The 60,948-nt window shown below is 41.7% G+C and overlaps 1 protein-coding gene and 1 pseudogene across 6 annotated transcripts; both read left to right on the forward strand.

Moving 5' to 3' along the window:
- The first annotated feature begins 12,718 nt into the window (after positions 1–12,718).
- LOC101673949 lies at positions 12,719–13,512 on the forward strand (annotated as a pseudogene).
- A 7,063-nt stretch (positions 13,513–20,575) lies between these two features.
- On the forward strand, positions 20,576–58,732 carry INTS10 (integrator complex subunit 10). Of its 6 annotated transcripts, none has more exons than XM_013047424.2 (18): positions 20,576–20,825; positions 21,402–21,469; positions 22,259–22,362; positions 23,019–23,158; positions 25,156–25,237; positions 25,880–26,020; positions 26,452–26,623; positions 27,045–27,214; positions 28,512–28,645; positions 33,405–33,561; positions 34,718–34,800; positions 36,046–36,198; positions 39,116–39,224; positions 50,766–50,845; positions 51,850–52,012; positions 53,105–53,198; positions 56,089–56,166; positions 58,333–58,732. In XM_013047424.2, exons 1-18 carry the CDS (start codon positions 20,697–20,699, stop codon positions 58,487–58,489), a joined length of 2,214 nt encoding a protein of 737 aa, XP_012902878.1. In that variant the 5' UTR covers positions 20,576–20,696; the 3' UTR covers positions 58,490–58,732. The 6 variants fall into 6 exon arrangements, with proteins under 6 accessions (XP_012902878.1, XP_044926912.1, XP_012902881.1 ...); XM_013047425.2 differs by having other exon boundaries at positions 20,578–20,825; positions 33,408–33,561; XM_045070977.1 differs by lacking the exons at positions 56,089–56,166; positions 58,333–58,732 and adding an exon at positions 54,069–56,070.
- The last annotated feature ends 2,216 nt before the right edge of the window (positions 58,733–60,948 follow it).

Consider the following 60,948-nt stretch of genomic DNA (forward strand, 5'->3'; position numbering starts at 1 on the left):
TTATTTGAGACAGAAATCACAAGTAGACAGAGAGGCAGGCAGAGAGAGAGAGGGGAAGCAGGCTCCCCGCTGAGCAGAGAGCCTGATGCAGGGCTCGATCCCACGACCCTGGGATCATGACCTGAGCTGAAGGCAGAGGCTTTAACCCACTGAGCCACCCAGGCGCCCCGACGTATACCTTTTTTTAATTTGTTTCAGAGGTAGAATTTAGTAACATATAACCCCCAGTGCTCATTAAGTGACCTCATTAATGCCCATCATCCAATTAACCCTTCCCCCGACCCAGCTCCCCTCCAGCAGCCCTTAGTTTGTTTCTTAGAGTTCAGTGTCTCTCATGGTTTGCCTACCTATTTTTATCTTATTTTTCCTTCCTTTCCCCTATGTTCATCTGTTTTGTTTCTCAAATTTCACCTATGAGTGAAATCATATGATATTTGTCTTTCTCTGACTAATTTATTTCACTTAGCATTATGCCCTCTAGTCCCAGCCAAATCATTGCAAATGGCAAGATTTCACTCTTTTTGATGGCTGAGTAATATGCCATTGTGCATGTGTGTGTGTGTATATATGTGTGTGTGTGTATACATACATACATATATACATATTATATATAATACATATATACATATAATACATACATTTATATATATTATATATATAATATAATATTATATTATATAATGTTTTCATATATAATATGTATATATGTATGTGTGTATATATATGAAAACACATACATCTTCCATATCCATTCATCTGTTGATGGATATCTGGGCTCTTTCCATAGTTTTGGCTATTGTGGACATTGCTGCTATAAACATTGGGGTGCGTGTGCCCCTTCAAATCACTGTTTCTGTCCTTTGAATAAATACCTAGTACTGCAATTGCTGGGTTGTAGGGTTGCTCTATTTTTAACTTTTTGAGGAACCTCCACACTATTTTCCAGAGTGGCTGCACCAGCTTGCATTCCCACCAACAGTGTAAGAGGGCTCCCCTTTCTCTGCATAAGTCACCAACATCTGTTGTTTCCTGACTTGTTATTTTATCCATTCTGACAGGTGTGACAGGTATCTCATTGTGGTTTTTATTTGTCTTTCCCGGCGCCAAGGGATGTAGAGCATTTTTTCATGTGTCTGTTGGCCACTTGTATGTTTTCTTTGGAGAAGTATCTGTTCACATCTTCTGCCCATTTTTTGACTGGATTTTTTGGTTTTTTGGGTGATGAGTTTTATGAGCTCTTAACAGATTTTGGATACTAGCATTTTATCTGCTAAGACATTGGCAAGTATCTTGCCCCATTCAGTAGGTTGCCTTTTAATTTTGTTGACTGTTTCTTTGCTGTGCAAAAGCTTTTTATCTTGATAAAGTCCAAGAAGCTCATTTTTGCTTTTGTTTCCCTTGCCTTTGGAGACATGTATAGGAAGAAGTTGGTGTGGCTGAGGTCAAAGAGATAGTTATCTGTGTTCTTCTCTATGATCTTGACAGATTCCATCTCATATTTAGGTCTTTCATCCATTCTTAATTTATTTTTGTGTATAGTATAAGAAAATGGTCTTGTTACTGTCCAGCTTTCCCAACACTTTTTATTTAAGAGAATTTTTCCATTGGATACTTTTTTAAGATTTTATTTATTTATTTGACAGAGAGAGAGAGATCACAAGTAGGTAGAGAGGCAGGCAGAGAGAGAGGGGGAAGCAAACTCCCCACTGAGCAGAGAGCCCAATATAGGGCTCAATCCCAGGACCCTGAGATCATGACCAGAGCCGAAGACAGAGGCTTAACCCACTGAGCCACCCAGGCGCCCCTCCACTGGATACTCTTATCTGCTGTGTCAAAGATTATTTGCCCATACAGTTGTGGGTACATTTCCAGGTTTTCTATTCTGTTCCATTGTTGTATATATTGGGTTTTGTTATATTTGGCCTCTCCCACTCCCTCTTTTTGCACATAGCAGTCATTCTTCCTTGCTAAATATTGAAATGGGGAAAAACTTTCTAAACAATTGCATGAATATACTACTACAATTTGTTATTCATTGTGCTTTTGAAGGACACTTGGAGATATTATGGATAATGCTACTATTAACAGTCTTCTACATGTGTTTATTGCACAGGAACACTTGTTGTGTTCAGTAAATATTTAGGAGTGGAATTACTGGATGAAATGATACAAGGATCTTCAGTTTTAGTAGATATGTCAGTTTTCCAAATTGCCTGTAACCAACTGACACTCTCATGAGCTAAGTATCAATATTTTTCATAACACTGGTTATTGTCAGTCTTTCATAACTTTAATAGCCATATAGTTATGTAGCAGTATCTTATGATTTTAATTTCCATCTTCCATATTTCTAATGGATTTACTGGTCTTTTAGACAAGCCTGTTCTAATCTCTTGCCTATTTTTTTGTGTGTGGGGGGGGTTCTCTTTTTTTTTTTAAAGTGTAGAATACAAGAGGGGGAAAAGATTTCTTTTTTAAACTGCATATTCAATCATGGTAATAATAGTTATTTCTGACTAATGGGATTATCAGTGATTTATATTTTCTTCCTTGTGCTTTTCTGCACTTTTCTAATTTTCTATACCAATTAGGTATTATTTTCAGAACATTAAGTGTTATGCCATTTTAATGAACAAAAACAATGGGTTTTTGCAAAAGACACCATCTAGGGAATAAAGATTGAATGCTGAACTGGTAAATTTATGAGATATTTGGATGATTTATGGTAGTGATTTTCAAATGATTCCAAATTGTTCTATAGCTAAAATTGAATAATAGTGCCCCTTTCCAATTTTCAGTGGTTTCCTATATCCTGTTCAATGCCTTAGAACCAAATTTAATACATTAAGTTTCCAAACTATACACACATCAATGAATTATTAATATGCCAAATAGGATTCAGCAAAAACAAAAGTTATGGGAGAAGTATGAACCATAATTAGGACAATCATACTTCTCTATCAAGAAGAATTTCTGCTTTCACTCCCATTATAACTCCTATTAATGTAGCAGCTTTTAAAATAAAAATATTTGCATCCTGCAAATCACAAATTAAATTAAAAGGTTTTAGATTTCTCATACTCTGTAAAATTAAGTATCAAATACTGCTTGAATAAAACTGTTTTCTGGGCACCTGGCTCCTCAGTTGGTGAAGCATGCGAGTCTTGATCCTGGCATTGTGAGTTCAAGCCCCACACTGGGAGTAGAGATAACTTAAAAATAAAATCTCTAAAAGAAAACTGTTCCCAATAGTGTGCAACATAAAGAATTAAAACATGATAACATGATGTATAACCTCAAAAGTCTTGGCATTTCACTGGAGAAATATATCAACCCCTTATGAAAGTGACCAAATACATGATAATGTATGAATGATGCAGGGGCTCAAGGAAAATAGATTTAGAGGTGGGACAAAGCCTTAAGAGAATGCCTGATACAAGAGGAATATAAACTTGGGGTAAGTATTCTTTCCTTATTATTAGGACTCTACCTGAGCACTCTGTCCCATAATAGATGCTATCACACAGCAATATAAGAATTTTAATCTAAATTTACGCTACCTTCTTACTGTTACCATAGTGGCAGACCCATGGTTTTATGATGGTCTCTAAGCTATAACTCTCCAGGACTCCAATCCTTTCCCTGCTGCTTTGTTATGTTCTCCATCTACTTTACACAAACAAATGTGCTTTCTTTTAGCCAAGGTACCAAGTGTATCCTTGAATAATCTGGAATATAATTTGAAGCAGCCCTTAAAATGTTATTAAAAATTAATTGCCAGGGCACCTGGTTGGCTCAGTCAGTTAACATCTGCCTTCCGCTCAGGTCATGATCTCGGGGTCCTGGGATCAAGCCCCGCATCGGGCTCTCTGCTCAGAGAGGAGCCAGCTTCTCCCTCTCCCCCTGCCCCTTGCTCATGTTCTTTCTCTCCCTCTCTCTCTCAAATAAATAAAATCTTTTTTAAAATTAATTTCCAGCTATCACTCTTAATATTTCTAAATTCCACACAGCAATTTGTAGTAAGTTTTCATAACTGTTTAAGTGGAAGTTTGACACTGAGAATTTAAAATGAACTGTTCCCGAATGTAAGACTCAATAAGCGTGGGCTGTCATGGAAGAAGCTCTAGGAATTTGTCTCTGCAGCTGGACAATATTCTATCGGCAAAATCTGCCTTGTGTAATCATTGTAGGATTCTGTAGTCTATTTAAAGACTTGCAGCTTCCAAGGGACAACGTGCTGGGTAAATTGTGGTTAGTTTTGATTCATTTCACCCCAATACAGTAGAAGCTGCACATCCTCCCGCCCCCAGCCCCATGGCAGGCAGCTATACCACTGTTTCTGGAGTAGCTTGCAGGAGCCAGACTGAGCAAAAGGAATTTGCCCACCGAACACCAGGGATCTGTGTTCTAACCACCAACTGCTGCATCTGATGATGCAAATGCAGACAGAGGTAGGCAGCCACTGTTGGCAACTCCCACCATCATCATTTCATGCTCCTCCAACTGAAGCAGCTTCCAGGAGATTTAAAGAGACAACAGTTATTTTATGTTCTTCCCTTTTCCCTTTTGCCCCTTTGAAACCAGACATTTTAAGATTAGTTACATCACAGGAAAAGTTAGAAAGCCACTGTACATGCCCAACATGCAGTCTCAGAAAAGACCTGAGAAGACCTTAAGTTACACATCAAGCTGATCCCTGACACAGGCACCTTACTAAAAACTTTGCAAAGAAATGAACCAAAACAGCACACCCTGGGGAAGGAGGAAAACCTGATTTACAGAATTGCCAAATTTAAGATTCAAATGTCCAGTTTTCAATTAAAAATCACAAGGAATAAAAAGAAATGGGAAAGTGTGGTACATTAAAAAGAAATAATAAAAAAAATAAGCAGAAACTATCCCTGAAGAGGACCTGATATAAGAGGTGGGATTTATTTCAAACTGGAAAAAAAAAAAAAAAACCAATAATGACAAAATAGTCATAGTAATTTTCTTGAGTTATTTCTGGTTCTGGCCTTGGAAGAATTAGTTCCAATTGCACTTATATTCCTTCTATAAACAACTAAAAAACCAGAAAACGTATAAAACAACTGTGTTCAAGCACTGGGCAGTACTCAGCATAGGGCTAGAAAGGTAGAAAGGTAGGCACAGTAGGTGAGCTCCAAACCCACTGGGACTTCCCCTCTGAAGGCATTTTCCAAAAACAGTACAGGAAAATGGAGGCAAGCAGAGAACTATCTCTGAGCAAAGAAACAGAGGTTGGAGTTAAGAGTTGCTAAGGAACAAAAAATCTGAGAAGCCCATTATCAGAAAGGAAGTGGCTACAGAGAAAGAATCTCCAAAATCTCCCTGGGGTTTTCTCTGGAGGTTTTGTTTTTGGTTTTTTGGTTTCTTGACATATCCTAAGCTATGTATGTGAAGTGTGAGGTTCTCAAAAGCCTAACAGAGAAAAGCTGTTAAGGGACTGAAAGCTGAAGAGAAATAATCAGGGATTTCACAGTACCAGGCAGACACTGACCCAGCCAGAAAAGAGAAGCCTTGGTCAGTATCTTTGCTATTCAGCTTTGACATCAGAATGCTTATTTCTTAGACGAAAAGACCATGCTCTAGAATTGAGGGCAAAATTGAAATAACCAACATTTAAAAAAAAATTTTTTTAATATTTTTTTTTTTATTTATTTGACAGAGAGAGATCACAAGTAGGCAGAGAGGCAGGCAGAGAGAGAGGAAGGGAAGCAGGCTCCCTGCTGAGCAGAGAGCCCAATGTGGGACTCGTTCCCAGGACACTGAGATCATGACCTGAGCCGAAGGCAGCGGCATAACCTACTGAGCCACCCAGGCGCCCGAAATAACCAACATTTAAAAACTTAAAACTAAGCTTTAATAAGGTTAAGATGGTCCACATTAATTTATTCACCTATAAAAATAAAGTTCAATACCCTTTTAAAGAAAATAAGATAATCCAGAGCCTCTAAAATAAGTCATCAACTGTCTAGTATATAGTCAAAAATTACTAGAAATTCATGGGGAACCAGGGTGACTCAGCTGTTAAGGGTCTGCCTTTGGCTCAAGTTAGGGGATTCTGTCGCACACTGGGCTCCCCGCTTGGTGGGAAGCCTGCTCCTCCCTCTCCCACTCCCCTGCTTGTGTTCCCTCTCTCACTGTCTCTCTCTCTCTCTTAAATAAATAAATATAATCTTTAGGAAAAAATTACTAGAAACTCAAAAAAAGAAAAATGTGATCTAGAGCAAAATGAAAATCAGAAAGAGACACACAGATACCTCAGATGTTGAAATTAGAAGGTATGAGAACTTAAAAATAACGATACGGGTGCCTGTGTGGCTCTATAGGTTAAGTGTCCGACTCTTGATTTCAGGTCAGTTCATGATCAACAGATCATGATCAAGGGTCAGGTCATGGGATCAAGCCCTGCATTGGGCTTCACACTCAGCAGGGAGTCTGCTTGAGATTCTCTCTTTCTCTCTCTTCTTCTGCCTCTCTCCAGTCTCCAAAATAAATACATAAATCTTTAAAAAAAAAACTATAACCCAGGGGAAAGGCTGAATATAATGGGTAAAAAGATAAGGAATTTTTGGAGCATTCTAAAAATACACATATATATGAAAAAAGAACCAAATGGAAACACCACAACTGGGGGGGGACTAGTATCTGCAATCAAATATTATTAGATGGGATTAACTAAAGATTGGACACAAGAGAAGAAGGGATCAGTGAATTGGAAGATAGCTCAAATCATTTAAGTTGAAAAACAAAGAGTAAAATATTAGGATAGAAACAAAGAACAAATCCTCAATGACCTGTGGAAAAATATCATATAGTCTAACTAAGTCTCTGCTGAGCAGAGAGCCTGATGTGGGGCTCGATCCCAGGACCCTGAGATCATGACCTGAGCCAAAAGCAGAGGCTTAACCCACTGAGCCACCCAGGTGCCCCATTTTTTTTTTTCAAAGCACTTAAGAAGTTTTATTGAAAACAATAAAATACAGAAACACCAGATTCTCGTTTTAAAGTAAAATTGACAGCATCTTCCAGAACCTTCCTAGTACTGTACTATTCTGGTCACTATTAATGAAAAACCAAGTTTTCAAATCCAAAATAATTAACGAACCTGCTTATAATAAGCATCGTTCTCATGGTTCTAGCCCCTACCCTATTTTCCTAAAATTTTACATTTGCACCTTATCAAAAATGAGTAGCAAGTTTTGTTTTTGTTTCTGCTTTTTTAAATGACTGATTAAGATTTGTGAGAACTGAACTTTATATTAAAAAAAAAATACACACGCACACCCTACTCAAACTCAGAGAAGGAATTGTTCGAAGGAATTGTTAACAAAATTCCAAATTTGATCAAAAAAGAAACTCACCAGCAGGAAAAGTCAATGAAGCCCAAACAGAAAAGAAATTCCAACTAGAAAGAAATACACCTACAAAGAAAAATCACACCTAAGCACATCACAGTCACATTATTAAAAACCAAAGATAAAGATAAAATCTTAAAAGCAGGCAGATGCAGGGTCTTAAAGAGCTATCTGTTCTCCATGTTCATAGCAGCATCATTCACAATAACCAAAAGGTGGAAACAACACAAGTGTCCATCAGCAGACAAATGGATAAAGTAAATGTGGTGTGTGTGTGTGTGTGAGAGAGAGAGAGAGAGAGAGAGAGATGGAATATGACAGCCTTAAAAAGGAAGAAAAATATGACAAATGCTACAATACAGATGAATCTGAGGATATCACACTAAGTGAAATAATCCAGTCATAAAAAAATAAAAACTGGGCACCTGAGTGGCTCAATGGGTGAAAGCCTCTGCCTTCAGCTCAGGTCATGGTCTCAGGGTCCTGGGATCGAGTCCCGCATCAGGCTCTCTGCCCGGCAGGGAGCCTACTCCCCCCTCTCCCTCTGCCTGCCTCTCTGCCTACTTGTGATCTCTGTCAAATAAATAAATAAAATCTTCAAAAGAAATAATAATAAATAAATAAATACTATATGATCCCACTTATATAAGTTATCCAGAGTAGTCAAATTCATAAAAACAAAAAGTAGAATGTGGTTGTCAGAGGTTAGGGGGATGGGAGACGGGGAGTTGTTTAATGGGCACAATTTTGCAAGATTAAAGTTTTGGAGATTATTTACACAATGTGAATACACTTAACACCAATGAACTGTACCCTTAAAAGTTAATAAAGTGGTAAATCCTGTGTTATGCATATTTTACAACAAAAATTATTTAGAAAAATTCAAAAAAGCAGACAAAAAAGAGATTAAATACAAAGCAAAAGCAATGAAAAAATGCAGCTGACTTCTTATTAGAACAAGTAGAGGGCAGAAAACAAAGCAAGGGCTACTTTACTTTTTAATTTAAGTATAGTTGACACACAATGTTATATTAGCTTAAAATATACAACGTGGTGATTTGACAACTCTAGACATGATGTTGTGCTCACCACAAATGCAGCTCCCATCTGTCACCATCCAATGCTGTTACAACACTATCAATTTTATTCACTATGTCGTGATTTTTATCCCCGTGACTTACTCATTCCATAAATGGAAGCTTGTGCCATCTACTACCCTTCACCTATCTTGTACATTCCCCTGCCTCCTTCCCCTTTGGCAACCACTAGTCCTATGTATTTGTGGGTTTATTTCTGCTTTTTTTGTTTGTTTGACTTTGTTTTTTAGATTCCCCATATGCGTGAAATCATTGGGTATTTGTCTTGATCTGTCTGCTATTTTTTCATTCAGCATAACATCCTTTCAGTTCACCTACGTTATCACCAATGGCAAGATCCCATTCTTTGTTACGACTGCGTGATATTCCATTGTACCTCTGTGCCACAACTTCTTTGTCCATTGACTGATCAATGGACACTTAAAGTTGTTGCCATCCTTGGCTATTGTAAATCACACTGCAATAAACACAGGGGTGCATATATGTTTAAAAAAATCGGGGTGCCTGGATGGCTCAGTGGGTTGACCCTCTGCCTTCAGCTCAGGTCAAGCCCCATGTCCGGCTCTCTGCTCAGCAGGGAGCCTGCTTCCCCCTCTCTCTCTGCCTGCTTGTGATCTCTCTCTGTGTTCAATAAGTAAATAAAATATTTTTAAAATAATTATAAAATAAAATAAAAATTAAAAAAAAAACAAAGCAAGAGCATCTTTCAAGCCATAACAAAATTAAAACTATCAACTATCAACCTAAAATTCTACATTGAGTGAAAATATCCTTCAAAAATGAATGCAAAATAGAGACATGGTCACATAAATGAAAATTTAAATAATTTGTTGCCTACAAATCTATGCTACAAGACATACAAAAGAAAATTCTTTAGGTTGCAGGAAAATGATACCATGACAAATGGCAATTCAGTTTCATAAGAAGGGGGGAAGAAAGCACTAGAAATGCTAAAGATATTGGTAAAAATAAAAGCGATTTTTAGTTTCTTACATTTTTAAAAGGTCAAATATTTAAAGAAAAATAATTTAAACAGAACAATCTGTGAGGGATGCCTGGGTGGCTCAGTTGGTTGGACGACTGCCTTCGGCTCAGGTCGTGATCCCGGAGTCCTGGGATCGAGTCCCACATCGGGCTCCCAGCTCCATGGGGAGTCTGCTTCTCCCTCTGACCTTCTCCTTGCTCATGTTCTCTCTCACTGTCTCTTTCTCAAATAAATAAATAAAATCTTAAAAAAAAAAAAAAGAACAATCTGTGAGAGAGAATCATATTATCTACAATTAATTAATAAGAATTAACAATATATTATACCATTTATAACATACACAGAGGTAATATATGTGACAATAACAGTAAAAGGGTAGGAGACAGGGTAAGTGGATTTGCTGTTTTGTTTTTCTTCAAGAACTGGTATGACAGAAAAAAATGCAATGAAATGTTGGGAGCATTATTAGAACAGACTTGCAGGCAGCAGGAGCAAAACGAAGGGCAAGAGTAAGTTCTTCACACCACATAGTAAAAGGCTGAGTGCTGCTATTCTATATTCTTTTTTTACCCTCTAGTCTCCAAAGGGCTGAAACCTAGAGACCGAGAGCCAAGTTCCATCTAGCTTCTTCTCAGGTTCATCCAATGGGAAGTACCATGGGATCTTGGAGGACAAAAAGAAAGAGAAGTAAAGTATTTCTTGTCCACTCTCTTCCTGTATCAGCACAAGAGGTTTGGCAGTGGCTCTATCCCCCTGTAACAGCAGTTTCTTGCTAAGATTCCCTTCCTCCACGACCCCAGCATTTAACCTTCAGATAAAAAAAGCTCTAATCCTGCTGTCACTCATTCCTGGTCACTCAATATCCCCTGTTGGTTCTCTTAACTGTGTGCACACTGCTGTAAATGGCTCCTTCATCACATACACAGAGGGAAATGGAACACTGGGGAAAAAATTTACACCATGGCATCGGGCTTACTCAAATTATGGTGTCTTGGGCATGGGACGGAGTACAGTGAGGAGAAAAGACTTGGAAAGTCACTGGATTGCTGTGGCAATGATAGATGGATTGGCGGCTCTGAAAAAGAGAAGCTCGGGGTCTTAAACTCCCAACTCAAGGCACGGGTTGAAGTGAGACGGCCTCCACGGAGTCTGTTATCCCCATGCGGCAGGGCAGCAATGACGGAGGACAGGGCACCTATTCTGTAAGAGTCATGCCATTATCCCTCATGGTCTCCAGGCACAGAGAAAGAGTTAAACTCCAAAATGGCAGAGTATTTACATGGCCTCGAAGTGACTCTCTACAGTTTGCTCATTGTTGCAAGGAGGAAAAATAATAACAATGGAGAAGTCAGACAACACCTTGAATGAGTGATCACAATAAACATCCCCAGCGAGGGGCGCATGGTTATCATATACTTCCAGATGGGATCCTTGAGAGGATATACCATGTACGTAGTATTCGTTCCACCTGGGGATCTAAAGAAAGATCCAAGGAAGGATCAGACGCAGCCAGAATGAGGAGCTTTCTACTTAAAAGAAAATGGATGGCAGCTATAATTCTTCAAAAATGTCATAAAAGACATGACATAAGAGACAAAGAAAGACTATGGAAATATTCTAGATTGAAGAACACTAAGTGAAAAAGTAAATGCAATATCTGATCCAAGACTGGATTCTTCACTCAAGAGGGGAAATGCTACAAAAGAAAAGATTAAACATTGGCGTAGAGATGGTAGCTTGGATAAAACAATTTTATTAAGCTTAAACCTGCTGAACTTGATAACTATACTGTGGTTAATGGGAGAGAATATCCATAGTCTCAGAAAATACATACTGAAATATTTAGGAGTAAAGGGTCATGACATGCAATGTAGTCTCAAGTTGTTTGGTAAAAGCATATATTACGTATACATACATATATATGCATATATATGTGGGGTGTGTGTGTGTGTGTGTGTGTCTTTGTGTGTGTGTATAGGCGGGGGGGGAGGAAATCTATGCATATGACATAGCAAATGAAGTTAACAGTAAGTGAAATTGGGTAAAGGGTACATATTAATTTGCTAGAACTGCTGTAAACAAAGTGCTACAGACTAGGTAGTAGTAGTATCGCTGACTTAAACGACAGAATGCACTGTCTCCCGGTTTGGAGGCTAGAAGTCCTAGACCAAGGTGTCAGCAGGGATTGGTTCCTCCTAAGCGCTGTGACAAAGAATCTGCTCCAGGTCTGTCTCCTGGCTTCTGAAAGTTTGCTCAAAGTCTCTGGCATTCCTTGGCTTGTAGTTACAGCACCCTGATCTCTGCCTTCATGGTCACGTGGCGTTCTCCCCATGTACCCATATGTCTCTGTGTCCCTTTTTCCCCTTTTGTATAAGGCACCAGTCCTCTTGGATCAGGGCCTAAGCTCATGCAATAACCTCCAGTTTAAAGCTTGATTACCTCTGTAAAGACCTTTTTTCCAAGAAACTTACCTTCTACAGTACGAGGGGTTAGGGCTTCCACAGATCCATTTTTGGTGGACACAATTCAACCAATAACAGATATACAAATAATTTCTATAGTATTTTTTTTAAGATTTTATTTATTTATCTGATAGAGAGACAGTGAGAGAGAGCATGAGAGGGGAGAAGGTCAGAGGGAGAAGCAGACTCCTGAGGAGCTGGGATCCTGATGCAGGACTTGATCCTGGGACTCAGGGATCATGACCTGAGACAAAGGCAGTCACTCAACCAACTGAGCCACCCAGGAGGTGCCCTTTCTATAGTATTTTTATTCTTGTAACTTTTCTCTTTAGTTTGAAATTATTTCCACGTAAAACATTTTTCTAAAAGGAAAAGAAATTCCTGAGGCGCCTGGGTGGCTCAGTCAGTTAAACAGCTGCCTTCGGCTCAGGTCACGATTTTGGAGTTCAGGGATCGAGCCTCATGTCAGGCTCCCTGCTCAATGGGGAGTTTGTTTCTCCTTCTCCTTCTGTTTCTCCCCCACTCGTGCTCTCTAATAAATAAGTAATATTTTAAAAAAAGAAAAATTCCTGTACAACCCAGAGAGTTACAAAACCTATTCCAGGAATAGACAAAGGAATATATCTCAAAGGAATCATAAGATTCTACCAATTCACATCCTCAAGAACCTTGGAATGGAAAATAAAGGCATTGATCAGAAAGGACAAATTATAAAATTAGGTAGGACCAAATTTATCAACATGAGTGCACTTACCAAGAATTCTAGATTCAGCTTCTTCTCCAAGAGAACACCAAATGGCAGATGACATGGGTGCTACAGGAGCGCAATGAGGGCCTGGGAGCCCTGGAAAAGGAGGCAGGGTGGTTACCATGGAGGCTCAGGGAGTGGCAGCAGCTTCGGGGCCCCACTGGAGGGAGGCCACAGAGCTCAGAAAGCGAAGGCCGACAACGAGGAGTGGATTCCCATCCCCAAGCTGGGCTGCCTGGTCACAGACACAAAGTCCCTAGAGGAGATCTATCTCTTCTCCCTGCCCATCAAGGAATCTGAGATCATGGACTTCTTCCTGGGGATATCCCTTAAGGATGAGGATTTGAAGATTATGCCTGTACAAAAGCAGACCCATGTTGGCCAGTGGACCAAGGGTCAAGGCATTTGTTGCCATCAGAGATTACAATGGACACATGGGTCTGGGTGTCAGTGGATAGCCACTGCCATCCATGGGGCCATTATCCTGGCCAAGCCTTCCATCCTCCCTATGCAGTGAAGCTACTGGAGGGAACAAGATCGGCAAGCCCCACACTGTCCCATGCAAGGTAACTGGCCGCTGTGGCTCTGTGCTGCCCCCAGAGGCACTGATGTTGTCTCAGCCCTGTGCCCAAAAAGCTCCTGACGACGGCCAGTATTGACGACCTCAGCCAGGGACACTGCCACCCTGGGCAACTTTGCCAAGGCTACTTTGGATGCCATCTCCAAGACCAACACCCTTGACCTCTGGAAAGAGTATGAGGAATTCACTGACCATCTTGTAAAGATCCACACCAGAGTCCCCATGCAGAGGACTCAGGCCCCAGCTGTGACCACTACATAGTTTTATACAGGAAAAATGAAGTGAAATAAAGCTTATTAAAAAGAAAGGAGGTGGAGGAGATGGAGAAAAAGAAGGAGGAAGAGGAGAATTATTCTAGATGAGGAGGAGGAGGAGGGCAAGGGGATGGAGGAGAAGGAGAAGGAGAAGGAGAAGGAGAAGAAGAAGAAGAATTAGAATTCTAGATTCAATATGTCCAGCAGCAAAAATCTAGGAACTACTCAAATATGCATGTTTTTGTTCCAACAGGCCTTGCTAGAGGTTCCATACATCATTACTATCTATCATATTTGAATTCTACTGGATCTGTTGCAATAGTTTCAGATATGTCTTCCTTCCACTTTGGTCCTTAAGTAGCTGTGAGAGCACCAAATGGCTCTAAGAGATTGTTTGCACAGCCTGATTCAGAGATGACCTAGACTGAGATGCTAAATTTTCCTAGCATACTTTGGAGAATGGGTATGATATCTTAACGAGATGGGAATGTTAGAGTTGATTTATTATGTGCAGCCTGCTTAGCCAACCCTTACCCTACAAACCAGGATGGCTCAGAAATGCATTAGTGGAGGGAGTGCCAGCAGCCAGAAAAATCTCTAGATTAACTGTTCTCTGTAGGCCAGAGATACTGATGGGAGATGCTGCCATAGAATTGGGTTCCCTGAACAGCAAAGGAAATTACCAACAAAATGAAAGGGCAGCCTACTGAATGGGAGAAAATATTTGCAATCACATGTCTGACAAAGGGTTAATATCCAGGGGCGCCTGGGTGGCTCAGTGGGTTAAGCCTCTGCCTTCGGCTCAGGTCATGATCCCGGGGTGCTGGGATCGAGCCCCGCATCGGGCTCTCTGCTCAGTGGGGAGCCTGCTTCCTCCTCTCTCTCTGCCTGCCTCTCTGCCTCCTTGTGATCTCTCTCTGTCCAATAACAAATAAAATATTTTTTTAAAAAAAGGGGGTTAATATCCAAAATATACAAAGAACACTTATAACTTAACAGCAAACAAACAAACAATCTGACTTAAAAAGGAACAAAGTATCTGAATAGATATTTTTCCAAAGAAGAGATATGGAAGACCAACAGGCACATGAGAAAGATACTTAACATCACTAATCATCAGAGAAATACAAATCAAAACCACAATGAGATATCACCTTATCCCTGTTAAAATGGCTAACATCAAAAAGTTAAGAAATAATAAGTGTTGGTGAGTATGTGGGAAAAAGGGCACCCTAACCTATGGGATATCCACTGACCTGTGATCTGAGGTGCCCATCATGAACTTTCTATTATTTAGAACATCATTCATGATCCCATCATAAAATTAGGAGTGTAAAGAATCATTCTTCTATTTAGTGGAAATGCAATAGATAAGAGAGCCTGAGCAGGTCTGAAAAGCACAAGAAATTTTCATGAGCATGGCTCAGAGTCCCATGTAGATATGTCTACTGCCCTACCACCTCTCTCTGAGCTCACATCTGTGGCCTCATGAGAATACCTGGTGACACAAAGGTGTGTACAGTATGCTGGCATCTGGCAGTGGGTGACCACCGAAAGACAGCTACACTCAGGGTTAGCCCTAAAACATAATAAAAGGAAATATCTCCAGCAGGTAGAACTTTGGGCAGTTCTTCCAGTGGTCCACTCTGGACCTGAGGTAGGAATCTCTGCTGACATGGGAAGTCAATGACAGATTATCTGACAGATCAGGGGCTTGGAAAGAGCATAATTGGAAGATTAGTGACAAACAGATCTGGGAAAGTAGGAATGTGGACTCTCAGAATGGGTACAAAATGTAAAGGCAGTTGTATTTTGCATAAGTGCTTTCCAGAGGACATCCACGGAAAAGAAGAATCTCACTAAATCAGTGGAAACAAGAAGGCTCAGCCTATGGATGTTGGTCAATCTCTTTCCCCAGCCACTCAGCATTTGCTCAGTGAATCCATGGAAAAAGTGGCCATGGAAGCAGGGATGTGATGTGTGAGCTCAACAGGAACTTACCCTCACCAAGGATGATATGACTGGAGTTACCACTAAGTGTCCAAATGGCCAATGGCAGAAGCCAAAACAAGACCCCCAGTACAGCGCCATTTCCCTGGGGGTGGAGGCTGAGGGGAGCAGTCAGCTACCTAAGCTGATTACTTAACACTGAACCCACTCTTCATGGAGAAGGGAGTGATTTGTCCTCATGGGAATTCACATTATTCGGATTTGCCCCCATAACATTCTGCCCGTTCCACCATTCACGCACTTACAGAACACCTTATTCATCACCACGGTATGCCATACAATATCATTTCAGGCCCAATAACTCATTCAACGGCAAAAGAAATGTGGCAGAGTGCATTCACTGGTCTTACTCTGTTCCCATCACCCAGAAGTAGGTGGCCTGACAGAATGGTGGAATATGGACTCCTGGAGGTTTAATGAGGGTGTCAACTAAACCACATCCTATGAGGTTGGGAAGTGTGCTATTGACATAAGATATGCTCTAAACCAAGAAAGGGTGGGACAAGAGAGAGGCACCTCAAAATATACCCAATAATCCACTGGTGGAATTTTTTCAAACAGTTCCCCTCAAATCTTGTGCCCTGAGAACTTGGAAGTCCTATTCCAAAGAGAGGAGGGTAACCACCACGGAACACAGTCAGGGCTCCACTGAATCAGAAATAAGACCATTTGGTGCTCCTTGCCCCACTGAACCAACAGGCACAAAGGAAAGGGACTACTGTATTAGATACTGATCCTAATTCCCAAGGGAAAATGGTTGCTGCTACACAAAGGGACTACATCTAGAACCCAGAGGATTTATCGGGTACCTCATAGTGCTCCCATGTCCGGTAGTAATTATTGCCTGACCTGGGTTACCTAGAAATGCCTGAGACAGGGATTTGGGAATGCTCTATTTATTGAAGGAGTGTCCTTCAAGAAAAGCCCCTAAGGAAAGGAAACAGGATAGGGAAGAAGAAAGAGCTGAACATAGATGTGGCCTCAGACAAACTTGCCCTGAACATAAACTATGCGATAGATTTCCTCTCTTTGAGGCAAGGGCACTACCTTGCATACCTTGTATCACTCCTTGGGAATGGCCAACTTTTGAAGGAAGCTGAAGGCATCCTCTACAGAAGGGCAGAGCTGTGGGCAGTTAGCAGCCCTTTATAGCAGTAGGGGACAGGTGTGCAGACTGGGAGAGGGGAACAGTGCAGGGCGTACAGCATCTACTAGGAACAAGGGGAAGCTGCAGCAGCAGCCCCCGCCCAAAACCCTTGCTCTGCTGGTAGGAATCCATAGAAACAGATGTACACTGTAGATGTGAGAATAACTGATTAGGCAGATTTGTCTGAGGAAGCCAAGCCTATAGGATTTGGAGCACAGGTGAAGATTTTGGCCTTGAACAAAGGGGACCCTCTATCCTCTGAAACCAGAGAGAATGAAATCTCAGGTTTAGGCAAACTGATAAGCAAAGGGTGAAAAAAATTCAAAACTCACCTAAATTTTATTAAAAGTCTACTATTAATACATGTCTGGCATATCTTAGGGGCCAAGACAGTGATAGCGTGAGACTGGCCTCTGATCTAATGGAGCATCATATGTGGTAAACCATTAGTTATAAAACAGTGTAAAGGCAATGACCAAGGAGGGGTGGGTCAGGGAAGTGTTATCTGAGACACAAAGAATTAATTCCCACCATGATAGCAGTAGGGAGTATTCTGAGTAGAGCAAAAATGACAGCCTACGTGAATGCCTGGAGATGAGGGAGAACACAACACAGGGAAGATCTGAAAGAAGTTTTGGTGGCGGGGAGGGGGGTGGTGGCAGAGCCACCATAAGATAAGGCAGAGCCATGCCTACAAGTCAGGTATCAGCACAGTTGGAAACCATCAAAGGGTTACTTGTGATCTGTTTGGTCTTAAACCATAAATAGGGCCATGGTTCCAAAACTGAAGGAGGTTAAGTAAGGCCTGGTGGCCTCAGTCTACTCTGTTAAAGGCAAAATCAATCTGCTCAAGGTGAAGAGTATGAGTGCTTGAGAAAAATGACAAAGCCTTCAAACAGCTGGTGAAAGAATGGGAAGTAGGAGTAGTTGAGGGCCCAAACTGATACTAAGCCCTGGAATTTGGTGCAGCATCAATCTGCGCCTGTGTGTGCTTGTCACCAGCAGAACTCGGCATCCTCTCCATTCGCCAAACATACATTAATTGCACCTATTTCAAGCCAGCTGTATCATCTAGGAAGATGCACGTGGGCTGGATCCAGGGTCTGTAACTTGAAGAGTGGATACACAGTGTGATACGGATGCACAGACCTTGAACGTGCTGCATATCAGAGCACAGGCTCTAACAGCAGGAAAAGGAGGAGGTCCAGGAGGAGTCAAATATACTAGAAGAATGTAGGTGTCAAGGAAATAGAAATTTGTGGAGCTCAAGTCCAGAAGAGAAATGAGGAAATTGCTGAAAAGAACCAAGTGCAGGCAAATTACCAGGTTGCATTTGTGAGTCTCAAGTTTTCGAGATGGAAATTTAAAAAGCAACATAGAGTTTAATACAAGTCACTGACCTGAGTATAGGGAGCTTCAGGCTGGATGCTGGGCATTTTGCATGGTTTAGTAGTTGTGGCAGAGAGGGGAGCCTGGGTGGCTCAGTGGGTTAAGCGGCTGCCTTCGGCTGAGGTCATGATCCCAGGATCCTGGGATCGAGTCCCATGTCAGACTCTCTGTTCGGCAGGAGTCTGCTTCTCCCTCTCATTCTCCTGTGCTCGTTCTCTATAAAAGAAAAGAAAAGAAGAAGTAGTTGTGGTGGAGAACATGGGTCAGGAGCTCAGATTGTTAGGCTTTAGGATCACAGTAAAGAGGCCAGAAGATGGTAATTCCCTTTGTATGGTACCACCTCCTTTCTGTACTTCCAGAAAGGAAGCATGACAGCGTGACATCCTAGGAGAAATGTTTAGCTGAACACCTTTCAAAATTAAGAAGCTGGCAAGAAAATAGCTACAAATCTTACATGGTATTCTAGCAAAAAGCAAGAAGCAATTTCAACTGGTTGGCACCTAACCAGAGTTCCTTTATTTAGTCCCTAGATTGAAAATATTAATTTATAACTGTTACCTAAAAGAACACTAGAGAACTAAATACTTAGGGACAAGAGTACAATTTCGCTTTGGATTTTGTTTTGGTAATTCCAGACCCAAAACATAAAGTTTAAAAAACAAATCAGTTATTTTTCTCACCCAAAAACCCTTACATAACACTTTATTAAAACTAAATAATGAAAAAAATTTAAGCCAGCTATCTGTTTTTATGACCAATATAAAATAAAAATTACCCTAAGCTGTTAAAGTTCAATTTTCTACCTTCTACCATTCTTTTGGCTACAAGCCAAAAGAATTCTGTCACTGGGCAATCCTGGCCTACAAAGTGATGGCACGATTAGGCTATTGCTGTGCATAATCAATCAGGAGACATTAAACAGCCTCTTTGAAACAAGAATGCTTCCTTAAGTACACAACAGATAGATCACAGAATGACTGATACTAATACAGTGAATCTAGCTAAGATATCTTCTGGGTGACTAATGAAACAAAATCAAAATTTTAAAAAATTTTTGAGTAAAAGGGGTGCCTGGGTGACTCAGACAGTTAAGCATCTGCCTTTGGCCCAGGTCATGATTGCCCAGAGTCCCAGGACAGAGCCCCACATCAGGCTCCTTGCTTTGCTGGGGGTCTGCTTCTCTCTCTGATCCTCCCCCATATCATGCTTGCTTGCTCTCTCTCTCTCTCTCTCTCTCACTTTCTCCCAAATAAATAAATAAAACCCTTAAAATTTTTGAGTAAAGGGGAAGATAATTAAAAGTGCTATCTTTAGAATGGTATCATAAACTAAATAGAAAAATAAAAGAGCTTGGATTTGATAGCAGTGGTGCTTTATACTGCTTCTTTGTGCCTGCCCTTCTTGGCACTTAATGTCTAAAGTTAGCATACTAATTCACCATTAACTTGAAGATCATGTATTTATAAATTATCACGATTAGTAAGAATATATTAGACTTTACATATACCCATGAATAGTAATGTATATATTCATACTTATTTAACATACAGTTTTTCACATATGTAAGTACCTAGTAATTTCTATTTTTAAAACATACCAGCTTTGAATCCTTAATCTCTTGGCTTTAAATCAAATAAATCGAAGATACCCGTGGTAAACAGAACTTGCTAAAACTTTCTGTATATAGAACTTGGCTTGAAAACTAATGAATCCACATTTTGGTACGTTCTTCTTAGTAGGCAGGTATCCCCTTCCCCAAAGCAGGAGGGACTCTTTTGTTCTCCTTCTCTCAAATGGAAAACAAATCTGGAGTGTCGGTGAAAATGACACTGATTGATGGGATTGTTGTTAAGAGATCCTGCAGGCCACATGTCCATATCATTGTAAAACCCCTGCTGGGACAGGAACAACCTGCAAGCAGCGAAGCACTTTGCACGTGCTAATTACTGCAAGAGCTCAATGTTTGTTGCAGAAATCAGCAAATAAAGAAACAACAAGATAATATGGACATACTTAGAATAGCTGAAATGCACCAGAACGAACGGTAGGCATCTACCATGGCCCTCTGAGCCTTGGCCCCTAATCTGGACTCAAGACTTTTTCCCACAAACCCAATCCTGGGCAACGACCCAGGGACAGGTTCCTCAACTCCGGCGGGCCGATGGAGCTCTGCCTGCTCCTTCCCACAGCCTCCGAAGCCGCCCTCTTCTTTTTCCTCTCAAACTTCTTCCCAGCCTGGTCCGGGGTACCAGACCTCGAGGTCACCCACGGACCGTAAACCCGCACATCTCCAGGAGGATGGAAGCATCCGCCGAGGCAGCGCGGAGAGTACCGGCACCGCGCATGCTCCCTGACTGGACGACGCTCACGCTGAAGCCCGCAAGAGTGGTAATCCACTTCTCCACATTTTGGAGGTAACCTGGAAAAGTCCTTACCGAAACACTACGTCCTCCAAGGAGGAAGGGGCCGGACGGTTACAGGGGGAGGACTGGAGGAGGCTGCTCGCAAAACACGGAACACTTTCCCGGATCGGCCAACCTCGACATGCGCAGAAGCCTCCCCCGCGGCAGCGGCGGCGGCGGCGGCGTCTCCAGAGCCGGAAGGTAAACGACCTCGGCTGCCCGCGGCCCGACGCCTCCCGGGTCATGTCGGCCCAGGGTGACTGCGAGTTCCTGGTGCAGCGAGCCCGGGAGCTGGTGCAGCAGGACCTGTGGGCAGCCAAGGCTTGGCTGATCACAGCCCGCAGCCTCTACCCCACCGACTTTAACATCCAGGTGAGGTCCGGCCCGCGCGCACGGCTGCCTCCGTGGAGGTGTGAGCGCTTCGCCGCCCCGGGGCCGCCCTGGCCGCCAGCCCTTCCCGCCTTGGGGGCGGCCGCCTCCAGTTCGGCCCACCCCGACCCCTGCCTTCCCACGTCTCCCCACCTCCCGCGCCCCGCTCTCCGCCACCCCTCGCACGCCTTCTCCCCCGCGGGGCGGGCACCTGAGCCCCAGCGGACCTCGCCTGAGGTCCGGGCGGCTGGAGACCGGGGTGTCTGCTGCTCGGTGGCCGGGCGGCGCCGCGTCGCCCCGCGGAAAGGCCGTTCTCCGCTCGTTCGTCAGCGTGGCAGCCATTCGTTGAGTGCCTGCTGCTGCGGAGACGTTATTCGCCCCGTCTTGGGGACCGAAGGATCGTCAGTGAGCCCGAGGGTCGCACTCCTGAGTCCCGCGGCTCTGGGCCGCCGGGTGACGCTAGGCTGTCCCGCCCTCCCGGGTTAGGGGCGCTCGGCCGAGGCCGGCTGGCGTGGCGGGCGGTGAGCTAGGCTGCGCCCTGGGCGGGGGTCGTGACCCTCGCGGCCATGTGTGTTGCAGTACGAGATGTACACCATCGAGCGGAACGCCGAGAGGACCGCCACCGCGGGGAGACTGCTGTACGACATGTGAGTGCGGCCCCGGGCCCTGGGTCTCGCGCGACGCTCTGTCTGTGCGTGCAAGCGGGGCGGGGGGGACCTCCCCGTGCATCTGCGGCTCGGGTACCCGCGGCTCACTTTGTTGCTATTGCGTCCGGGCCCTCCGTTAACGGCTGGCTGCCTTGTGCAGAGAAGGCTCCCGGTGTTTGATGCCTGCCGAAACTTTTCTTTCCGATCATTTATTTTACTTTAGAAATAGTCGGTACCCTTGCAGTTCAGGCAGTACTGACGCATAGAGAATAACAAGTCCGAGTCCCTCCGACTCTACCGCCGTTGAGTTTCGTGCGTCTGTGTGTGCATGTGTGCACAGTACAATACGTATAAGTGGGGAAGGGTACAAAAGTGAAGTCATACTACATACGTCACGCTGCAGCTTGCTTGCTTCGCCCTCTGTCATGGAGCGATGCCTTGGTTTTTCAGTATGTGGAGCTCTTCTTTTTCATATTTGCGTAGCATTTCGTAATACTGGCGGACATTGAGGTATTTCCAATTATTTGAGATTATATTCAGAGTATCAGTAAGCAAATGTGTACCCGTATTTTAGTATTTTTCTGTAGAGTAGATTCTTAAACATTGATTTTCACAGTCAAGGATATTATACAATACACTATCAAATTACTCTAAAAAATAACTGTTCCAATTTACATGTTCACTTGTAATAAAGAAAAGTGTGTATTTCTCCATATGCTAATGCTCTTTTCTTTGTGTAATACTATATAGAATCTGACATTTTAATTTATTGCATTCATTTTAAAATAGGTTTGTGAATTTCCCAGATCAGCCGGTGGTGTGGAGAGAAATCAGCATTATTACTTCAGCATTAAGGAACGACTCACAGGATAAACAAACCCAATTTTTAAGAAGTAAGAATAGAATGATAAAGGTGTATGAATTACCGTTTCTGGAACACTAATTTATGTATAGCCGTTTCATAGAAAACTCAACATCTGTGGTATTGGTACCCAAAGTCTGTACAAATGGTGTCACTTGGTCCCTTGAGCATTTGCTTAGAAACCTCTAAGCTCCCTTAAAGAGTGTAGATTTATCAGTTAGCCCAGGGAATCTAATATATTTTTAACAGATTTTATAGTTATCAGAAAGCATCTGTAGATTAAGCAGATCTCCACAAAACAGGAGAGGAACTTTTAGTGATTTATGACCTTTTTCATTAACCTTCAGTCTGTGTTGGTTGTGATAGCCAAAGATTTCAAATTCTGGATGAAAGAGTGGGTGATTTAGGTCATTTCAACTTAAACAAATGCATCCTCTTTATCTCAGCCAACAGCAAGCACTGTTATGACCCTTCACCTACGCCATTCTTACCTTCTGAACCCAAATAACAAACATCTGTGTCCAGTACCATCTGAGCCAAAAGCCTCTTCTAGGTTGTAGGTAAAACTCAAACAGTGATTCTAAATGTAGACTTACTGTTCTATATATGAAAATGTCTTATTTCCACTGTAGCTTCAGGATTTTCTTTCCAAAAGAAATTTTTTTAAATAAAATGTGTTATGTACAGGTTTGTTTGAAACTCTCCCTGGTCGGGTCCAGTGCGAAATGTTACTAAAGGTTACGGAACAATGCTTCAACACATTGGAACGATCGGAAATGTTGCTTCTACTTTTGAGACGCTTCCCTGAGACAGTGGTACAGCATGGGGTATGACTTGACCCTTTCCTTTTTCTCAAGAGAAAATAAAATCGATTGACACATTCATCAGTTCGGTTAGAAGCTCTAGTGTGTATTATTCTAAAGCAGAAATTCTCAATTTCTAAATATTTAGAATATCTAAATATTCTAAAGCTGAAGAACGCTAGGTAAGATTGAACTTGAATAAGGAATCTTCATCAGTAAAGCTAAAAGGATTTCACTATCATCAGACTTCATAAATTTCCAGAAGTTGTCCCGTCAGTGTAAGGAAACAGTGACCGAGTTTGAGCGTGCTATTTATTTGCAATCTGTAAAGTACAGTAGGGTTTTTTTAAAAATCCTATTTCAGAAGTGGCTGGGTGGCACAGTCAGTTGAGCGTTCAACTCTTGGTTTTGGCTTAGGTTGTGACCTCAGGATGGTGAGATGGAGCCCCACATCAGGCTCACAGCTCAGCATGGAGTCCTCTTGAGATTCTTTGTTTCTCCCTCCTCTGTCTGCGCCCACCCCCATCCCCCGTGCATGCTTTCTTCTCAAATAAATAAATCTTTTTTTAAAATCCTCTTACATTATGGTCAGCAATGTTTGAATTTAACTGAGCGCCATAGTCTGTAGTGTTCGCAGGCATGCTTTTCATGTGCTTTTCCCCCATTCCTTCTATCTGTAATAACTATTGAGTGCTATTGGCAGGCATTGGCAGGTATCTTCTTCCATACTCCCTGGACCCCTTGAGGTAGACAGTATTCCACTTCATAGGTGAGGAAACTGAGTCTTAAATATGTTTCATTAACTCTGTTAATTCAAACTCTACTGTTTATTCTTATCCATACTATCTTTCAAGCTTCTGTCCCTAGTTGACATGTTCTGTACCTCCCTCGATTAGTTTCATAGGGCTACTGTAAAAAAGTACGAGAAAACTGAGTGGCTTAAAACAACCAAAATTTATTCCCTCACAGTTCTGGAAGCTGAAATTCCAAAAGCAAGGAATCTTTTGGATTGCGTAGAGCCATGCTCCCTCTAAAGGCTCTAGGGGAAAATCCTTCCTACCTCTCCCTGGCTGCTGGTGGTCACCAGCAATCTTTGTCATTCTTCAGCTTAACAGCTACGTCATTCCAGTTTCCTCCTCTGCTGTGACATGGCTTTCTTCCCTGGGTGTCTGTGTTCATGTATCTTTACATGATCGTGTAAGGATTGTAGTCACTGGATTTAGGGTTTGCCCTAACCCATTGTGCCCTCTTTTTAACTCATTGCATCTAAAAAGACTTTACTTTTTTTAATAAGATAAAATATATGTAGAGTCACATTCTGAGACTCTTGAGTGGACATGAATTTTGGGAGGATGCTCTTCAGCCCAATACAAGCAACCCAATACAAGCAACCCAACCCAATACATTCCTTGATCGTTACTCAACTCTTCGCTTTTTGTGTTATACCATCTTTTCCATTGTTTTACCCCTGCCCTGTGCATGGCCAAGTGATCCCAAGGGAGATAATGCGGATGTCTGGGTGGATTTTGATAAGCCTACTTTCTACTCTGCTAGGGAATCCATGGTAGAAAGGAAGGAAAGGTGGCCTTAAAAGTCACAGTTGTGTCCAGCCTAGCCTAGGCGGAATGACTGGCTAGTGAAAGTGGTAAGGTTTGTCAACATAGTACATCTCGATGTAGAGAGTACAGTTATTTCAACATTTTGTAGAAAATCTGTACATCTCCTTTTTCATTCTAATTCCAGTGGTTCCTTTAAGTTTCTATAGACATTTTGATAGCATTTTAATTTTGCTAGTTCAGAGAAGAATAACCAAGACAAAGTAGTCAGTGGTCAGGTTAAATTGGGGTTTCCTTCTGGGCTGTGTTGCTGATGTATTTTGTTTTCTAGTCCTTAAAATGAGAATATTTGTTTCTTGGGGAAGTTTGCATATACAAAGTGGTAAATACAAAAAGCCATTGTTAATGTAATTCTGACATCTTAAACTGTAACACATTTAAATGATTTACTCTATTTTGAAACAGGTTGGCCTTGGGGAAGCATTATTAGAGGCTGAAACTATTGAAGAGCAAGAATCTCCAGTTAACTGCTTTAGAAAATTATTTGGTAAGAAAAATTGTATTTTGTATTAATTCCTTATGTAGGAATATGCTGAGTAAGTATCATTTCAGGGATAAGGTCATTCGTGGAAAGCAAAGGAACTTTTCATATTATGAAATTTAAATCCTTCTTTATTTTTTTAGTCCAAAAAGCATTTAAACAACTTCTAGGGATGCCTGGGTGACTCAGTCAATTAAGCGTTTACCTTTGGCTCAGGTCATGATCCTAGATTCCTGGGATCAAGTCCCACATCAGGCTCCTTGCTCAGCAGGAAGACTGCCACCTCTGCCCTTCCCTGGTGCTTGTGGGCTCTTTCTCTCGCTCTCTGGCAAATAAATAACATTTGATACCTCTGAAAGAATATATTCAAGTATGAGGCATAATAATAAACATCTGAATTGTCACCCAGTCTAAGAACTAGACCCTCAACCATAATGTAAAATCTGCTTGTGTCGTTCCTTACTCACTCCATCCACTAGTGTCCCTGTGCACTGCAATTTTTCAATAAATGTGCCATAAATGTGGTTTTTTCCCCTATATATTTTAGATACTACATTAAATGAACTCTAAAATAAATTTCATTTCTATCAGAATTGTAAGGTAGCCAACAACTGAATTGGTTTTTTTTTTATTTTTCCTCTTCGACAGTTTGCGATGTCCTTCCTCTAATAATTAACAACCATGATGTCCGATTGCCTGCCAATTTATTATATAAGTACTTGAACAAAGCAGCTGAATTTTATATCAATTATGTCACTAGATCTACTCAAATAGAGAGTCAGCATCAAGGTGAGTGAGAAGATCCTGCAGTTTTATTTACACAGATTTTAGGAAGTTGCAAACTCAAAAATCCCTCATCGTTGTGATTATTCTCTGGATGCGTACCAGTGTGATAGTGTTCTAAAAGATGGTTCCTGGAAAAAAATACCACAGGTAAGAAATGAGACTTTTCTGGACTCAGTTTTGCGCTTTGACCGAAACAGTCAACTTGCTGAATCGTAATGTTAATGAACTGAGCTTCATACACGTACCAAAGCTCAAAGGGCATTTTTTGCTGTTCCGGTGGCCAGCTGTGGGTCCTTCAACAAAACACACGATGTGTTGGGATTCTGTGCTCTTGCCTCTTGAATAGGGATTCGGACTTTGTCTTTCTCTCTTAAGTACTACATACATAGTAAATAGTAAGATTAATTGTAGTCCTCTTTTTTCTCATTTCCCAGGTGCCCAAGAAGCAGCCGATTTAATGTCACCCAGCAAACGGAGCTCTCAGAAGTACATAATAGAAGGGCTGACTGAAAAATCATCCCAGATTGTGGACCCTTGGGAGAGGTTGTTTAAGATTTTAAATGTGGTTGGAATGAGATGTGAATGGCAGATGGATAAAGGAAGACGGTAAAAAATTGTTCATTTCTAGAATTACTTAGCAAGTCTTCTGATACCGTAATCTTAGGGTTTTTAAAAACAAAAACACTTTCTTAAAAAGCATATAGTGTATAGATACATTCTTTTCTTTGGGCAACTCTTGTAACCTTGGTATCTATGCAAAAGAGGGTGGTTTTCACTTTATTTAAGGATTCCCAACAGAAGTATGAGCTTATAAGATGCTGTTGAGCTTGAAGCATTCTTTGGCATTCAGAGAAAAGAGTAGCTACTTTGTCATGTCTGTGTCCTGAGGGAGTATTCTGATCACTGCTCTAATTCATGCCTCCAGCTACATTTGGTAAATGTCACGCTTCTGTTGCAGCTTTTCTCTAGACCTTTTGCTGACAAGCCCAGAGTAATTAAATAATTTTTATCATCCTTCATCTTTCAGAAGCTATGGTGATATTTTGCACAGAATGAAAGATCTTTGCAGGTACATGAACAACTTTGATAATGAAGCTCATGCAAAATATAAAAACCAAGTGGTTTATTCCACTATGCTGGTCTTCTTCAAGAATGCGTTCCAGTATGTCAACAGCATACAACCGTCTCTATTCCAAGGTTGGTTGAAGAATTCTAGAGTCTCCCAAAACTGGCTTCAGTTGGGGTGATGAAGATGATGAAAATGTTTACTTTAACATTGTTCTTGGATCAAAATCATTGTGGGGTGACACGAGTGCTTTTTTTTTTAAGTTGTTGGTACTTTTTATGTAAGTACATTTTACTTTAAAATTTCTCTATCGGGGCACCTGGGTAACTCCATCGGTCAAGTGTCTGACTCTTGATCTCCACTTAGGTCTTAATCTCACATTTGTGAGACTGAGCCCCGTGTTTGGGCTCCACACTGGACATGGAGCCCATTTGATTAATCAATTAAATTTCTACATTAAAGGATATAGTGGGTGCTCGCTTCGGCAGCACATATACTAAAGGATATAGTGGTACTGTGAAACTAAATACGGATATTTAGTGCCTCTATTTTGAAAAAGGAGATGTAGCAAAGTACTGAAGTAGATTTCACAAAGGCTTTGCTATAGACAGATTTTTTTTAATTTTTTTTATAAACATAAAATGTATTTTTATCCCCAGGGGTACAGGTCTGTGAATCACCAGATTTACACACTTCACAGCACTCATAGCACATATCCTCCCCAATGTAGACAGAGATTTTTTTTTTTTTAAGATTTTATTTATTTATTTGACAGAGAGAAATCACAAGTAGACGGAGAGGCAGGCAGAGAGAGAGGAAGGGAAGCAGGCTCCCTGCTGAGCAGAGAGCCGATGCGGGACTCGATCCCATGACCCTGAGATCATGACCTGAGCTGAAGGCAGCGGCTTAACCCACTGAGCCACCCAGGTGCCCCTAGACAGAGATTTTTTTAAATAACATTTTTGCATTTTGCATATAAATTCTAAAAAAAATGAAAAATAGAAAGGTAAGAGCATGAAATCACCTACCCATCCAATAGAATACAGCTCTCATTTTTGTGTATTACCTTATAGTCTCATATTTAGATTTTGTTTGGAATTTGTAGCTATCAGGTATTACACATATAACTTTATATTCTTGAGTTTTTGGCTGATTTTATAATTCATGATTACTATGAAAAATTTGTAGATACATAAGAAGCACTTGTAATCTGTCATTGAGAGAGAGCCTTTATTAATAATCTGTTGTATATCTGTATAGTCTTTTTTCCTATTCATGTATACTTGTTTGTCTACCTAACTGGGATCACTCCAAACATACTTTTTACACCTGTATTTTCAAACAGCAGCTGAGTAAACTTCCACCTGATACTAAGTTTTCTTTTCCTTGCCGCATTTCTAAGTGTTGGTGTTTTCCCCCCATCCATAGGTCCTAATGCCCCAAGCCAAGTTCCACTGGTTCTTCTTGAGGATGTATCAAATGTGTATGGTGATGTAGAAATTGATCGTAACAAACATATACATAAAAAGAGGAAACTAGCTGAGGGAAGAGAAAAAACCATGGTAATCCTTTCAGATATGATTATTAACAGATGATATGTTTGTGGTTTGCTGGAAATGAATGTAAAATACAGCTTTGGAGCTAAATTGATAAAGCTTAGGTCTTTTAATTCAATTACTGTGTAAATCAGCGGTTCTCAACTGGAGGTGATTTTGCCCCCTCACCCCTCAACCCAGGGACACGTGGCAATGTCTGAGGACACTTTTTGATTTCCATGGCTTGGTGGGGAGGAGTTGCTGTGAGCACCTCCCCTGTAGAAGTGGGGAGGCTGCGAATAGTGCTACAAGGCACGGGACAGCCCCACCACAAACTGCTGCCTGGCTCAAAAGGCCAATGTTGAGAAGCCCTGGTATAAATTAGTCCTACCTGTTGTGACTGAATGGCATCAATTAAAGGTAAAAAGCAAAGCCAGATGAACTACACTGAACATCTAGACCCAGTGCTGTGCTGAATCCTGGCCCCAGAATGGAAAGGGTGAGGTGGTCCAGCTGGGAAGTTGTTACCAGCCAAGGGGAGACGTTGCAGAGGTTTCATGAAGGACGTCAGCATTTGAAATCAGCTCTGAAGTATCTCGATAGAGGAGAGGGTTTTGTCATTTGGTGTTGGAGGGTGGATTTTGTGAAGAGAAGACCATGTGCACAATGATGTGGGAGGCCAGAGAATGTAAAGACCCATTGGTCTTCTGAGGAGGCCAGGCAGCGGATCTGGGCAGAACAGTGATTTCTAAACTTATTTTAAAGCAGAACCTTTCAGTGAATGCTTTCATGGAGGCCTGGTGTGTAACAGTATGACAGCGGAGGTGCTCTAGGTCAGGAATCAGCAAACTTTTTCTGTGAAGGGCCAGGAAATAAACAGTGTAGGTTCTACAGGCCCAACAGTCTGTTGCAGCTACTCAGCTCTGCTGTTACAATACAAAACAAACAAACCAACAAACCATAGACAATAGTAAACAAATGAGGTGGCCATGTTCCAATAAAACTTTATTTATGAAAACAGGATCTGGTCTGCCGATGGTAGTTTGCTAACCTGTGCTGCAGGTGAAATAGTGTAGGGGCGTCTAGAGTCTCACCCTCCTTCTTCTTTTTTTTTTTTTTTAAAGATTTTATTTATTTATTTGACAGAAGGAGATCACAAGTAGGCAGAGAGGCAGACAGAGAGAGAAAGGGAAGCAGGCTCCCCGCCGAGCGAGAGCCCGATGCGGGGCTCGATCCCAGGACCCTGAGATCATGACCCGAGCCGAAGGCAGCGGCCCAAACCACTGAGCCACCCAGGCGCCCCTCTCACCCTCCTTCTGTCCCTTCTCCTCTCCTACCACTTCTTCAGACCCTGAGTTACACTCACTAGCCCCAGGCATGAGGAGAGATGTGCCCTAAAATCAGTTTAATCTGTTGCCTCTGTAAACTGGACTATATGATAAAGAATGGAGCAGGGACAACTGCCTTTCTGAAGGCTTTTAAGGTTATTAAACCTTCTGATAAACTCATTTGTTTCCTCCCAAAGAAAAACCCACACATGCACGATTTCAGAAATTATTTCAAGGTTGAAAGATGCTTTGAAATCCAGCCATGATTCCTAGGTTCAGAACTCTGCTAACCAGGCTTTCCCAGATGCCCTCTGATTCATTTTTTAAAAAGATCACTAAGGCTAGGTAGCTACTCTCTCCTTCTCTCCTGACTGTCCTGATGGGGTCACTCATTAGCTCTCCCTTCTGGTTTCTGGGAGTGTGTGGTTTAACTGGGCACTTCACACTAAGACCACAGTCATCCTTCCTGCCATGTGGATAATGAGTCATCTGATACTAGTTTTAACTAAAAACAGTGCCATGTCCCATGTAAGTCAGTATAAATAACATGGCTTCCTCGGTCTGTTTCTCTCCGTCCCCGCCACCTGCTCCCTGGTCCAAGCCACGCCAGTCTTGCATATGTCATCGGGGGTGTCCTCTTGTCCCCCTTCTTGCACTCTTGCTCCCTACCGTCTCTTCTCTACCCAGCAGCTATAGTGATGTTTTTAAGACCTGAGTCAGACTCACTCCGCTGCTTTACCACCTCTAGTGGCTTCCCATTGTGCTCAGACTGAAATCCAAGCTCTTCACCGTGGCTTCAAACCTGTTACTGAGCAAATCTTTGTGCGCCGCAGACGTGCTGGCCTCTCTCTGCACCTCCAGTGCTCTGAGGCCCTTTCTGCCCCTGGATCTCTACCCCCAAGCTGTGCCCTAAGGTTGGAGTATATCTCTCTGCCAGGCTGTGTCCTTGTCACAGCTCTCAGCCCGGCATTTCTCCCTCTGAGGCCTCCTCGAAATACCCATCCAGTTTTCTTTTCTCTTCCTGTTACTCTGATTCTGCATCGCCCTTATTGTTGTCTGTTTTCTTGTTTCTTCGTTGGCTGGTTTACTGTCTGTGTCTCCTGATGAGCTCTGTACAAGCTCTGTGGGGCCAAGGACACTGTCCATCTTGTACCCTGGACAGTGCCTGAGCTGCAGCTGGTGAATGAGTGAATTCCCACTCTTCCCTCTCAGCCTCGGCAACCAGGCCATGGCATAGCTGTTTAAACCCTCTGGCTCCCCAGTTCCTCCCGTGTCTCATCTCTCATGGGTCATCTAGCAGGCCCTGTTCTCAAACTCTGGCCCAACCTGGGTTTCCATCCATTTTAGTTTTTACTCTATTAACAGATTTTTTCCTGGTTTTCATTCTGTCCCACAGTCTGCCCCCAACCTGCTGCAAGTCCCACCCTGTCTGAGCCATCACAGCAGAGGACATAAAGCTCCGCTTAGAGATACATCTTGTTTTACCCATGGTGTTCTGCTGCTTTTAATAACTGAACATCTGGAGATTGGGAGATTTCTCATAACAGTTGAGATGTCTGACTTCCTTAATAATTGAAATATTTGATACACTGGCCCCGATGCTGGCTCACAGCTGGGGCCAGATGGAGGCTGCCCACTTCAGACGGGCATACGTTCTCCACCCAGCCTCATTGTCTGGCTCATGTGACGTGCCAGGTGGCTGGAGCTGGGGGACTGTCCTTTCCTGTGGGCCATGCATTTTCCACCCGCCCAAACTTGGTGTATGTTCCCTGTAGTCAGGGTTCTCACTTACAGCATCCGCCCAGAACTCCAGAGTGTACTTCTGCTTTTCAAAATCAATTTCTCTAAATTTTAGAAACTCTTTGGAAACGAGTCTCACATCTGAGGTCCCTTCTGTAAACTCCAACCTTGTTTTGAGGCAGGAATGTTTTCTATAAAATTGGAACAGAGAATACCCCATTCATATCAGTATATCCTATTAGATTGGCAACATGTGGCAAGGAACTGGACCCTGATGAAGTAGGACACCTAATAGGTTTTGATGGTGAAAGGGATCTGGGTATCTGTCATTACTGTGGGAGGGTAAGAATAGGGTAGCTAAGTAGAGTGGGTCCCTAGGCATCAAGGACTAGCAGGAGAATACCAGGCTCTGAAAGTGGGGGGAGAAATTCTGGTGGGTGGGGGGAGGGAGGTGCTTATTTTTTCTGAGGTCAGCTTGAGGAATGGAGCTTTTAGCTGAAATATTTGTACATATTTTCAAATGAGCGTAGTTGGGTGAAAATCTTCAGGGAGAATTTAATTGGGGTCATTAAGTTAGTCAGATAGCCTAGGTAGAATGAAAGGGTCAAGAAATTCTCAGCAAAGTAAAATTAAATGGAGCTGTTTTACCTTGACTGTTTTTTGGCAAAACGTCTGACCGTGCTCACGGGCACTTACATGGTTGCAGTTCTCTGAGACCTCTCTTTGGCTTTATATTTTATATTTCTTGAGATGAAGAGCAAGAAAAGTAGGGCTCTTTATCGTAAATACAGAAGGCATTGCTAGGTAAATGCAGGCAAACGTAGTTCCTGGCCACCACCGTGCAGTGGGGAGCGCAGCTAGAGAGGGTGGCCGTGGGAGGAGGGATGTATAGGGAACAAAAGATTAGTAAGAGTCATTTCTCCGATTCTTAGGGCATTTGGGCTTTAATTTTATTCCTCTACATGATAAACTTATTTGGAAGCAAATTAAATTATTTCACACATTGAAAAAAAGAACTATAAAACATATGCCGCGTAAGCTGTATCTCTGAATGTAAAACTCTAACTTGGAGTTTTTAATAACACTTATATTTTTTAAACTGTTGGAAGTTTTAACTCCATAGCTTTCCTTAGAAACCAACATAAGCTTAGAATTTATCATCAGAAAAACATAAGCTTAGTTTTTAAGGTAAAATTGAATGTGTGAGAGTGAAAAGATAGAAAATTTATGCATTAATTTTTAAAGCCAAATTGTTAAGTTCAAAAAATTATCCTCATGATAGTATCCTTTCATATGAAATCCATACAATAATCAGAATTGGTGATAATAAACATAATTTCCGAGTAGTTTATCCTTGAACAACATGGGGGTAGGGTGCCAACCCCCCATCCTGCACAGTCATAAATCTCTGTATAACTTTGATTCCCCTAAAACTTAACTACTAGTAGCCTCCTTTTGACCAAAAGCCTTACCAAAAACGTTAGTAGTTGATGAGCCTATATTTGGTATGTTCTGTGTATTATATGCTGTATTCTTATAACACAGTAAGCTGGAGAAAAGAAAATGTTATTAAGAAAATCTTAAGGAAGAGAAATACATTTACAGTGCTGGACTGTAAAAAATCCATGTGTCAACAGATCTGGGTAGTTCTAACCTGTGTTGTTGAAGTGTCACTTGTATATGACTTTAAGTTAATCACCTTGTTCACCTTCTCTAAGCAGAGTTCAGACGATGAAGATTGTTCTGCAAAAGGGAGAAATCGTCACATCGTAGTCAATAAAGCGGAGCTTGCTAACTCCATTGAAGTGCTCGAGAGCTTTAAGCTAGCCAGGGAGAGCTGGGAGTTGCTCTACTCCCTAGAATTCCTTGACAAGGGTAAGAACATGCTTTCACATTAGTGCTATTTCATGTGTTATATAAAATCATTGTGCTTAAGAAAGCATTGTTCTTGAAACATCAAGACACTGAAAGCTAAATTGCTTATAGTAGTTCACACAGTTAACAGAAATCTTTCTTGAGTAGACTTTTTTGACTTTTTTAAAAAAATGAGTAAAACTCTTGGCATTATTAATATTAAAATGATTAAAAAAATATTCAAATGATCATTTACGTCTTAGCTTCTACCCTTGAGTGTTTATTATAATTAGACTTGGGGTGAGTTTGAGGGAGAGATTTTTGGTCTTTTAACATTCGTACTGCTGGCCTCCTTTCTTTTTCTTGCTGGGTTTGTTTTGTGCTGTTAGTTGTTCTGTCCTGCCTTGTATCTTTCTTAGGTTCTGTGTAGCTGATCTTACAAAAGGTAATGCTATTTTTATCTACACTAACTCCATTGCCTGAAAAACTCACCCTACCCAAAGCCTGTTTTCCTTTTAGAATACAACTATTAAGTATTTCTTCATTACTTAGAAATCACTAGTACATTGCTAAGGTATGGATTTTTACTCTACTTTGAATCAACAGTGTATTTTTACTGTACTTCTGGCCAGTGGGACTTGATCCCTTGGCCTGCCATCACGTACCTATGCAGCACCCTCGGTCTGGTGTGTCATGTCATTTTTTCTATGTAGAGAGCATCACTCCCTCTGTCCTGGTCACATCTAGAATTATAAACATGTATGTGACCTTTCGGGGTGAGGGGTAGTTTTCTTTTAGTTATAATTTGGCTTTTTAAAAAAACAATTAAAACTCTTAGCTTTTTATCTTTGTTTTCTGAGCTGGCTGAAAATAAAACTATCTTTTTCTGAGGAGAGTAAAGTAATTTACAAGGAGGTAATATGTGAAAAACATTTCGAACAGCTCTCGGGATACGATATGTGCTTCGTAAATGTTGAGGCCTAATAAAAATGCTACTTGTTGGTTACTGAAAAGTATTATATTCTAATTTTACTATCTAATTGAAATTCTAGATCATTATTTTCGAAATCAAGGTCGATAATTACTGTCCATTTTTTGGAAGTTTCTCTCCGTTGTTTTGCTGGGTTGGTTTTTTTCCTGCCTCTGTTAACATGTAAATTTACTTTTGAATTTTCAGAATTTACAAGAATTTGTTTGGCATGGAAGACAGATACTTGGCTTTGGTTAAGAATCTTCCTCACTGACATGATCATCTATCAGGTAGGGTAATGTATATTTTAAGTTCCTGTGTCTGTATAGGATGATGGTTTTCATGAACCGACCGTAGCGTGCAGGATGTGTATGTTCCTTCTGTAGACTAGTCATACCCAGAAGACGTGTTCTGTCTTCAGTGGCAGAGGGATGATGGTCCCCTTTCATCTCAAAAAAAGAAAGAAAATGACAAGGCCGCATCTTCTTGTTACTTTCACTATGTCCAGCCATACCCCTCTGTAAAAGTAAGATTTTTACTTTCCAATAAGAGATGTATACATCTCACCCGTCGTTCTGTCCACTCTGGTGAAGTCCTTCGGCTCTGCTCTCCTGTTCTCGAGCCACTTAGGCCTGGGAGGAATGGAGAGAGCTAATAATTCCCTAAGAAGTTGGAGAGCTTCTAACCTCTGTAGTAGTCGGAACAGATAGGTTGCTGCTTCCATCCTACATAAAGGAGAAAGGGTATTATTAGTAAAATATCTGTAAGAAATGGTATATCCAAAATGTATTTTATCCAAAAGCTTGTTATTTTATTTAATCTTAGGACTTAAGACCCAGGGTGTCTGGCTATCCCTGTCGGTAGAAGGGTCACTCTTCATCTCAGGGTCATGAGTTCAAGCCCCATATTGGGTGTAGAGATGACTAAAAAATAAATAAACTTAAAAAAAAAAAAAAAAGAAGACCAGAAAGAAAAATCTTTGTACATATAAAGTACCTGTATAGAGAACACTCTACCTAGCTTTAAATAAGTGGGTTTGATTATTGCTAAGTCTCCTTTTTCCTCCTGAGATGATCAAGCAGAGCTACCTTATCTGTATGCTTCATTAACTCTGGTGATTTTTATTTATTTACTAATTTGAGAGAGAGCGGTGGGAAGGGGGAGAGGAAGAGAGAGTCTTAAACAGACTCTGTGCTGAACACAGTCCCAGTGCAGAGCTTGACCTCACAACCCGGAGATCACGACCTGAGCTGAAACCAAGACTGTGGCACCCCAACTCTGGAGACACTTTTTTTGTAAAGATTTTAATTATTTATTTGATAGAGCATGAAAGAGGGAATATAAGCAGGGGGAGTGGGAGAGGGTAAGGCAAGCTTCCCACTGAGCAGGGAGCCTGATCTGGGGCTCAATCCCAGGACCCCAGGATCATGACCTGAGCTGAAGGCAGACACTTAATGACTGAGCCACCCAGGCACCCCCTGGAGACTTTTTTTTAACGGCAATGTTTTTCACTTCCTTGCTGTTGTCTTTCTTAGGGTCAATATAAAAAAGCAATAGCGAGCCTGCACCATCTCGCAGCTCTCCAGGGATCGCTTCCGCAGCCGCAGATCACGGGACAGGGGACCCTGGAACATCAGAGGGCGCTCATCCAGCTCGCAACCTGCCACTTTGCTCTGGGGGAGTACAGAGTGAGTAGTGTGCACATGGCTTCCTCTTTTCCTAGAGTGGCCTTTTAATTTGGTGCATGTCTATTTGAGATAGGATTTTTTTCTGCCTAGATTTTGTCACCTAATCTGCTAGTAAAAATCTTGATAATTTTATTTTACTTGGTTTTCTCTTTAGTTACAGCTTCCTTGAACTTAGGCTGTGCCTCTTTTCAGATTTCCTGTTCCTTCTTCCATTTGTTGGAGGATGGCTTCTATTTTTCTTCACTTTCTTACCTGGAATCCCTTCAGAGCAGAATCAGTGCTATTGTACTTGGACAGAAGAGGCATTTATTAAGTGGGAAATGGAGGAGTGCCATTAGCTTCTCTGAGCATCAGATGCCCTGAGTCTCCAGAGTTGGGGTGTCAGTTAAGTGTCTGACTCTTGGTTTCAGCTCAGGTCGTGATCTCCGGGTTGTGAGGTCAAGCTCTGCACCGGGATTGTGTTCAGCACGGAGTCTGGGTAAGACCCTCTCTCCCTCTGTGCCTTCCCGCTGCTCTCGAAGCATGCAGAGACATATGACTCTGCAGTCCACCTCATGGTGCTGCGGAGCAGCTACGAACACAAGTCTGTTTCCCTGTGATTGTGAGCCCCTCCTACGACAGGGCGCAGACCATGTGCTTTACCTTTGACTCTCTCATAGCACTGACCACAGAGGTCGGCACAGCTTTGAATTCAGTTATTAATAATTGTTTGAATTCAATTAAAATATAAGCACATTCTTTATTCTTTTTACTGTATAAGTTCAAGGCCACAACTGAACACACAGACTCTGATTTCTTTCTCATCATTCTATGTGTTAAGTGGATTACTTTGTGATTAGTAACCCTGAGTAAAGTTTTTAAACTTGAACTTTGAAATATGATTTATAATTTGCCATGATGATAATTAGGAAGAAACAGAGAGCATGTTAAGTATGTGCACTGAAAATTGAAAATATTTTTCTTCCATCATTATGTAATTATCAAGTACTAATTCTAAGTTACAGTGAATTCCCTGAGAACTTGAAAGAGAACACATATTTACCCACTCAGATGTCCATATATTATCATGTAGAATTAGACAGTTACACAAGGCACTGCTGTTCAGCATCATACTAGGGAATATAAAATAAACAGATTTAATTAAGCGGGGCAAACGCATTCTTTTTGAGGGCTTCAGACAAAGCTGATCACCGTTAGGCCTTTATCCTTGGTTTCTAACTTAACCTGCCTCCTGGATCTCAGCTGCCTTCAGCTGTCTGTCTTCAGCTCACCAGCGTGTCCAGATGTGAGTTTCCTTCGTTCTCTTGTCATTAGGTATGAAACTCTCAGGTCATGGTTGGCTCTTAACTCTGCCTAATCATTTTGATTCTTCTAGCATAAAGCTAATATCTTTGGTGTAGTGCCTTTTGTTTCCTTGGCCACCACTCTAATCCATTGCTCTGAATGGAGTTTTTTGCCCCAGTTCTTCTTCCATCTTTGAGTTATGGTCATTGCTTTCAAGAGATTGCTGTCATTGTTCCCCTTAACAGAAGTACTGACTTCCTCAGTGTCCAGAGTTGAACTGTGTGCTGGGGGTGGACATATAAGCAGGGTATGGGGAATGGGGGATCCCTGATTCAGGACATACAATTTGAGTTACAGAGAAAAGTGCAAGTATCTATTGAAGACAGTGAAAAATCAAATACTAAGTGGTATGCCCTGACATATGTACAGTAGGCATTCAGGAAAGGGTGTTTTCACTGGGGTCCATGTAGTCAAGAAAGGATTTACAGTAGATATTGGCTGGAGGTGGACATAAGACTCTGCAGCCCACATCATGGCCCCACCACCTCTTAGCTCTATGACCTGGGTCAAGTTACCTCACCAAACTGTCTAACTCCAGCATTCAAGTTCTGAACTTTCAAGCTGGAGATTCACAACCCTGTGGCCCTGGGTGAGTTCTGGATGTGCCAGGATACCAACCCTCTCAGTTAGCTGTGGCTTGAGGCAGCCAGAGCCCCCAGTTAATTCTGCCAGCTCTGAGCAGCCTTACAAATATTTCTGGATGCGTCAAGACATGGAAAAGGGTGGGAAGCATGGGTTTAACACTCCACTTCCTCATCTGTAAAATGGGGATAATAAGAAGGTTGTGCTAAATGCATAGAACATGTTCCCCACTTGGAATCTAGCTGTTACTAGAATTTGAACAGGTAGACCATAGATGATGGCTCACTCACTATAGATGGAGAGCAATCCCCCCTCCCCCCAACACCCGTGTGGCACTTGAGGCCTCCCTCAGCCACCAGCACTACATCAGGCTGGCTCTGTCTGTGTTACTGCCTAAACCCCGCCCTCCTTCCCCTCACCTAATCACCTAAACCATACCCAGCCCTTCCCCACAGCTTTCTCTCCTCCACTAAAACCCTTTTTTCTCTTTTTCACATTCTAAATTCTTCCCTCCCTTTAAGGCTGAGATAAGGAAAATCTTCCTACCTTGTTTCTCCTTCATTTTACATTATGCTCTATATCAGACCGTGTGTTTCAGTACTCCGTGTCCCATTTTGTTGATTTTTCTATTCAGTGAGTTAGTGAATGCCTTTAAGATGGGCCTACTTCTTTTGGATGCCGCTGTGCTGTTAAACGCATTGGGGGTTTAGTTAATACTTTACTGATTTTTCATTTTTGTTTTTTCGTTTTAACAGCAAAGAAGGAGTTATTATTCCCCCAAAAGTCTAGTACCTCGATTCAATCTCAGTTACCTTTTCTACATTTTTGCTGTTGAGCAAACGGTAATGGTCTCACAGAGTCTTGAGATAGTGCTACAGACCTCCATGTGCATACGTTGCCCAGTCGTCCGCTACACATATATTAGTATTCTGTTGATTTGCTTTCAATGAGAAAATTTCAGATTGGTACCTTTTCATCTGATCTTTTTTAGATGACATGTGAAAAAGTCCTTGATTTGATGTGCTACATGGTACTCCCCATTCAAGATGGAGGCAAATCACAGGAAGAACCCTCAAAAATAAAGCCCAAATTTAGAAAAGGTACAGTGCAAGTTTTATTCTTATTTTGTAATATGGCTCTAGGACCCAAGGCTGGGAAATTCTTTACAATTCCTGATGAAATAATACTATGTGATCTGAGGGATTTGACAAACTGTACAAAAAGTTAATCTCTTGCCAAGCTTGTCCTTGGCACCGATTTCATAAGCAGCTGTAAATCTTTCTTTCAAAGTTTTCTTCATTTCCTAAGTTTGTTATCTCTGCGGAATATCCTGAACTCCTTTTCTTATCTCTACCAATTCTCAGAAAACTTGGGAATGATTAGTTAAGAAGTATCTCCTGTCAGTTCCCTCTCAGGCTATTTTGAGCTTCACCTCAAAGAACACATTGCTTGAAAACTTACATAAATTTAGTTGTGATGCTTATATAAGAAAGGAAAAGAGATTCACTGTCAGGGTTCTAAGTTTCTACATTAGAAGTTAGAAAAAGGTAAGCAAATGAAACCTAAAGAAAGTAGAAGACAGGAAATAATAAGTGCAGAAATCAATGCAATAGAAAATAAAATCAAGGAAATTAATAAAGCTAAAAGTTGTTTTTTTTTTTTGAAAGAAAAAAAAAAGATAAATTCCTAACAAGATTAATCGGGAAGAAAGTGAGCACAAGTTACCAATAGCAGGAATGAAAGAAGAATTGTCACTGCAGATCCTACTGCAATCAAAAGGACGCTAAGAGAATAAATTACTAATAACTCTATACCAATAAATTCAACAATTTAGAGGAAATGGAAAAATTCCTTGAGAAACACAACTTGCCAAAACTGAAACAGAATGAAATAGAATATATGAATGTTCTACATCTATCAAAGAAATTAAATTATTATCAGAAACTTTCCCACAGAACTCCAGATTGAAATGGCTTCATTGGTGAATTCTCTCTAGCACTTAGGAAGAAATAACACCTATCCTACACATACTCTTGGAGAAAATAGAGAAAGAGGGAATGCTTCCCAATTCAGTTTTTAAGGCAAACATAACCCTAACAGCAAAACCAAATAAGAGCATTGCCAGAAAAGGACATTAAAGGCCAATATCCATCATAAACATAGATTCCCAAAGTCCTCAAAAAATGTTAGCAAATTAAATACAGCAGCATATAGGAAGGATAACACATATGATCAGGTAGAGTGGGAATGCAAAGTTGTTTTAACGTAGAAAATCAGTCCCTGTAATATCACCACTTTAGCACAGTAAAGGCGAAAAATCCTGATTCTCTTAGCAGATAGGTTCCATTACGTTTGCATTTATCATTCATGGTTTTAAAAAAAAAATCTGAGCAAGCTAGAAATAGTTGTTCTCAGCATCATCCTTAACTATGAAATAGCAAATACTTTCCCCAAAATCAGCAACGATACAAGAGTGTTTGCTTTTACCACTTCAATTCAGCATGCTGCACCTTGTAGCTAGCACAATAGGGAAGAAAAAGGATGCATAAAGGTTGAAGACTGCTGTCTTCGTTCACAGGTATGACTATAGCTACATATGTGGCTATATTAGAAAAGCCTACAGAATCTCCAAATAGAATAACCTCAAAAACCATTAAATACTTTGGGAAAAATTTATTGAAAAGTGTGCAAAATCATGTTCATAGGTTGGAAGACTCATATTAGAATACTCATGTTAGGGTTCCAGTTCTCCCCAAAAGTACCTACAGACTCAGTGCAATCCCAGTCAAAATCCCAGCAGACTTTTTTTTTTTATAGAAATTGACAAATTCAATTCTAAAATCTATAGGGAAGTGCAATCTAGCTAAAACGGTTTTGAAAAAGATAACAAAACTGGACAACTTACCCACCTGATAGCAAGACTTCTAATAGAAAGCCACAGTTATCCAGACAGTATTGGCATAAGAGTAGAAAATCCAGAAAGAGACCTGTACAGATATGGTCAAATGATTTTCAGTGAAGGCACCAGACCAATTCTTTGGAGAAAGGAAGGCCTTTTGAGCCAATTGGTGCTGGAACAAAGGACCTCTGGTGTAGAAAGAAAAAGGATCCTCAAGCTTTGTGTCACATTAATTACTAAAACCAATTTGAGATGGAGCCGAGACTAAATGGAAAGCTAAAATGATAACACTTTTTTGGAAAAAAAAGTATTGCTGCCCATGTGGGGGACGCAGCAGGCTTAGAGCAACCTTCCTCCCTCCCCTGGGAAAATTGATGGGTATGCAAGCCACAGGAGCCTGCAGAGTTTGGTACACACAAAAATGTAGACTGCTTTTCCCTTAGGGTTTCCTTAAAGGGAGAGGGACCGCAGTCTTTCAGCTCCAATGCTGGAGATCGACCCATTTTTATTCTCATCTAGAGTGGCACAGAAAGCCTTTCGGGAACAAAAACCACATAAAGCAACTGGAAACGGCTTACTCAGAGCCCATGCCCTAGCAAGGGGCAGTGCTGCTCTCCCCAGGCAAAGACACCCGAGAATCAGGGTGACAGGCCCTTCCCCCGGAAGATCAACTGGAACATCAGGCAGATGCCAAGTTTACAGAGCACACAGAACTGCCAAACTCCAGGGATAGGGAAAATAGTATATAGAATTCAAGGGTTTCTTTCCTCATGATTCGTTTATTTTTCAGTTTAAATTTTCCTTTTCTTTTTTTTTTTCCTTCTCAACTAGTTTCTTATTGGAGCAACTCTCGAAGACTTTTCTTTTTTTTTAATTTTTATAATTACATTTTATAAATATAGTCTTCCTTTTTGGCTTCCTTTCCCTGTATTAATTTTTATTTTTGTATATATATGTTTTGTGTTCTTTACAATTTGGGGATTTAGTGTCTTCTAACAAACAGACCAAAATACACCCAGGACCAAGTGGATTGCTCTGTTTTGTCCACCTGGGAAATTATATTCTCTCCTTTTTCTCTTTTTTTCTTTTTTTTCCTTTTTCTTTTCTTTTTTGGTTTCTGACCTTTTCAGACTTTTCTAGTGTGTATTTGTCTTGGGTTGGGGTTGATATTTTTTATTTTGTTCTCTCACTCATTCATTCTTCTCTGGGCAAAATGACTAGAAGGAGGAATTCACAACAAAAGAAAGAACCAGAGGTAATTCTCTGCTACAGATCTAAGCAGTATTGATACAAGTAAGATATCAGAGGTGAAATTCAGGATATCAATTACAAAGTTAATAGCTAGGCTTGAAAAAAGCATAAAAAGCTCTAGAGAATCTCTTAGTGCAGAACTGAGATCTAATCAGGTTGAAATTAAAAATACTTTAACTGAGGGGCACCTGGGTGACTCAGTCGTTAAGCATCTGCCCTCAGCTCAGGTCCTGATCCCAGCGTCCTGGGATCGAGCCCCGCCTCAGGCTACCTGCTCAGCAGGAAGCCTGCTTCTCCCCTCCTGCTTCCCCTGCTTGTATCCCCTCTCTCACTGTCTCTCTCTCTGTCAAATAAATAAAATCTTTTTTAAAAAATGCTTTAACTGAGATGCAGTATAAAAATGGATGCTCTAACAGTTTGGGTAGATGAGGCAGAAGAGAGAGTTAGTGATAGAGAAAACAAGATGATGGAAAGGAAGGAAGCTGAGCAGAAAAGAAAAACAACTAGTGGACCATGAGGGGAGGCTTTGAGAAATCAGCAAAACCATAAAGCGAAACAATATTTGGATTATTGTGGTCCCAGAGGAAGAATAGAGAGGGACAGAAAGTATATTTGAGTAAATTGTAGCTGAGAACTTAGCTAATATGGGGAAGGAAACCCCTCCAAAATCAATAAAAATAAATCGTCATCCCAACATGCATTAGTGAAGCTTGCAAACTTCAGCGATAAAGAGAAAATCTTGAAAGCAGCTCCAGACAAGAGGTTCTTAACCTACAGGAGTAGGAATATTAAACTGGCAGCAGACCTATCCACAGAGACCTGGCAGGCCAGAAGGTGTTGGCATGATACATTCAGGGTACTAAATGAGAAAAACATGCAGCCAGGAATACTTTATCCAGCAAGGTTGTCATTCAGAATGGAAAGAGAGATAAAGAGCTTCTAGGACAAACAAACTAAAAGAATTTGTGATTACTAAAGCAGCCCTGCAAGAAATATTAAAAGGGATCCTGTAAGCAAAGAGAGAGCCCAAAAGTAACATGAACCAGAAAGAAACAGAGACAATCTACAGAACAGGGACTTTACAGGTAATACAATGGCACTAAATTCATTGTCTTTTGATAGTTACTGAATGTAATTGGGCTAAATGCTGTGAACAGAAGACACATTGTATCAGATGGAATTTAAAAAAGCAAGAGCCATCCATATGCTATCTACAAGAGACTCATTTTAGACCTAAAGACACCTCCCAATTGATAGTGAGAGGATGGAGAACCATTTATCATACTAATGGACATTGAAAGAAAGCTGGGGTAGCAGTCCTCATATCAGACAAATTAGATTTTAAACCAAAGAGATGAAGAAGGACTCTAAATCACACTTAAACTGTCTATCCAACAAGAAGATATAACGATCATAAATATTCTCCTACCTTGGGAGCAGACAATTATATAAACCAATTAATAACCAAATTAAACACATTGATAATACAGTAATAGTAGGGGAGTTCAACACCCCACTCATAGCAATGGACAGATCATCTAAGCAGAATATCAAGAAGAAAACAAGGGCTTTGAATGACACATTGGACCAGATGGACTTCACAGATATATACAGAGCATTTCTTCCTAAAGCAAGAGAATGCACATTCTTCTCAAGTACACATGGAGCATACTCCAGAATGGTTCACATACTGGGTCACAAATCAGGTCTCAACTGGTAGCATAAGATTGGGATTATTCCCTACAAATTTTCAGACCACAATTCTTTGAAAATTGAACTCAGTTACAACAGGAAATTTGGAAATAATTCAAACACTTGGAGGTTAAAGAACATCCTACTAAAGAATGGATGGGTCAACCAGAAAATACAAGAAGAATTTTTAAAACTCATGAAAATGAAAACACAACAGCAAAGGTGGTCCTAAGAGGGAAATACATAGCAATACAAACCTTTCTCAGAAAATTAGGAAATTTTCTGGGGCGCCTGGGTGACTCAGTGGGTTAAAGCCTCTGCCTTCAGCTCACGTCATGATCCCAGGGTCCTGGGGTCGAGCCCCGCATTGGGCTCTCTGCTCAGCGGGGTGCCTCCTTCTCCCCTCTCTCTCTGCCTGCCTCTCTGCCTACTTGTGATCTCTGTCAAATAAATAAATAAAATCTTTTAAAAAAAGAAAACTAGGAAAGTCTCAAATAAACACACTAACCTTACACTGAAAAGACCTGGAGAAAGAACAACAAATAAAATCTAAACTGAGTACAGAAGAGAAATAATAAAGATTAGAGCAGAAATCAGTGAGATAGAAACCAAAAGAATAGTAGAATAGATCAATGAAATTAAAAGGTAGTTTTTGGAAGAATTAAAAAGATCTAAATTAAAAAATGACTTTTAAAAAAATGTCTGAAAAAAATATATCTTTAAGACTTACCCCCCAAAAAAGAGAAAGGACTCAAATTAATCATGAATGAGAGAGGAGAGATCACAACCAACACCAAGGAAATAAAAATAATTTTAAGAACATATTATAAGCGGGTGTCTGGGTGGCTCAGTGGGTTAAAGCCTCTGCCTTCAGTTCAGGTCATGATCCCAGGTCCTGGGATGGAACCCTGCATCAGACTATCTGCTCGACGGGGAGCCTGCTTCCCCTCCCCTGCCCCCGCCTGCCTCTTCTGCCTACTTGCGATCTTTGTCTGTCAAATAAATAAAATCTTTAACCAAAAAAAGAAAGAAAGAAAGAAAAAAGAACATATTATGAGCAACTATATGCCAGCAGTTTAGGCAATCTGGAAGAAATGGAAATCTGGAAATCTGGAAACTTATAAACTTATAAACTACCAAGACAGGAAGAAATAGGAAACCTGAATAGAGCCATAACCAACAAGGAAATTGAAGCAGTAATCAAAAATCTCCCAAAAACAAGAGTCAAGGGCTGGATGGCTTCCCAGGGGAATTCTACTAGACATTGAAGGAAGAACTAATTCTAGTAGAAGGAAGAACTAATTCTTCTGAAGCTGTTCTTTTAAAAAAAAAAAAAAAGTAAGGAAAACTTCCATACTCGTTCTATGGGAGGCCAGCATTGCCTTGATCCCAAAGTCAGACAAAGACCCCATCGAAAAGGAGAATTACAGAACAATTTCCCTGATGAACATGGATGCCAAAATTCTCACCAAGATCCTAGCCAGTAGGATCCAGCAGTACATTAAAAGGATTATTCACCATGACCAAGTGGGATTTATTCCTAGGCTGCAAGCCTGGTTCAACATTTGCAAATCAACAGCATGATACATCACATTCATAAAAGAAAGGACAAGAACTGTATGATCCTTTCAATTGATGCAGAAACAGCATTTGACAAAATAGCATCCTTTCTTGATTAAAATTCTCCACAGTGTAGGGATAAAGGGAACATACCTCAATATCATAAAAGCCATTTACAAAAAGCCCATAGTGAATATCATTCTCAATGGAGAGAAACTGAGAGCTTTTCCTCTAAAGTCAGGAATACGACAGGGATGTCCATTCTCTTCACTGCTGTTTAACATAGTACTAGATAGAGGTCCCAGCCTCCGCAGTCAGACAAGAAGAAGAAATAAAAGGCATTCAGATTTTCAAAGAAGTCAAATTCTCTCAATTCTCTCTTTTTGCAGATGACATGATAGTTCATGTGAAAAACCCAAAAGACTTCATCCCAAAATTGCTAGAACTCATACAGGAATTCAGCAACATGGCAGGATATAAAATCAATGCACAGAAGTCAGTTGCATTTCTGTACACTAACAAGAGAGAATTTAAGGAATTGACCCCATTTACCATTGTGCCAAAAACCATAAGATACCTAGGAATAAACTTAACCAAAGAGGTAAAGGATGTGTATTCTAAAAACTACAGGACATTTATGAAAGAAATTGAGGAAGACACAAAGATACGGAAAAACATTCTAGCCTCATGGACTGGAAGAATAAATACCGTTAAAATGTCTATGCTACCCAGAGCAATCTATACATTCAGTGCAGTCCCTGTCAAAATACATTAACATTTTTCACAAAGCTGGAACAAACAATCCTAAAATTCGTATGGAAGCAGAAAAGACCCCAAATAGCCAGAGGAATATTGCAAAAGAAAACTAAAGCTGATGGCTTCACAATTTCAGACTTCCAAGATCTATTACAAAGCTGTCATCATCAAGACAGTATGGTACTGGCACAAAAACAGACACATGGGTCAATGAACCAGAATAGAGAACCCAGAAATTGACCCTCAACTCTCTGGTCAACTAATCTTTGACAAAGCAGGAAAGAATATCCAATGGAAAAAGGACAGTCTCTTCAACAAATGGTGTTGGGAATATTGGACAGCCACATGCAGAAGAATGAAACTGCACCATTTTCTTACACCACACAAAAAAATATTAGACTCAAAATGGATGAAAGACCTCAGTGTGAGACAGGAATCCATCAAAATCCTAGAGGAGAACGTAGGCAGTAACCTCTTTGACACTGGCCACAGCAGCTTCTTGCTTGACATGTCTTCAAAAGCAAGTGAAACAAAAGCAAAAATGAACTATTGGGACTTCATCGAAATTAAAAATCTTCTGCACAGCAAAGGAAACAGGAAAACCAAAAGACAGCTACAGAATGGGAGAGGATACTTGCAAATGACATATCAGATAAAGGGCCAGTATCCAAGATCTATAAAGAACTTACCAAGCTCAACACCCAAAAAACAATCCAGTTAAGATATGGGCAGAAGATGTGAACAGACATTTCTCCAAAGAAGACATACAAACGGGCGACAGACACATGAAAAAATGCTCCACATCCTTGGGCATCAGGGAAATACAAATCAAAACCACAAGGAGATACCACTTTACACCAGTCAGGATGGCTAAAATTAACAACTCAGGAAACAACAGGTATTGGCGAGGATGCGGAGAAAGGGGAACCCTCCTATACTGTTGGTCGGAACGCAAGCTGATGTAGCCACTCTGGAAAAAGGTACAGAGGTTCCTTAACTTAAAAATAGAGCTACTCTATGACCAGCAGTTGCAGTACTGGGTATTTAACCCAAAGATACAAACATAGTGATCAAAGGGGCTCCTGTACCCCAGTGTTTATAGCAGCAATGTCCACAATAGCCAAACTACGGAAAGAGCCAAGATGTCCATCAGCAGATAAACAGATAAAGAAAACAGTATGTATATATATAATCATATATAGATATGATTATATATGTGATGAATTACTACTCAGCCATCAGAAAGGATGAATACTTACCATTTACATAGACCTGGAACTGGAGGGTATTATACTAAGCAAAAGAAAAGAAAGACAATTAACATATGGTTTCACTCTTAAGTGGAATATAAGAAACAGTACAGAGGATCATGGGGGAAGGGAGGGAAAACTGAATGGGAATTCATCAGAGAGGAAAAAAAACCATGAGACCATGAGAAACTTTTAAGTATAGGAAACACATTGAGGGTTGCTGGAATGGAGGTGAGTGGGGGAATGGGGTAATTGGGTGATGGGCATTAAGGAGGGCACGTGATGTGATGAGCACTGGGTATGCAACTGATGAATTATTGAACACTACATCTGAAACTAATGTACATGTTGGCTAGTTGAACTTAAAAAATAAGTAATATGTAACAGAAAAGCAAACAATATGGTATAATAGATAATTTTAAGTAAACATTTATTTTCATTTTTGAAAAAAGAAGAAAAGGTCTTTGTGACTGGTAGGTAGATTTATTAGGACACTAAAATTTTCCTAAAAGACAAAAGCACCCCACCCAGTTCGCCATAATTAAAAACTTGGGCTACCTTTTTTCTGTTTTTACAATAAGGGCTCCATGTCCCCTCCCCATGCCCCCACCCAGTTCGCCATAACTAAAAGACAAAAGCATGACAGTCTTGATTATTACTGAAAGTGTTTAAGGTACATGGAGGACTTTAAAAAAAGAAGAAGAAGAAGATACGGCCCAGATCCCTTCAGAAATAGTGTCTCTGAAACAGAAGCAGATCAGGTAGCTTAAGACCGGACCTAGCTGACTTCAAGACTTACTTTAATAGAGGTAGTATAGTGTTGGCATAGAGACTGACTAATGGAACACAACAGAGAACTAAGAAACAGGTGGTATTGTAATTCAGTGGGCCAAGAATGAGTTTATCCAATAAGTGGTAGTAAGGCAATTGATCCAAGTATAAAAATAATAAAAATGTGATCATGCCTTCCCACTACACAAAAATTATTTAAATTTTAAGATTTAAAAATGAAAAGTAAAACTTTCAAGCTTTTAGAAGAAAGGATTCTTTGGGCCTTACAGGTAGAGAATGATTAGGCTACAAAAACCACACAACAGAAAGGAAAAGATAAGTAAATTTAGTACCATTAAATTAAAATAGCAACAGTGGGGCGCCTGGGTGGCTCAGAGGGTTAAGCCTCTGCCTTCAGCTCAGGTCATCATCTCAGGGTCCTGGGATGGAGCCCTGCGTCAGGTGCTCTGCTCAGCGGGGAGCCTGTTTCTCCCTCTCTCTCTGCCTGCCTGCCTGCCTGCTTGTGATTTCTCTCTGTGTGTCAAATAAATGAATAAGATCTTTAAAAAAAAATGATAAAATATCAACAACTGTGACAGATACTGTGACAAAGTGACAGGATAAGCCATAGCCTGCAAGAAATTTACACAGCATGGAGAATCAACAAGAACTTTGTATCCAGGATTTTGAAAGAGCTCCTTCAAACCAGTAAGAAACAACCAGCCAACCAGACAACCTGTCATAGAAAAACAGGCAAAGAATACAAACAACAGATTCATACAAGGAGAAATCCAAATGACCAGAAACCATTGGAAGGGACCCATTAATAATGTGAGAAATTTGGGTTAAAAAACAGTAAGCTACCATATCAGACAGGTCAGAATGCAGGGTGGCAGTACTGACTATCGGATGTGAAGACACAAATTGTCCATCTCTTTCTGGAAGGTATATAAACTTATACCATCACTATGGAGACCAATTTAATCATTCCAGGTCAAACATCTCATTACCCAGTTACATAGGTCTTCTAGTTAAATCCCTTAGATCAGTGCTTTTCAAAGTTGGGTCCTCACCTCCCAGGTCATGAATTTCAACCATTCTCTTTTTTTAATGAGATAGAATATAATATTAAAATGAGATCTCCTGTGAAAGGGGCAAATTGTATTTCTTGAACCTTCTGTTTTAGACACATGAACGTGTAATTATGCGTGTACAGGATCTCCATGATTTCTTGCTACTTTCATCCTTAGGGTAGAGAAGGATTTAGGATATAAAGAACACATGCCAGAAAGGAAAAGATTAAGGTCTCGGTTTGAAAACTGTTGCCTAAGGGTTTTTTTTTTTTCCCCACAAGTGCACAAGAAAATCTATATAAGAATGTTTATTTTAAGGGCGCCTGGGTGGCTCAGTGGGTTAAGCCGCTGCCTTCGGCTCAGGTCATGATCTCAGGGTCCTGGGATCGAGTCCCACATCGGGCTCTCTGCTCAGCAGGGAGCCTGCTTCCCTCTCTCTCTCTGCCTGCCTCTCTGTCTACTTGTGATTTCTGTCAAATAAATAAATAAAATCTTTAAAAAAAAAAAAAAAAAAAGAATGTTTATTTTAACATTGTTTGTAATAGTGAAAAAATGGAAATCCCCCTGTCTACCATAAAAGAATGGGTAAATGTATTGTGTCATGTAAATAGAATACTGTATAAACATTGAAAATCAATGAACTAGAGCTATTGGTATTCATATCAAAAACGGTTTGCAGAAGGACGCATACAATATGACACCATTTATATAGTAGACTAAAAACTTGCACAACTTTCCTCTGTTGCTGAGGAATGAAAACCAGTGCAGTGAGAATAATACTTCGGGGAGAAGGGAAGAGGGCAGCTGCAAAGGTACACAAGAGGCTTCAACTAAATTTGTGATACTTTATGTTAATGTTAATGGGGTGCCTGGGTGGGCTTAGTTGTTAAGCATCTGCCTTTGGCTCAGGTTATGATCCTGGGATCCTGGGATCAAGCCCCGTATCTGCTCCCACTGCTCAGCAGGAAGCCTGCTTCTCCCTCTCCCACTCCCCCTGCTTTTGTTATCCCTCTCACTGTGTCTCTCTGTCAAATAAATAAATAAAACCTTTTAAATTTTTTTAAAAAATAAAGGAAAACATTAACATTTTATAAGCTGAGTGTTGAGCACAGTATTACAAACACCTGTGTTTGTTTCTCTACATTTGAAATGTTTTATAATAAAAAGTATTTAAGCAAGGTTAGGAAAGAAGATTGATAAATCCGGAGATCATTCAAAAACCATGAAAAACGTGACAGTTTCACTGTCACGAAATATAGTCGTGGTTTAACTATATTTGAAATCCTATGACTGTTGCTTATATTTTTTTCTGGGAAACGTCTTAAATATATACTTTCCAAAGCCCTTTTCTTCACTAATAACAGACCTGTTGTGCCCTTTTGTGCACAGGCTCTGATCTGAAGTTGCTGCCTTGTACCAGCAAGGCCCTCATGCCCTACTGCCTGCATCTGATGCTGGCTTGCTTTAAGGTAAGCTGGAGACTGATTAGCATCGGCAAAATTTAATTTGGAACACTTCTGATGATCTGGAGTGACTTGGTGGCATCGAGAGAGCGCAGGAGCTAGCAATGAATAAATAGTAACTGTAGAGGCTTGGGACAGTTACCCGAATAACCTGCCTCTAGTGATGATCAGTAAATATTTTATGAATTTATGTATGTCAGAATATATGAGCTAGAAGAAAAATTGCAAATGCCATTGGGTTCATAGAGGGATGGCAAGTTTGTTATCCTAAAGACGTAGCAGGTGGAAGCGTTTCAGGCCTTAGGATGAACCCCACAGAGCCAGGAAGGTTTCCAGGCTGTCAGAAGAACCCCAGGCCCTTGGCTGCAGGTAGAGCCGAGCCTTTGTGTGCATTTCACCAAGGTGTGTGAGCAAGAGAACAGCAGCATCTGGTCTCTGCTTTAGGGCTGTAATTCTCAGACTTCACTCATGGTCAGAATCCCTTGGGGCAACAGAAACTATTAGATTAAAGTGTGATTTGGGGCTTAGCTGCTCGCTGAGTCCTTGGGCCGGTTCTGCATTTCACTGCCACTCCCTCCCCTGTTGCTCACTGCTTTCTGCTCCCCAGTCCGTGTTCTCCCAAACCTTTCTCTCTCCCCAGCCTTCTGGCCCACCCTTGACCCGCCCTCCCCCTTCAAAGAAATCCCCAGATTCTTGTCTTTGCCACACACAGCCACTCAGCTTCTATCGCCCTTTTCCCAAAGCCGGAGCTTCAGGCCTGCCCGTCACGGCCAGCTCCCGCACACTGCTAGTGACCTTGTTCCCAGCAGGGGACCCCGGGCTTCTGGGTTAGGACTCACCGCCCTTCAGAAGCCCTTATGTTGTTTGCACGGCGGGTATGTGTTCTCCTCTGTTCCCTAGATCACATATTTTCACATAGCAGCATTTTTTCAGGAAGTGATATTTGGTATATTTACGATCACCCGTGATTTCCTTTCCGTTCCGTGTCTGCACAAATCCTTGTCTTGCAGCTCCGGGCTTTCACCGACAGCAGGGACGACATGGCGCTGGGCCACGTGATCGTCTTGCTTCAGCAAGAGTGGCCGCGGGGAGAGAATCTTTTCTTGAAAGCTGTCAATAAGATTTGCCAACAAGGAAACTTCCAATACGAGAACTTTTTCAACTATGTTACAAGTATCCTTTTTCCTGTGTAAGCATAAGAAATTCTTACTTTTTTTTTTTTTTTTAAAGAATAAATGCATGTTACAGAAGTGAATGAATCATTCCAGATAGAAATACTGATTTTCACTCTACTTTGGGGGAAGAGAGAGAGAATGATGAGTAAAAATGGGCCTGTGGCAGTCGGTTTCTCATGAGAGTCCTGAAAGGCTTCACAGAGGTGGTGCACCGAATCAGGAACATGAGTAGCTCAGTCACACTTTCCACCTCAGGTGACTTCTAGGCAGGTACCCAGGATGCCTACATGAAGAGCCTTCCAGTTCCTGAGAGGCCGAGAGTGGCTGGTGAGGGCACAGACTAGAATGTTCATTGGCCTTCATCTGTCAGCACAGGGCCTCCTGGGGCCTCTCCCAAGTCACAGGCGTCATAGCTGCCACTGAGAACTCGCCACACGTGCTCCCAGCCCAGCAGCGGCTTCCGGCCGTAGGGAGTGTTGGGTTTCATACTGTTGGTACGGAAAGACCACCTTCGAGTTGTGAGGAATGTGCTGTCTTGTCCAAGGGCCTAGGAAGATACGTAACTGTTTCTGGGGATTCAACACCCCCACTGCCCCTTTCATTTTTTATAAAGAAAACAAAAGAGTTTTCTATTAGGGCCGTACAGAATCTGTTCAGTTAGCATCTGTAGGAGGAACCTACTTATTGTTAAGAGGTAGTCTGGTTGGTACAAGAATTGTTCGTTTGGGGGACGCCTGGGTGGCTCAGTTGGTTAAGCAGCTGCCTTCGGCTCAGGTCATGATCCCAGTGTCCTGGGATCGAGTCCCACATCGGGCTCCTTGCTCCACAGGGAGCCTGCTTCTCCCTCTGACTCTGCCTTCCACTCTGCCTGCCTGTGCTCGCTCTCGCTCTCTCTCTGACAAATAAATAAATAAAATCTTAAAAAAAAAAAGAATTGTTCGTTTGGGAATCAGATCGCCCTGGGTTCCAGTACTAACTCTGGTTGGCTGGGTGGCTGTGGGCAATTTACTTGGTCACTGCCCGCCCGGTCCTCCTCTGAGAGATAGGGCACCTTGTTTCTGAACGTGGTTAACCTGAACCTGGCCTGCAGATATCGATATGCTGGAGGAATTCGCCTACTTAAGAACTCAGGAAGGTGGGAAAATTCATCTGGAATTACTGCCCAATCAAGGGATGCTGATCAAGTAAGCATGCTGTCTCACTCTTCCACGCTACATGCTCACCTTTCGTGTGCTTGTAGGAAATATTTGTAAGTTTCTATAGCTTTGGGAAATCTCAAAAAAAAAAAAGGAATCCAAACCTGGTCTCCATTTTTGAGAGAGTAGATTTGATTCTGGGTACCTTTTGCAATTTGGTGTTTCCTTAACTACATTTCTGATAAAACATTGTTTAAACTGGGATATTTCTGTCACTTTGGAAACCTTCCCTCTAAGCGAAAGCCTCATTCCTGTTATCTTTTCATCTCCAAAATGTACAGGCTAATCCTATAAATTTCTGGTTAGATAGAGAACGCTTTTAATTAAGAAAGAGCCATGCTTAATTAAAGTTGTAGTGGATTAGGAAAAGCTACAGACTTTATCTAGAAATTGGATTTCAGTATTTATCTGAAGCCTTCCCAAGCAGTTGTCTTTGCTTGCATAGCGCAAGGGAAACTAGCAGAGACTAGTGTCTCTAAGAACACACCTGCCCGAGAAATAGTGGTGAGGAGCCTGGTCTCAAGCATGCCCTCCCACATCTAGGTGAAGTTGTGACCATTTATGATTTTTAAATAGCTCATAAATCTTGCTTCTATCCTTCAGTACTCATGTAGTTTGGATAATAGATCCTCTGTGCTGTAAATGCCACGTACAGCTTTATTTTCCTACTTCCTCCTTTGCGTCCTGCAGACTCAGCATGGCCAGGAGTCCATGTCCGAGTCAGTGCAAGAGACTGAGTCCCGAGTGAGAAGGGAGCATTGCTAAGGCTGAAAAGCTTGTCCTTTTTCTCTCAGTTGCAAAATGAATGAGTTTTCAGTTGTTGAGAGCAAAAATCCACATCTTTTTCTATCTTTGTAGAGCCTTAGAAATGCTGAGGGGGAAGCTCGAAATGTGCATTGGGGATATGTATGACCGCAAATACCACTCCTATTGAGAAGAGGGTCTTACGGAATCCGTTCTGAAGAATGGGAAGATTAAATGGGGTTTTTGTCCTTCACCTTGTAAATAGGATTAATAGATATTTTAAACATCTAAAATAAAAGAACAAACGCTCTTTTTTGAAAACACGAGACCTTTCTGCATGAGGTTGCTTAGGCGAGATGCGCTGGACAGGCGTATCTTCCCGTCTCCATTCCCTTCCCTAAGACCGCGAAGAAGAACTGGGGGGAATGATTGCATGGTTCTTAACAGTGTTCGAGAACAAAGATGACTTGTTGCTATGGGAGCTTACGTAGCCCCTTCTGTGGGCTTAAAAATGAAAGATTTCTAGGTTTTGAGGCCGGATATATAAAACATGCCTGATATTAATAGCCTTTTAGTTAACCCACATTAACACTCACGGTACAAATTATCATGATATAGGAACAGCCTTCAAATCACCTGCATTTACTAAGGGTTAAATGTATAGATGATCTCTCACTTCAGATAGTGCTTAACTGTGGAAGTGTGAGTGAATCGACTTTTACTAAATCAGCAGTTGGATCTCGTACTGAACCCTTTCTTCTGTAGCCAGTTTGTATCAAGCTGAACAGTGTCATGGTTCTGTGCAGACAACCCCTAGGACAAGGAATGGAAGCAGGCGCTCTTGGACACCCAGATAATATCACTGTAAAGAGTCGTTTAGCGCAAGGCAGGGAGACACAGCCTGCATTTCCAGGCTTTGAGAGAGAATTGCAGGCTCCCCCACCTTGGTCAATATAAACTTTAATGCCTTCTAACACCCTAGAGAAGACCACTAAGCCTCTTAGGAATCCTGTTGTTCTGTTTGGAAGCAAGAATAGGGATTGTTACTTAGTGAGCTGACATTCTAGAAACTTGCTTAGTCTTCACTGTGCGAGTCTCAAAGTTCATCGGAAGCCTGCATTTCAGATTACGTCTGCCAAACCAGCAGGAAAAGCAAGCTGCATAAAGCCAGAGAGCTCTTACTAAGAAGGGAAGAATTCGAATCTTGAGCAAAACTATCTATATTCCTTCCCCTTTGGGTTCCAAACAAATTCTCTGAAACCACTGCAGACCTTTGGGTGGCACCCCCAGCTGAGGGGCAGAGGTGTTGTGAGAAGTGTACAGCACCCCCTCCCTTGGGTAAGGTTGTGAGTCTGTCCCGCTCTGCTCGGACGCTAGCGGGTACAGTACCAATGCTGAGCGCACCCGGAGCCTGACCAACAGAACAAAGACACTTTGTCCTTAACATATTTTAAAATAGAGAACAGTTCTTTGCCAATATTTGCAGTATCTTAGTTGTATTAGATTGGGTGAAAATGGAAAAAACCATGTCCTGTGCACTAATTCTTTGTTTCGAATTCAGCAAGGCCATGGGTCCCAGACATTTTATTCCCCGTGTCTGTTCCTTTACTCGATACTTTTTGAAATTAAGGCTCAGCCTTTCTTGGTCAAAAACATGGCCAGGCCCTCTAGTCATCCCAGAAGGGCCTCTTCAGTCTGGGGCTTCAGACCTGGCAAAGATGGTTACCAGAAGCCCCCCAGTCCATCTCTGGTGGGGGCTTGAGCAGAGTGGAGAGTGAAGGAGGCTGGATTCAAAAACGTGTCTTCTCCAGTGTGACCCCTCCGCACCGCCGTTCCATTGCGTCTCGTCATCCTCTTTCTCGGTGGCTGCTTTTACACCAGACCTCGAGTGGGCTGAGCTCGGGGCCCAGGCACAAGATGCTCTGGACATGCCCCAGCAGCAGGTGCAGGGAGAGGACCGCTAGCTTCTCCCGTCCTCCCGAAAGACACCGCTGTGTCCCCGGGGGGCCGTGGAGGTTCAAGGGTTTCCGCATAGTCTGTTCCAGTCTTGTGCATTTTCTCTGGCGTGTTGTTTTTGCAGTGCAGGGCGAGTCGGTGTGGGTGTTTGAATGCTGCTGTTTGCTGTTTTTTAAAGGCCTTCTAGTCCTCCCATGGGGTTACTGCAGCAGGAATTCTTACCTGTGCTTCAGCCCAGCATACAGACTGCTGACAGGTACCACGTGGAAAACACTGCTCATAGTGTGCCGTCTGTCAACATGTTGTACTGCCCATGGTTTCCAGCTCTCTGTTCCTCAGTGCTCTTTTTCATGCTTTATTTATTTTTTTAATTTGTTCTGCATTCCTTGGCAAACCATCTGGTTGTAATATTGTAACATTTCTTATTTTTTTTCCATAAGTTGCCAATGTTTTTGTGTTCGATTTAAAAATCATTATGGATCTGGAGGAAGAAAAAAAAAAACAAAAGTTATATAAAACTGTGTTAGATTAAGCACACGTTAGGTTAGGAGGCATTAGGTTGTGATTGATTCTCTTTTGATAAAACATAAGGCATTCAGTCATAAATAAGGATGCCAAAGCTCATTTTAAGGAAATTTTTATTCATGGATTTCCATATTAGTGACCAGTGTCGATGTTCTGGTGTAACCGGGCCTTAGCACAGCATTCACTGATTTTCCAGACCTTCCCTTTCTAAACTGAAAATCCTTGGTATGCTGCATTTATTAGCTGATTTCTCCTGTCCTTAAACCACAAAAGCTGACTAATTCTCTTCTTCAGCCACACTCACCAGAGGGATAGAGACTGATAGAAATAGAATGGAGTTGTATTGCTTTATCTGTAGAAACAGTATCATTGAACCATGATTAGCAGGACACAACATTTTATTGTATTTTTACTAGCATGAAGGGAAGAGTTTGCTTTGAGCTTTCAAAGCCCTTTAGCTTGTTGTCTGCAAATACCAGTAACTCTCAGTCGCTCAAGGGTTGGCTCCCATCAGGGGCTGCAGTCTGGGACCCAGAAGAACGGTATCTCAGGACGGCCTACATGGGTGTACGCCCATTCTCAGTGGGCCTCATGGCCTCAGCCTCACTGACACCATGTCCTAGTTACAGAATTAACCAGCCGACTTCACTAGAAACGTCCACAAAGAACTGTGTTTTCTCCCTGGCACTGCTGCTGTTGGCATAGTTCTCTCAAATGCCCGTGGGCATTGCAGGCTGTCCTGGAGTAGCTTTACTAGTTGGCAGAGCCTAGTTTTGTTTTTCCTCCTGTTACATGGCAACTTTTTGACTTCTGTTGTACTTATTTTATACAACAGTACACAAGTTTAAAAAAAAAAAAAAAAAACAGGAACATTTTAGAGTGGTTTCAACAATTTTGTTTTGGCCCATACATAAAAATCTCATTTGAAATCCCTGTCATTGTGTCTGAGGGAAGTTAGGCAGTCGAGGTGGGGAATGGAGGTGCCTTCTAATGGTCTAAACCTACTGAAGTACTGACCCTGTAGTTAAAACTCCTTTCAACAACCCAGCAAATTTTGCTAGATTTTTCCTTTCTTCAATTTGACATCTTAAGTTTTCTGGGATTTCCTTTGTGAGCTCCTTCTCCACAGCACAGCTTCTGGGTATAGCTAGAACTTTTCTTGTGCTCCCACTGACCCTTCTCCTGAGCACGGGGACCAGCTCTGGGCCCAGCAGGCTTTTGCAGGACACTGGCTATTCTTCAGTGAGTCTGCTTCTCTCTCCCCACCTCTGCCAGACTCGTCTTGGGACCTGCAACTCCTCCAGCTTCTCAAACAGATGTGAGTCTGGATGAGCTCAGCAGAGCTGTCCTGTTCTGGCATCACCGGGAGAGAGACGCACTTGGAAGAAACCCCAGTGGCTGAGCACAAGCCCCGGGCCTTTCTGAGCCTTCCCGCAGAGCCCCAGGCCCCAACTCGGTGTGGTGACGGGCTCGTTCTGGCTTCCCTCCTCCCTGCTGCTGCCTCTGTGCTCACGCTCCGCTGGCTTGTCCAGACATGAACTGTGTGGCCATGTGGACTGGGCCCAGTTGGCCCAAAGGGACAGAACCATGCACAAGTCAGCACAGGGATGCATAGTGTCAGAGCTGCAAGAGTTCAGAAGCAAAGCAAGTGGCATTTGACCAGACGTTTAGATGCTTAAAATAGCCTTTTATTGAGTGGGAAACACGTCTCTCTAGTTTTATGTCTTTCTGAGAAGGAATGGGCAGGGGGATTATTTGGTTAGGGCCTTTCTTCCTTTCTGAATTTTTTTACTTATACTTAGATTTCAGTCAGGTTTTACACCTGCCCCAGAAACACTGACCGGGGATGCCGGCACTAACTGTGGTGTCCCCTCTGTTTCCCTGTCGCTGCCCTCAGGCACCACACAGTCACTCGGGGCATCACCAAGGGTGTGAAGGAGGACTTCCGCCTGGCCATGGAGCGCCAGGTGTCACGCTGTGGCGAGAACTTGATGGTCGTGCTGCACAGGTTCTGCATCAACGAGAAGATCTTGCTCCTCCAGACTCTAGCCTGACCGGGGAACCCTTTCCGCCAGAGGAAGCCGTGGGATTTTTTGTGAAGACATAAAGCATTCGTGAATGTTGCCGTTACAACTCTTAGAAAGAAGAAAACCTGAGTTCAACTCCTTGGTTGCTTAAAAATAGTTCCCAAGAGTCTGAGAAGCTATCTCTATTTTTCAGAGTCATTTTTTGTAATTTTTGTAAAACAAAAGAACCTGTTTTGTAAATAAAAATCATCCTAAATTTGGGGCTTTTAAGAATGTATTTCAATTCTTACAAGTTTCTGAACAAGACTTCACTTTATGTAAATGAATATTTTTCATAATCTCAAGGTCTTATTTTCCATAGTTAGGCTTCGGTAGGTATCACGTATCAACATACTTTCACACCTGTCCATGCAGGAAGTTTTAATACTGAAAACCTTCATGCCAGAATGAACTTGAGTGAACTTCCATGAGGGAGCTGTGGGTGCGGGGTGTGTGGGGGGTCTGTGCACCAGCCCAGGGAAGGCGCCTCCTCCCTCCCGCCAAGCCCCAGGTGCCTGGTGGCCTGGCTCCCAGGCCTGGCTCTACCCAGCATCCTACTGCCCTGTGGGGGAACAGGTTAACTCCTCTGTGCCTCAGGCTCAGCCTTGAAACCCAAGAGATGATGGTACTTCCCTCACAGGCTGTGAAGACTGAGTGCCCTCACATGACATCTGTGGAAGGTTGCCTCGTGTGTCCAACTAGGCCAATGTTAGCTCTCAGGTTCGTTTTCTTCTTTTCCTGTCCTGAAATATATCAGATAAACGTCAAACAAATACTTGTTTCTAGGGGCTACTTGAAAAAGAGAGGGCTAAGACGTTAGTTAATTTGCATTAAAAGTTTAGATCTTGGGGCACCTGGGTGACTCAGTGGGTTAAAGCCTCTGCCTTCGGCTCAGGTCATGATCCCAGGGTCTTTGGATCAAGCCCCACATCGGGCTCTCTGCTCAGCAAGGAGCCTGCTTCCTCCTCTCTCTCTGCCTGCCTCTGCCTACTTGTGATCTCCGTCTGTCAAATTTAAAAAAATAATAAATCTTTTAAAAAATTTAAATAAAAGTTTTAGATCTACAGTTGAACCTTGAACAGTGTGGGGGGACTTCTGAGGGCGCCAGCATGCCCCCCACCACTGCACGGTTGAAAATCCACCTATAATGATTCCCCAAAAATGTGTTTACTAATAGCCTCCTGTTGACTGGAAACCTTACTGATAAACTGTTGATTGGCATGTATTTTGTATATTATATGATTTATATACTGTATTCTTACAAAGTAAGAAAATATGTTAAAATCATAAGAAAAATACATTTATAGTACTGTACTATGTATAAATGGACCCATTCTTTTCAAACCTGTGTTGTTCGAGGGTCAACTGTATTAAAATCAGTAGTTTAAGTAGTAGACAGCTGATCTCAGGAAATATTCCACCTAGCTCATTTTAAAATTATCAACTTTATATGAGTTGATTACAATATATAAACCATTCCGTTATTTTGATCGAGGAGTGTGTTGGCCCCTAAAAGCTTTCAAATTAAACACATTTTTGGTTTTATGCCTTTCTCAGATCAGTATTTGGGAGCAGCATACATCAAAACAGGACTTTCAGACACTAAAATGTGTAGGCACCAGATAAAAAAGAACCAATCACTTTTTTTTTTTTTTTTTAAATTCAGTAGTGCCACTCCTGTGTGAAGAATTGCAGGGGCAATGCCATAGAGTAAAATCGGAAGTCAGACAAAGTTTGCAGACAAGGCAGGGGCAGGGCGGGACTGCTGATCACTGGCCCCTGAGGACCCATCCATGCCCTTTGCACTGAAACGTGACCCAACTCCAGCGCAGCTTCTGGCAGCGTCAGGCCAGGTACCCAGGATGACCCTAGACCCCCTTAAAGTGCCTGCCTGAGAAAGCTGCACGCTCACAGAATCTGATCCGGCCAAAGCATGGCGATGAGCAGATAGGTCCCTGAACCCCCTCTTAGAGCAGTTACTTTTAGAAAGCCGGCAATCATAAATCCTTCCGCTGCCCTTTGAGATATGAAACTACTGCCAGAAAATATTGGAGCAACCCAAGCTGTCTCTGAAGAGTGAATACCCAGAAGAGCCTCGTTCAGGTGGGCACCTTGCGTCAATGTGCCCCACCACCTGCCACCATAAAGATGGGAGAGAAGTGCCAACTCACAAATCCAATGGCCTTGTCACACAGACCAAGCCCATCACATCCCTCCCTGCCTTTCCCTTAGCGCACCCAGCCTTTTTTAAAAGTCTGCAGCCTTTTTTTTCCAGGAAACTGGCTCAGTTCACACCAGACCCCAGTGCAGTCAAGTCTGCCCTCACCCCTTCATCAAAATGGCTGTTTCTCTTTGACACGGGGACAGGCATCACCTGGGGTTGGTTAAACTGACACAAATGGTCTCCTGGGCAAAGCTGTGTCACAGGCAGGATTTAGCCAGATGGA

This window comes from Mustela putorius, unplaced genomic scaffold (genome assembly GCF_011764305.1).
Source record: "Mustela putorius furo isolate JIRA1106 unplaced genomic scaffold, ASM1176430v1.1 tig00003976_pilon_pilon_pilon, whole genome shotgun sequence".
Lineage (NCBI taxonomy): Eukaryota > Metazoa > Chordata > Mammalia > Carnivora > Mustelidae > Mustela > Mustela putorius.

What these genes read in the sequence shown, in the direction of transcription:
- INTS10 (XM_013047424.2), top strand. Translation starts at nt 20,697, where the DNA reads ATGTCGGCCCAGGGTGACTGCGAGTTCCTGGTGCAGCGAGCCCGGGAG. An exon ending in ACAAACCCAATTTTTAAGAA is followed by an intron (nt 22,363 to 23,018) that starts GTAAGAATAGAA and finishes TGTTATGTACAG; the next exon opens with GTTTGTTTGAAACTCTCCCT. An exon ending in AATCAAGGGATGCTGATCAA is followed by an intron (nt 53,199 to 56,088) that starts GTAAGCATGCTG and finishes TGTTTTTTAAAG; the next exon opens with GCCTTCTAGTCCTCCCATGG.